The sequence below is a fragment of the Amblyraja radiata genome, chromosome 11, assembly GCF_010909765.2.
Source record: "Amblyraja radiata isolate CabotCenter1 chromosome 11, sAmbRad1.1.pri, whole genome shotgun sequence".
Classification (NCBI taxonomy): domain Eukaryota; kingdom Metazoa; phylum Chordata; class Chondrichthyes; order Rajiformes; family Rajidae; genus Amblyraja; species Amblyraja radiata.
Window position 1 is genome coordinate 56,417,356 of NC_045966.1, and position 72,089 is coordinate 56,489,444.

The window sequence follows — 72,089 nt, forward strand, 5'->3', positions numbered from 1 at the left end:
CCTGTCTGGCCAAATATTGAAGCTAATAAGGTTGGAATTGCCATTGGTATAGCATGTTGCTATATTTGTCACATGTACTGAGTGAGGAACAGTGAAATTCATTTTTGTATACAGTTCAGTAAAAGTATCACTATACATAAGCACTTAGATACATCTGAGATAAGCATCTCAGATACAGTACTAAGTGTATAGCAGTAGTACACTGAGCTTCTCCGTGGATTGTCACCTTGTCGTGGTGGAGAAACTTGTGTGGACCTGAGATACTGCGAGCACTGCCGTCTGGAGCTATGGTCCTGATAGGGCCACCCATGGCGGTAAGGTCGAGGGGGAGGTTTCTGACAAAGAGCAATGCAACCAAGACCTCAACGGTGGAACAGGCAGAGGACAATGATTGACCTTAGTGGAGCTTCACAACGCCTGGGAAGGCGGATGAAGGCTGCAGCAGAAAACGATCTCTGGTCGTCTTGGACTCCATGCCACCGGATCCTGACCCAGATCTGTCAAGGACCGTGTGGCTGACTGTGCACCAGTCTCCCCACGTTAAACAAAGTCACTCACAGGTGTCCTCCATATAGCACCCTGGAGGGGTGAAGGAAAACACCAAATGCAAACCTCCACTGCCTTGTGGTTATTACCTTATTCAGGAAAGGTGAAGACTGGATCCGGCAGAATACGTGGAGGAGACCATCATTTGGCGGACCAACGGGTAGGAAGGTGGACCAGGCAAAGTGTCGTGGTGCGCAATTAGGGCACAATGTTCACGTAGAACACTGGTGTCCATCCACTGAATCCTGACCTATCGCCAGCCGTCTTGACTATGTCTTGCCATCTGGATCCACATAGGCCGGGACGAGAGAGTGAGGCTGACGATTTGCACAACTCTCCCTCAGTTTAATCCAAGTCAAGCACAAGTCATGACTTCAGGACCCGTACCGCCCAACTGGGTGAAGCAAGATCACTACAGGAGCGCTTGCAGCTGAGAAGGAGCGCACCGCAGAAGCTAAGAGAAAACACGCCCTGCACAAGCCTCGAGCCACTTCAACTTCTACTGCAGCACCCAACTGTGTCCCATATGCGGGCGAGCCTTCCGGGCTCACATCGATCTCGCCAGTCACCTTCGTACCCACAAACAAAAACACTGAAGACATGGTGTTCTTCGACTACGAAGGACGAACATCAAAAACAAGTACACTGAGACAGTATACAGAGTCACTGGTTTGGCACCAATTTCAAGTCCCAGTTGTTGTAAGTCAGCCTTCTCTGTCTCTGTCTCTGTCTCTGTCTCTGTCTCTGTCTCTGTCTCTGTCTCTGTCTCTGTCTCTGTCTCTGTCTCTGTCTCTGTCTCTGTCTCCGTCTCTGTCTCTGTCTCTGTCTCTGTCTCTGTCTCTGTCTCTGCTCGTCTCCTGTTTCTGTCTCTGTCTCTGTTTTGTTCTCTCTTGTCTCTGGTCTCTGTCTCTCTTCCGTCTGTCTCCGTCTCTTTCTCTGTCTCCGTCTTCTCTCTGTCTCTTCTCTCGTCCTCCTCCTCTCTCTAAGAATCTCGTCCTCTCTCTTCTCTGAGAAGCTCTCCTCTCTCTCTCCTCGCCTCTCTCTCTCTCTATCTCTCTCGCTCTCTCTCTCTCTCTCTCTCTCTCTCTCTCTCTCTCTCTCTCTCTCTCTCTCTCTCTCTCTCTCTCTCTCTCTCTAACATTTTCATGAATCTATTAGCCATATGGATCTATAAATGTCACGGCCACCTCAGCAAACCAGGCTTCACAATTCCAAAGGTATATTTGACATTCAATTCACTTATCTAACTGAGAGCTAACTGAACACTTGCATATATATCAGTTTCCTCCATCATAGAGTCATAGAGTGACTCATAGAGTCATAGAGTGGCTCTATGATGGAGGAATCTGATATAAATGCAATTCATACAAATGCAAGTGTGTGAGCAAGCTGGCCCTTTGGCCCAGCTTGCCCACACCAGCCAACATGTCCCATCTACACTAGTCCCACCTGCCCACATTTGGTCCATATCCCTCCAAACCATGTACTTGTCTAACTGTTTCTTAAATGTTGGGATAGCCCCTGCCTCAACTACCTCCCTTGGCAGCTTGTTCCATACACCCACCACCATTTGTGTGAAAATATCACCTCTGTGATTCTTATTAAATCTTTTCCTCCTCACCGTAAAACTATGTCCTCTGGTCTTCGATTCACCTACTCTGGGCAAGAGACTCCGTGCATCACCTGCCATTAGAATACTTAGCTTGTCTAAAGTAAGACCATCTCCATTAAAACAACAGAAAGAGTAAACAGATGTGGGCACATGAATGAGTTGAGAGTGAAAGTGCGGACTGCTAAAAGTGAGAAGGTCAAAGTGCAGGTCATTATTGAGTACCAATGGGAGTTGATGGAAGAAGGAGGTTGATTAGTGGGAATGGAATTGGGAAAGAGACTGGGGGCTCATGTAAGAGAGAGTGAAAGAGGATTAGTGGTGGACAGGGTGGCTAAATAATAGGACGCAGAGAGGGATTGAAGGAATGTTTATCAGAAAAAAGTAACATGATGGACAAGAAGAGTGTATTAGGATCAGACAGGAAAGGGGGCTCAGATTGGAGGAAATAATGTCAGAGAGAAACCAGTAGAATAGAAATTAGGAGAAAGGACATTGAAGAGAAGGTACCCCAAATAGTTTTAACACATGGTCAATGAGAATATGCAGGTCAACTTCTAAGGAAATCAAAGTAATTCAAAGAAGTGGAGTTATTGTTGAAATCCGCCATTAATCATATTGTGAAGTGGAGCAAGTTTGTCTGGGCGGAAAGGGTTGTTCCTTGTATATTTCCAAGATTGGGCAAAAAGTTGTAAGATTTGGTAGTTACATTTCGAACCTTAACTCATCTTGGCCATGGTTGGAGATGTATTTGCATCTGTGCTCATGGTCCTTTGGTGTTGATTTCACCTCAAGTTCACATTGGTAGTCAAACGACCTAACATAAACATGTCTTATGAAATGACCTTACATGTCCTATCCTGAAACAATACTAGAACAAAGCACCATATATTATGTAAAGATTAAAATCTTCAGAAGGTTTTATTTCTTGGTGTGATGATGACCAAATGGGTGAAAGAATTATGGGCCTGTCCCACTTGGGTGACTTTTTAGGCGACTGCAGGAGACTGTGCAGTCGCCACATGGTCGCCACATGTTCGCGGGTGGTTGCCGGGGAGTCGCCTTTATAGTCGTGAGGAGTTCCCGCATTCTGGGAACTAATCGCGGCCTCATTATGGTCACCGTGAATTTTTCAACATGTTGAAAAATTAGCGGCGACTAGAATGAGGCCGCCATGGAGAGTAGTGAGAATTCTCGAGCCGTAGGTGGGTCGCCAGGAGGTCCTAATGGGTTGCCAGGAGGTTGAAGGTTCTCAGAGGTTGTCGGGGGTTGTAGCCGGTGCTGACTGGTGAATTTCATTGGCTCATTGGGAAATAAAAGGTAAGCAGTAGTTTTCAGAACCAAGGATAACCGACCGGTAATGTTAAATGTCCGCCGAGCTTCACAGCCGTGTATCTCTGGCTTCTTAAAAGTTGTCTCCACTCCTTCTCCCCCCTTCTCCTCCCTCTGCCCCCCTCTCCCCCCCCCCTCTCCCCACCCTTTTAAATGACTTACCGTACACTGTGCATTAGCCATCTTAATTACAGCCCCAACCTTTTTGTTCATCGCAGTGTGTGTGTTCCATATAACCATATAACCATATAACAATTACAGCACGGAAACAGGCCATCTCGGCCCTTCTAGTCCATGCCAAACACTTATTATCCCCTAGTCCCATCTACCTGCACTCACACCATAACCCTCCATTCCTTTCCCGTCCATATACCTATCCAATTTATTTTTAAATGATAAAATCGAACCTGCCTCCACCACTTCCACTGGAAGCTCATTCCACACAGCTACCACTCTCTGAGCAATGAAGTTCCCCCTCATGTTACCCCTAAACTTCTGTCCCTTAATTCTCAAATCATGTCCTCTTGTTTGAATCTTCCCTACTCTCAATGGGAAAAGCTTATCCACGTCAACTCTGTCTATCCCTCTGATCATTTTAAAGACCTCTATCAAGACCCCCTTTAACCTTCTGCGCTCCAAAGAATAAAGTCCTAATTTGTTCAACCTTGGCTTTGCACCGTGGGAATTTTTTAGACAGCGCTCCCCCCGCTTGCCCTGACCTCTGCCTACATAACGGGCTGGTGAAGGAAGCGATGTGTTTGTGTCGTGTGTGTGTGTTCCACTCTGACAGTCGCCGGCAGTCCGCTGAAAAATCGCCTAGTGGGACAGGCCCATTAGTGTCAATGGATACCTTGACACGCAGCTTATTGACAATCACTTTCACCAGAGATGTTCCCTCTGAGGCTAACACTTCCTTCCCCGTGGACCACCATTTCCTTCCCCAATTTCATCCTCAACAGCAGCTGTCTAGCTTCTGATAAACTGATTCTGAGCCATCATTCAGAAAATGAAGAGTCGTGTTCAACAAGAAAAAATACAATAAACTTTGAAAAAATAATTGTCATGAAACATCACTATTACATTAGGTCACTATGAGTTTGAAATACTTGCCTCTCACAACCTGCCCCAAAGAGTGTTACCACCAATTAAATAGGTGCAGACCATAGTTATTGTTTCAGTGTAAGGTATAGTGGCTGATTAGGAAACAGCAAGATCCCAAAGGCAACAGTGTGATTTTGACAAGATTTGCCGGAGTTTCTGTCTTCTGTATAGTTTGATGCATTCAAGAGAGATTTAGATTTAGCTCTTAGGGTTAATGGAATCACGGGATATGGGGAGAAAGCAGGAACGGGGTACTGATTTTGGATGATCAGTCATGATCATATTGAATGGCAGTGCTGGCCCAATGGGCCGAATGACCTACGCCTGCACCTATTTTCTATGTTTCTTTGTTTCTCTGTTTCTATGTTTCTCTGGGGTACATGATCTATACCAAGGGGACAAATGGTGAGGAACAGGAAGGCCTTGGACTGAGGAGAGTACTGCTGCACCATCCTCCAAAGAAACCCATGACATCTTCATTGAGGGGACAAACCTAAGAGTAGTACTATGCCCCAACCTCTTTCAAGCATTCCTGGCATCCCTCCAAGCAGCCACCAGTAAAATATAACAACGTCACTCTGTCTCTCTCACCTTAAAGCTATGCTCTCTAGTCTTTGACATTTCCACCCTGGGAAAAAAGTTCTGAGTGTCTACCCTTTCTATGCCTCTCATAATAATATATACTTCTATCAGGACTCTCCTCAACTTCTGGCCTTCCAGAGAAAACAATCCAAGTTTGTCCAACCTTTCCTTATGGTTATAGCCTCTAATCCATGCATCATTCTGGTAAACCTCAGCTGCACCCATTCAAAGCCTCCTCAGCCTTCCTGTGATGGGACGACTAGAACTACACGCAATGCTCTTAAGTGCGGTCTAACCAAAGCCTTATAGAGCTGCATCATATCTTCCTGACTCTTACGCTCAATTCTGCGACCAATGAAGGCAAGCAGACCACACACCTTCTCTATCACCCTATCTATTTGTCTTGCCTCTTTCAGTGAGCTGTGGACCTTTAACCTAAGATCAATGCTGTTAAGAGTCTTGCCAGCAAATGCATATTTTCCCCTTACATTTAAACTCCCAACGTGCAACACTTTGCAGTTGTTAAGATTAAATTCAAACTGGCATTTTCCCACCCATTTCTGTAGTTAATCTGTATCACGCTATATACTGTGACAGCTTTCCTCACTGTCCGCAACTTCAGCAATCTTGGTGGTGTCTGTATACTTACTCTGTTTATGTACAAGTCATTTATATATCTCACAAAGAACAGAGGGCCCAGCACAGATACTTGTGGAACTTCACCGGTCACAACTTCCAGTCAGAATAGCCCACTCCCACCACAACCGTCTGTTTCCCATGAGTAAGTCAGTGCGGAATCCATAGAATGGGGTGGCATAGTGGCGGAGCGGTAGAGTTGCTGCCTTACACCGCCAGAGACCCGAGTTTGTTCCTGACTATGGATGCTGTCTCTATGGAGTTCAAGTTCACATTTATTGTCACATGCACCAATTGGTGCAGTGAAATTTGAGTTACCATACAGCCATACGAATAAAAAGAACGCAATACACAATAGAATTTAACATAAACATCCACCACAGTGGAATCAACATTTCTCACTGTGAGGGAAGGCAATAAAGTTCAGTCATCTTCCTCTTTGTTCACCCGTGGTGGGGACCATTGAACCCTCTGCAGACGCCGCTACAGACGGCCAGAATTTCAGGACCTCTCACCGGGATGATCGGAACTCCGGCGTCAGAACGGATCGGAACACACTCTGCGGCTTGGAGTTTCCGAATCGACCGCTTCTTACCGGAGACCGCGGCTTCTGAGACCACAGGCCCCGCTGGACGGAGCTCCAACACTGGCGATCCTCGGCAAGGGATCGCCTCGCTCCGCAATGTTAAAGTCAGCGCCGTGCTCGTGACTAGAAACTCCGCAAACCACAGCTCCACGGTGTTAAAGTCAGCAGGCCCAACACTCCGGAGCTCCAACTGGCTGTGCCTGCTGCTGAAGCTCTGGGCCAGTCTCCGGTAGGAAATGTCACGCCAATCCAGTTGGTAGGCCACAAGGTGGGGGGGGCGATGATGCGACACGGAGATAAAACGCATCTCCGTCCAGGTAAGTGACTGCAAAACGGTTTCCACCTATTCCCCCCACCACCCCCCACATAAGACATACCAAGAAACATACATTTTTAAACACACTAAAAATAACAAAAAGGGCGAGAGGACTAACGAGCTGCTGGCGAGGCAGCCACCCGATGGAGTTAATACGTTCTCCGCATTTATACGTTGTCTCCGGTTCCACCAACACTCCAAAGACTTAAAGGTTTGTAGGTTAATTGGCCAGTAAAGATTATAACTAGTGTGTTGGATAGTGCTAGTCTACTGGGATCGCTGGTCAGCATGGACTCAGTGGACTCTGTTGATCATAACACAGCACACAAGATATGACACAGGGGAAATCCCTCTGGTGGAGACCTGTGGGAACCATGTCCAAAGGTACCTATTTCCTCCCAAGCGTGCTACATTTACCACAGTTCTCACCTCAAATTACTCATAGATCATGACACCAAAATGTAATTTTCTGACAGAAATTGATCTAATTTGCATTTGAATGTGTAAATGTACAGCTTCATCAATTTCCAAGGATACCTGTTCCATAAAATTTCTACGACTCATCGAAATGTTGGTTCTGCATGGAAGTTTGGAAATTGTTCTCACTTCAAATTAACCCTTGTTCTACCTTTCTGAACATGTTAAAATACCTTCCCTGACAACAATTCCCTGACAACAGCAAACAGTTATCTCCTCAACATTTGCTTTCAGACTTGGAACATTGAATTTTCACACGCACAAGATATTTGGTTTATTATTGTCATGTGTACCGAGATACAATGAGACAATCTGTTTGTGCCGGAATCAATCAAATCAAATCATACCTGAGTGCAATCAAATTATGCACAACTACAACGGTAATGCAAAGAGAAAACCACCAGAGTGCATTCATGACATTACACCATTATTCCGTTACTGATACAGAGAAAATGAAGAAAGCAAAAATGCAAGGACTGCAAATGAGATAGGTTGGCAGGTCAGGACTACACCTTTAGCTAATGAGAGGACCATTCAGTAGTCTGATAACAGCAGGGAAGAAGCTGCTCCTGAATCTAGTGCTGCGTTCTTTCAAGCTTTTTGTATCTTCTGCCCGATAGTAGAGGGGAGAAGAGGGAAAAACAAGGTATTTGATCATGTTGACTGCTTTCCTGAGACAGCACAAAGTGTAGATGGAGCCAATGGTGATGGAGGGGGGAAGCTGGTTTACAACTATCTGTGCGGTCTTCGGCAGAGCAGTTGCTAAATCAAGTTGCAATGCACCCAATAGGATGCTTTCTACAATGTACCTGCAGAAGTAGGTAAGAGTCATAGAAGATATGCCAAACTTCCTTAAGCCACTGTCCCACTTTCATGACCTAATTGGCGACCTGTGCCGAGTTTGCCCTTGACTCATACCCGCAGCATGGTTGCCATGAGGTCGTAGGAGGTCGTAGGAGGTCTTCGTAACTCTTCCTCATGCTCATGAGTGGTCTCCGCGTACTCGTGGCCTCAAATAGGTTGCGGCGTTTTTTCCAGCCTGATAAAAAATATCCACGAGTAAAATAAAAGTTGGCATGGAAAAAAATTGATACTTTTTACACGTAAGTAGGTCATAGTAGGTCGTGATGGTAGTCGTAGGTAGTCGTAGATAGTCGTAGGTAGTCGTAGGTTGTCGTAGGTCGGTAACTGGCCTGAGAAAAAAAATGCAAACATGACATCATTTTATGATGTGATCATTTCCCACTCGTAGCTAGTCGTAGTTGGTCTCAGGTGTGGAAGACTGAGGTCGAGGGGGTTCGTAGGAGGTCGTAGACATAGTCGTAGGAGGTCGTAGACATAGTCGTAGGTCGTAGACTTAGTCATCGGAGGTCGTAGACATAGTCGTACGAGGTCGTAGGAGGTCTTTTAAGGGCATGTCCCACTTTCACGACCTAATTCACGAACTTTTTTACTCATGGACATTTTTCATCATGTTAGAAAAACGTCCCAACCTACTTGATGCCACGAGTACCTACTACTAGCTTCACGACCTACCTGTGAACTCCTACAACCTCGTGACGACCATGCTGCGAGTATGAGTCGAGGGCAAACTCGGCCGAGCTCGTGAATTAGGTTGTGAAAGTGGGACAGGACTTTTACTTCAGCGAATCAACACGACATTTTTTTCAACTCGTCTAGGGTCTTCTAAACTCGTGGATTAGCTCGTCCAAGTGGGACAGGCCCTTTAGTCTTCTGAGTCAGTAATTAACTATGTTCATCTTTCCAACGGGGATCATGACAGAAGCCTCCTCGTGGCGATCCCAGGAAACGACGACACGATGCACTCTGTGACGTGTCGGGCGACCAATTCTGTCAACATGCTGGACGATGAAAGAAGCCAACAGCAAGCTATACGTCGTCTGACACACGAGCGAACGCGATCTTTCCAACATTGAGAGAGAGGCTGTTGGCTTGACACCAAGTTATTAAGCTTCCTATCTCCTTGCTGTACTATATCTTGTCATTGTTCGGGATCTGACCCACTACAGTGGTATCATCTACAAACTTGTAATTGAAGTTTGAGCAAAATTTGATTGCTCTGTCATGAGTGTACAGGAGTATGTTAACAGGCTGAGAACACTTCCTCGCAGGGCACTGGTGCTGAGAATTGCTGTGGAGGATACCATATCGTCTTTCCTTCGCTGATTATGGTCTGTGGATCAGGAAGGAGAAATGTCATGCCCATAACAAAGTTTCCTGGTCCAAAATAGCAAGGCATGTTTTTGGTCTTTTGCAGTCACATCTGTACTTCAGTGGAATTGCGTTTACCACCAGTTCCTGGCTTGATCCTGTGAGGAAAGAGTTAACAGACATGGTTGATTTAGACTAGGGATAGAAAAATAACAGAAAGAAATAAGGTGTCAGCAGAAGCCAGACTGCTAGTAAAATAGAAAGTAACGATATAAAGAACAGAGAGAAATTCTAGATAAAAAGTAGCAATAGAAATACTTCAGCAGGGGATAGCGGAGAAATTAGAACAAAGGGGAGAGGGACACGAAGTCAGGCTCAACTACGCATGCTTGATGAGATTCCATGAATATGTACACACACCCACTATGACAAGATGCCTAATTTAAATGCACATGCGATGCATGATAGGGGAGGTGTCTTTGACGTTGGGTGGGCGTTCCACGACGTTCTCGTGGGAATCTGGGCTTTATGTTATGATTGGAAGAAGCTCAATGGGGAGAGATGAGAATGTGATAATAATGAAAAGAAATGTATAAAGATAGAAGACATCCCGATCCTCGGTGTGCCTCTAGGGGACATCAGCAGAGAGGCACCTATTCTGCAGAATATGAAATTAATACAAACACTTCTTTGTCTGAATTTGTCTCAAGAGCATTTGTGATTTTTGAATCTCACAGTCCCAATGTAGCTTTTAATCTGATTGACAATATGCCAGATCTCCAGTTTAGGGTCAAATCTGACCAGCAAAGTTCCTCCAAGGTGGAAAAGGTAAGAAATAATCATTTAAATCATATAACCTGTTTCAGGTTAAAGGCTCGACATCAGTTCTGAAACACTCACTCTGCTTCTCTTTCCAAAGAAGCAGCTGAGTGCTGGCATCACTTTCTACTTGATGTCATATTTCCAATATCTGTTGATGTTTTGATTTTCAATGTATGCAAAACCATTGACCAGTCAAAACAAGAAACATTTTAAGATGCTCTATAAATACATTACATGGAAGGAAAGAAAATATAAATGAGTCAGTCATGTTACTTAGAAAAACAGCAGTCTGAGGTTGAAGCCAGCAGACATATCGTATTCATAATAAATACATTGTTTCCATTTTTTCGGAGACGATGGTGATATAGACATTGACGTTAATGAGGAAGAGCGAGGTAAATGTCAAATTCTCATAATCCAACTGATGGTTGTCCAGAACTCCTTACAGTGTGGCATCTGGCTCACTCATTCATCTGGATTGTGAGTGAGCAGGTGGTCCAGAGTGCGGCTGAAACATAAAAACATAGAAACATAAAAAATAGGTGCAGGAGGAGGCCATTCGGCCCTTCGAGCAAGCATCGCCATTTATTGTGAACATGGCTGATCGTCCCCAATCAATAACCCATGCCTGCCTTCTCCCCATATCCCTTGATTTCACTAGCCCCTAGAGCTCTATCTAACTCTCTCTTAAATCCATCCAGTGATTTGGCCTCCACTGCCCTCTGTGGCAGGGAATTCCACAAATTCACAACTCTCTGAGTGAAAAAGTTTTTTCTCACCAAAGTCTTAAATGGCCTCCCCTTTATTCTAAGACTGTGGCCCCTGGTTCTGGACTCGCCCAACATTGGGAACACTTTTCCTACATCTAGCTTGTCCAGTCCTTTTATAATTTTATATGTTTCTATAAGATGCCCCCTCATCCTTCTGAACTCCAGTGAATACAAGCCTAGTCTTTTCAATCTTTCCTCATATGACAGTCCCGCCATCCCAGGGATCAATCTTGTGAACCTACAGTGCACTGCCTCAATCACAAGGATGTCCTTCCTCAAATTAGGAGACCTAAACTGTACACAATACTCCAGATGTGGTCTTACCAGTGCCCTATACAACTGCAGAAGAACCTCTTTACTACTGCCAGGATCTGGACAAATGAATGGAGCCATTGCAACTAGACTTAGGGGTGAAGCCCGGAACACCAGAAGTCAGGAGCAATTTGCTGGAAAATTAATTATACTACTACATTGCATGCCACTAAATTAAAATAGCAATATATTTTGGTCTCAATAGAAGTAGAGTTATCGTCTTACCCTTAATATACAGAAATTGTTATAAAATCGTTCTGGATTCTCCTTAATCCTATCTCCCAATGCTATCTCATGCCCCAAATTTTGCCCTGCTGATTTTCTTTGTAAGTGTGCTCCTCAATCCCATCTTCTCCTCAAAGGATAGATATTCCCAGCTGCCCATCCCTGGCCAATGCCTCCTTCTTTATCCTAACCGAAGCCTCAATTTCTCTCGCCATCCATGCTTCTGTACTCCTATTTGCCTTGCCCTTCACTCTACCAACAACATGCATGCCTTATCCTCTCACTATCACACTTTTAAAAGCTTTACACTTTCTAGATGTCCCTTTGCCTGGAAACAGCCTACTCCAGTCAACTTTCATACGTACCTCTTGAAAACCATTAAAGTCGGCCTTGTCCCAATTGAGAACTGTGGTCAGGGTCTCAATCCGAAACGTCACCCATTCCTTCTATCCAATGATGCTGCCTGGCCCGCCGAGTTACTCCAGCATTTTGTGTCTATCTTTTATGGATTTTAGCAAGGTCGTTGATATGGTTCTACATGTTTGTCTAATTGGGAAGATTAGATATCATGGGATCCAGGGAGAGCTAAGAAACTGAGTACAGAATTAACTTCATGTTAGGAAACAATGGGTGTATAGTATGGATGTTTTTCGGACTGGAGTCCTGTGACTAGTGGTGTGCCTCTCAAATCAATGTTGCGCCCTTTGTTGTTTATGGTTTATATCAAAGATCTGGATAAGAATTTACAAGGCATGATTAATCAGTTTACAGATGACACAAAAATTGATGGTGATGATGGTTTTCAAGAATTACAATGTTATTTTGATCAGCTGGACAAATGGGACGAAGAATGGATTGTGGAGTTTAATACAATTTTTTTTAATATTTAATTCTGGTGTGAGGTGTTGGATGCATTTTGAGAAGTCAAATCTGAGCAAGATTTTCACAGTGAGTGACAGGACCCTGGGGAACGTTGGACAGATATATGGCTCCAGTTTCCGCCAACATCCCAAAGATGTGTGGATTGGTGGGTTAATTGGTATGTGTGGATTATAAATATGAGTGAGTAGCAGAATCTGGACAGAGTTGATGAGCAACTGCGTAAACGTGTTCTTGATAGTCAAAATGAACTTGGTGGCCTAAGGTCTTATTTTTGTTCTCTGTGTCAATATGACTCTACGAGAACAAAGCTGGGATGTGATACCCGGGTGGAAACTTATTTTAAAGAACTTCCACCTTGAGATTCCCTGGATTGCTATTAATTGAACTTTTGTTGTTTCTGTTTGTCATGCAATCAGTTCTCTGCAAGATTGGGGTGGAAGATTGCAACCTTCACGTGGTCCTCCCTGTTTCAACGAATACAATCAACCCGGCGGGCACAATCAAATAAGATCAAATAGAACAAGTTGTCCGACAACTTTAGGCTGTGCACGCCATACGCAAGAAGAAGAAGAAGAAGAAGACATTCTCTGCAGATGGTTACAAAATGCTAGAGTAACTCAGCGGGACAAACAGCTTCTCTGGAGAGAAGGAATGGGTGACATTTCTGGTCGAGACCGTCCGAAGAAGGGTCTAGACCCGAAACTTCACCCATTCCTTCTCTCCAGAGATGCTGCCTGTCCTGCTGAGTTAGTCCAGCATTTTATGTCTACCTTCGGTTTAAACCAGCATCTGCAGTTCCTTCCTAAACAATCAGTTCTCTGCAGTGGGATGTTTGTTTACATATTAATGTGAGTCGTTGGTGTCTGTGCCCATTCTAACAACCCCTCATTTTGACCCTTTTACTCCTCCAGACCAACAAAGTCAAATGGCACACAATGTCATAGAGATGTAATGCTGAGGCACTATAAGGTGCTGGTCAGGCCGCATTTGGAGTACCGTGAGCAAATTTGGGTCCCATATAGGTAGATAGATAGATATCATTTATTGCCACACAACCAGGGTCGGTGGAAATTTGGGTTGTCAGCAGCGATACAATAATAAAGAACACACAATAAAACTGTAACACAAACATCCACCACAGCATTCATCACTGTGGTGGGAGGCACAAACATTTGGCCAGTCCTCCTCCATTTCCCCCCCGTGTACAGGACCAGAGTCCAGAGTCAGTCCAGGATCGGCTCTTCCTCACCGGAGACCGCGGCTTTAAGTTGTTGTAGGCCGCAGGCCGGCGGTCGAGATTTAAAGTCCCCGCCGCAGCCAGAAGCACCGTAAACTGCAGGGCCGGCGGTCGAAGCTCCCCTCCCGGGGTGATGGTAAGTCCATGCCGGGCCCGCGGTAGAAGTTGGCCGAGGGCCAGCAGAGATGGCTTCTTCTTCCCCCGGGTCCCCCGCGAGGGATCCCGGGCTGTAGACACCGCACCAGCTGGAGCTCTGCAGACCGCGGCTTCAGGCTGCGACTTCAGGCTGCCGGCTGCCCCGGGCCAGTGAAACGGAGCGCTCCCCTCCAGCGAGCCCCAACGAGGGCTAACCCGCTCCACGACGAGAGTCTACGCTGCGCCCGCCGCTGAAGCCCCGGGCGCGTCTACGGGAAAGGCCGCGTCGATCCTTGATGTTAGGCCACGGGGGAGGCGACCTGGAAAAAGTCGCCTCTCATTGGAGGAGGCGACCGAAGCGGTTTCCCCCTTACCCCCCCACACCACCCCCCACACAAAACACACGAAGGAACATTAAATGCAGACTTTAAAACATACGAAAAAAATAAAAAAAAGTTGAAAAAACTGACGCGCTGCTGACATGGCTGCTGCACAGAGCAGCGCCCCCTACTATATCTGCGGAAGGATGTATTGGCTCGGGAAAGGGTCCAGAGGAGGTTAGCATATGATGAGCATTTGACAGCACTGGGCCTCTACTCGCTGGAGTTTAGAAAGTTGAGGGGGGGACCTCATTGAAACTTACAGAATAATGAAAAGCATAGAGTGGATGTGGAAAGGATGTTTCCACTGGTGGGTGAGTCTAGGACCAGTGATCATAGCCTCAGAATTAAAGGGCGCTCTTTTAGAAAGGAGGTGAGGAGGAACTTCATTAGTCGGAGGGTAGTTAAACTGTGGAACTCATTGCCACAAAGGGCTGTGGACACTGTCGGGATATTTTGAAAGCAGAGATAGACAAATTCTTGATTAGAACAGGTGTCAAGGATTATGGGCAGAAGGCAGGAAAATGGGATTAGGAGGCAGAGATCAATTATGATTGAATGGCGGAGTAGACTCGATGGGCCGAATGGTCTAATTCTACTCCAATTAACTTGTAAACTTATGGAGACAACTCTGGGATGAACCTCCGTGAGGCCAAAATTAAATTCCAATAGGAAGCTGCAATTTCCAGGCATTTATTTGTGTTTATGATGGTGGTTGAGCTATTGCAGGGCAGTTTAATGCAAATAAGATATGACTGTCCATATAGTCACAGGCAGTAGACAACACGGCAAATATTTCGACGCGGAACTAGACCAAGCATACAGCAGAGCTAGGGACGGGTTATTATAGGGGGTTGTCCCTCCACGTTACATCAACACATTGCCTCATGTTTACACACAGCGGGAAGAAACTGAAAGTAATGGACAGTCAGCGCCGAGAGGGTATGTGAATTTCCCCCAGTTTTAAGCAAGGTTATGGGAAACAAATCATGGAATAGTCCAGTGCGCGGTGACCAAGGAAGGAGCGATAGGTTTCTAACCTGGTTTAGAAAACTCCCAGAAACTAAAAGAAGAACCTGTACGGTTCTGACGCGTGTGTGAATACCTGACAGCCTCCTGACTCGTCTCCTGATTCTAGAATATCCTACAAACTAATACTTTAAAAAAATATGACATTCCCATTGTGTTATAACTAGTATCCTCGGTTACTATTGTTACTGTTTCCGTGTTCGTTTCAAAGTGAAATGTCTTAGTTTCACTTTGGGGCGTTGGGTTGTAGTTTGTCTCATTACCACATGTGATCATGGATGCATTTAAAGGGGAAACGTGATTGATATTAAGGCATTGCAAATTAAAATGTATCGATTTAATGGCAGAATAAATGTAAATGTGCCGGATGCATTATATCGTCTGTATATCATTTATGCATAATGTATATTTTTGAAAAATACAAATAAACGTCTCCTCACATTCCATTTCTAAAAGGTAATCGTGGTTTAACTGAAGATAAACACAAAATGCTGGAGTAATTCAGCGGGTCATGTTGCATCGCTGGAGAAAATGCATAGGTGACGTTTTGGACCGGGAAGTCTGAAGAACGGTCTCGACCCAAAACTTCACCTGTTGCTTCTCTCCAGAGATGCTGCCTGACCCACTGAGTTACTCCAGCATTGTGTGCCTATCTTCGGTGTAAACCAGCATCTGCATTTCCCCCTTAAGCAGTTCCCCCAATCCATCTCGGAGACAGTGTAGGAAAGATCTGCAGATGCTGATTTAAACCGAAAGTCGACACAACATGCTGGAGTAACTCAACGGGTCAGGCAGCATCTCTGGAGAGAAGGTGAGAAGGAATGGGTGACGTTTCGAGTCAAAACCCTTCTTCAGACAGATGGCAGCGGAGCGAGTGGGCAACCTGTTTCGTTTCTGGCCCTCTCTCGACCCATTACTTCATTAAAGAAAAGAAAAAGACTTCTGGAAAGTTAACTGGCAGCGCCAAAACCAGCATAGGTTGGAGGGGAAGAAGTGTGTCCTCAGAGACAGCGAATTCAGTGATAAAGGTGTGTATGTGTGCTGGATGGGCGTTGACAACGTTGAGCATTTAAAAACAAAAACGAGCGAAGGGGATCTCCCTGGGAAATATACAAAAAGGGGCTCATTAATGTGTGACATTGTTTTCAGCAACGTATTTTGCAGTGGCCGGGGTACTCCGTCACTTTCGATTTTCATGGCCTGTACCGCCACACCCCCGCTTCAGCTCTGTCTTTAAAACACTGGATTGTCCGGAATCAGGTGAGAAAGGACTAGCATCACTACAGCAAGGCACAAGGTAAAGGACTCGTCCGCGATGGAACTGAAATCATTACATTTAATGCAATTTACTGTAATCTTCTAAAGCTGTGCGTTTGATGAATGCGATCGCGTCTAAAAACGAAGTCAATATAACTAACATTTTACTATAACATTTTTTTCTAATTCAGAGGAGTTATTTGGAACTAATTTATTTGGAACTAATATTCGAAAATAATTTTAAAAACTCTTTGTGACAGCCGTCGAAATTTAAAAGTAAATAGATCCACAGAGAAGGGTATTGAATCATTATTATTCCATAAAAAGTTGAAACATTGCTAATTATAAACCTTTGATATGAACACGTATGTTTCAAGAGGGGTATGTTTTATGGTTTGTGCGTCGATTGGTTTAACAGTAGGTTTTCTCACGGATGAATATCCCATCAAATATTTAATTGTTTTACCTAGCCGTGGTAAGAGAATTATAGTCAGGAACAGTGCTGCTGTTTTTTTTCCTATGGGAAAATATGAGATAAAGATGATGGCTTAGGAAGTTATTTTCTAACATGTTGAATGGAAGTTAAATACAGTATCGGTTTAACCCCAATTAATTGCAGGGCAATAAAAACAAAATATCATTTAAAATATAAAAAAAGATCAGATTAAATTAGATGAAAGATCTTCGAACTGAAGTTCGCTCCCTCCGCAGGTTCACCCGTTGAAAAATTCCCAGCATATTTATATCTTTCAATTTAGTTCAAGTTTATATATATTTTTTAATCCATTTCGCTCATTTCGATCGAAGAATTTCGATGTCAATATTTTGCCCCTGTGTTTCAACCTGTTCGTGTTGCCGAGTTTGCAGAAGTTTAGTGTGTTGATTTTGTTGACGAACGAGGGATAAACTTACACCAAAAAAAAGCATCGTTCCTATGTGCGAGAGATAAAATAATATATAAAATTCCTGCCGACCACACTGTGCGGTAACCCCCTTGAGGAATCCCTTATGAATATGCAAAAAGTTCTGATGAGAAATGTATATAAGGGCAGCGGCGTGCAGTTCATATATTAACGTTGGAGATGACAAGCATTGGTCTTGTGTAAGGTAAGAGCGCGTTTTCATGTTTTTAGAGGCGGAGGGTGAATGGACTGGATATTTTAAAGTTACAATGAGTGTAAAAAGGAATCAAAGGAAAATGCTAGTCTAAAGTTGACTCTGAAGTCCCTTTGGGACACCATCATCCACGATCTCAGCCGAGTTGCGAGGTCTGGTCAGAGTGGATCCGTTTAACTTCCAAAGTTATGGGTGCTCTTTCTGAAACTGTCACAGCTAACCCCATGTTTAACTAAATGACTGTGAACTCATCACAAGCGATATCATAATATTTTTACTTTCCCCATAATTTCTGCCCGTTTTGTAAGAGGACAGATCTACTTTATTTAAGAATGGATGTAAAATAATATGAAGACAGAAACGGACACAAAGTGCTGGAGTTAACTCGTCTCAGGCAGCATCTCTGGAGAACATGGACAGATGACGTTTCGGGTCGGGACCATTCTTCAGGCTGCACAGCACTTTGTGTCCGTTGCTGTAAAAACACAGCATCTGCAATTCCTTGTTTCTACACGAACAGAGAAACTGTGGCGCTGAGAGTAATTTAACCTGGCCGAAATTCCTGCTCATAACTCGGGATTTTAAATACGAGCAAAGAAGCGATTGTTGACTGTAACAGACTTCACCACCAGTCTGTACAGAACATTCATAGCATAGGCATGGGAAAAATCATGTCTACTATTTGGATAATGTGGCGCTCGGTAAATGTTGCTCTATGGGGAATGTGCATGTATATAACATGTATATGTATAGAATGTGCATTTAGGTAGCATTTATATAGCATGTATATATATATATATATATAACGGTGTACAACTTTGAAGAGTGGTGGCCATTATATTGTAAGGATTTAGCAAGGTCCTACACACTACAGGACTATAATGATTGGTTTATACATTCTCATTGATATGATTGAGAGATAACAACAGACTAAAGCAAGGACTTCACTCCATCATGTTATCATTAATGTGGGTCAGACAGATCCCTTTCAGATAATGTCACCATCTCTGGCTGTTCAGCATTGCTCCTCTGGCACTGCAGGACCAACTTAGAGTGTGCAGGCATCCACACCATAGAGAGTGTGTCTACCCAATGCATCAGAGCTGAGAGTGGACCAGAGCTTCATGTAGACAGAAGAAACTGCAGGTGCTGGAATCTTGCGCAAAACACAAAGTGCTGGAGGAACTCAGTGGATCAGGCTGCATCTGCGGACGGAATGGACAGGCAACGTCTTGGGTCAGAACCCTTCACACTCTGAAGAGCCAGTTCGAAGATCCGGATTATCATCTGTGCATTCCCTCCACAGATGCTGCCTGACTCGCTGTGTTCCTCCAACACTAATTTCTCTGCCCTGGGTTTAAAGTAGCTGTTACACCGGGTGCAGGCTAACTAGGCGTAGGGCCATTTTGCATTTGAGTGGATGTAAAGTGCATGACCAAGTCAGAATGAAAGCTGACACAACAGAATATCGCATTTCTTGCTTATTAGCCATTACAGCAGCTTGGGAATATCGGGAAGCAAAATACAACACGGATGCTGGACATCTTATGTAAAAATAGACCATCCAGATTTCTTCTGTGTTAGTGGAGGCAGAAAGAGAGTGAATGCTTCCAGTCTGCGGACTTTATTCAAACTGTGAAATATTCAAGAAAAGCTTGTGGAGTCAAGTGGGGTTATGTTGCGATTAAAGAGGCGGATCCCAAAGAGGAAATATCCCAGTGGTCTGAATAATCCTAATTTCACTTTGTAACTATAGGAATATGCCATCTTCCACCTTAGAGTGACTTTATGTCAACGAGCAAAAGTCAATCATTTGCCAGGTCATAGTATGACCACAGTCTGCCTGTCACATGGACCATTAAGAGACTATTTAATGGCACAATACAACCCTCAGGACTTAATGTGTAGGAAGGAACTACAGATGTTGATTTAAACTGAAGATAGACACAAAAAGCTGGAGTAACTCTGCAGGTCGGACAGCATCACTGGAGAAAAGGAATAGGCGACGTTTTGGGTCGAGACCCTTCTTCAGACTGAGAGCCAGGGGAAAGGGAAACGAGAGATATAGACGGTGATACAGAGAGATATAGAGTGGGCAGTGGGCAGGTGCTACAGACTTGCACGGGAATGTAGACGCTCCCGCCCCCATGAGTCTCAGGCAGATCGGGCTCTTAAGCCTGGGAAGGCAGTCCATCTAGGAGAGAGAAAACTCTGATTTAAAACCTCCACTGCCTTGTGGCCATATCCAGCCATGGAAATGGCTCCAGGAGTAAACCTCAAGAAAATCCGGAGTCGGAGCCCCTGGCAGTTCATCGTTGTCTACAACCTCGCTCTGGCAGCTCCTGCGATGGCGCTGGTGCCAAACTGTAACGGCCCTGCTGTTCCTTTGGATCGATCAGCGACGTGGAGAGGGGGGACGTGCTGCATGGGCAACAGCCTGTCCTCTATATGATATCTCCCAGGCTTGCATCCGACCAGGATGCATCACCCATGGTCAGTCATGTCCGAGGAGGGCCTACTACTACTACTATAGAGAGATTTAGAACAAATGAATGAAAGATATGCAAAAAACTAACGATGATAAAGGAAACAGGCCATTGTTAGCTGTGGGCTAGGAGAAAACGAGTTGACAGACAATGACCCAACAAGATGACTTTGAAGGTAGTAGGACAACACTGAGTTCAATCATTTCAGTTAAGCAGCCACTCCAATGTACAATTCAGTTTTCTCCTGATGTTTCAGATTTCATTCATCTTCACCTATTTACACTTTCTTGAGATGTTCTTTCTGTTTGTATTTTTTAATAACCTTTACACCTTATTTCAGTCAACACTACCACCATTTGAATCGATCAATACCCCTGGGCACCACCACCACTTACTTTTTCTTTGTCTCCTCCTCTTGTTTTTTATGACTTAAAACTTCTTTCATTTCGAATATTTTACAGTTTGACCTCATTGAATTTGAAAGGGAATGTAAAACTTTAAGATGTAGTTTGAGCTGTGTGGGAACCACTGTCTCAATAACAATGAGTGAAGTAGAATTCATCACCGTAGGTGTTAAACAAATTGCTCTCAACATGGAGGATATTGAAGTTGATTGAAAATATGTATTGGAATGGTTTGAGGAATGAGGGGATTTTTGCTGAAGCGGTTGGGATTGCAGTCCTTGGAACAAAGGCATGTAAGTGGACTGAGCTAAAAGCAGAAAATATTTAGCATGAATGGTGAATGCATATTCAACAGCTCCATTTATTTTACATAGTGTGTGACATGGAAGGGGAACATTCGGACCATCTGCTCCATGATAGCACACAAAGCAATCCACTGTCCTACTCATTTTCCCTAGAGCTTATTCTTCTTACTGACCATATTGGGCAATTTATGGTGGGCAAGTAGCCTATCAGCCCGCGCACCTATGAGATGTGGGAGGAAAGCAGAGCATGTGGAATAACCCAACGCGATCGCAGATAGACACAGAATGCTGGAGTAACTCAGCGGGACAGGCAGCATCTCTGGAGAGAAGGAATAGGTGACGTTTTGGGTCGAGACCCTTCTTCCAAATTTAAATCTTCAGTTTTAACCTGCAGTTCCTTCCCACATGATCACAGACAGCACACGTTAGGACTGTGTGGATAATCTAGTGGCAAGGCAGCAGTTCAACTTGTTCCACCGCTGCACCACAGCCAGATTCCCTCTCATAGCATCTCTCCCAACGTCAGGATCCTACCATTGATATTGCACAAAGTCCTCTGTTAATTGGGTTAATCAGAGGAAGCCCAACCTAGTGAGACCCTTGTGTAGGAAGGAACTGTAGATGCTGGTTTAAGTCGAAGATGGACACAAAATCTGGAGTAATTCAGCAGGTCAGACAGCATCTCTGGAGAAAAGGAATAGGTGATGTTTCAGGTCTAAAGAAGGGTCTCGACCTGAAACGTCACCTATTCCTTTTCTCCAGAGATGCTGTCTGACGCGCTGAGTTACTCCAGCTTTTGTGTCTATCTTGTGAGACACTTCCTGTGAATGATAATGGCCAACATCCTGGAAACAGTGTACCCTTGCAACATCATCATGAATTTTGTCCAGTTATAAACCTTACATTGTAATAATACATTCTCAAATACTTGTGCATGTCACACTATATAGGAAAAACAATTGACTATTTAAACATAAATGACTGGCCTGTATGAAATTCTACTCGGTTGGTCACTATTAATGAGTAAAAGCATTCAGCATTTGGATTGTTGAAGTGAGATTCTCATTTCACCCACATGGTGGGATAAGTGCTATACTGGTCCTCTGATTCCAGCTCACCAGTTCAGAGAAGATAGACACAAATGCTGGAGTAACTCAGCGGGACAAGCAACGTCTCTGGAGAGAAGGAATGGGTGACATTTCGGGTCAAGACCCTTCTTCAGAGCTTGGCATGACAGGCTACATCATGCTTTGCAAAGGGAACTTACATTACAATAATGAAAGAGATGTAGGAATTTTGTAAGTTTCTATAAGATCCCCTCTCAATCTCCTAAATTCTAGAGAGTATAAACCAAGTCTATCCAGTCTTTCTTCATAAGACAGTCCTGACATCCCAGGAATCAGTCTGGTGAACCTTCTCTGCACTCCCTCTATGGCAATAATGTCCTTCCTCAGATTAGGAGACCAGGACTGTGCGCAATACTCCAGGTGTGGTCTCGCCGGGACCCTGTACAACTGCAGTGGAACCTCCCTGCTCCTATACTCAAATCCATGATGATACTAAGATAGGTGGGGTTGTGGATAATGAAGTAGATTTTCAAAGTCTACAGAGAGATTTATGCCAGTTGAAGAGTGGGCTGAAAGATGGCAGATGGAGTTCAATGCTGATAAGTGTGAGGTGCTACATCTTGGCAGGACAAATCAAAATAGGACGTACATGGTAAATGGTAGGGAATTGAAGAATGCAGGTGAAAAGAGGGATCTGGGAATAACTGCACAGTTCCCTGAAAGTGGAATCTCATGTAGATAGGGTGGTAAAGAAAGCTTTTGGTGTGCTGGCCTTTATAAATCAGAGCATTGAGTATAGAAGTTGGGATGTAATGTTAAAATTGTACAGGGCATTGGTGAGGCCAATTCTGGAGTATGGTGTACAGTTTTGGTCGCCTAATTATAGGAAGGATGTCAACAAAATAGAGAGAGTACAGAGGAGATTTAGTAGAATGTTGCCTGGGTTTCAACAACTAAGTTACAGAGAAAGGTTGAATAAGTTAGGTCTATATTCTCTGGAGCGCAGAAGATTAAGGAGTGGTGGCTGTGTGGAATGAGCTTCCAGTGAAGGTGGTGGAGGCGTTCTTTTTTATCATTTAAAAATAAATTGGATAATTATATGGATGGGAAATGAATGGAGGGTTATGGTCTGAGCGCAGGTGTATGGGACTAGGGGAGAATACGTGTTTGGCACGGACTAGAAGGGTCGAGATGGCCTGTTTCCGTGCTGTAATTGTTATATGGTTATATGGTTATATGTATTGCACCTTTTGCCTAATGAAACAAATTACTTCAAACAGAATGACGGAAGCCCATTTCTGCACTGTGAAATATATATTGATTTTATTTGAGATATTGAAATAAAAAGAATGTTACTCATAATTTCTCATAATTATCATAATCTGGATGAAATTTTAACTTTACTGACTTGTTTAAATGCTAAGAATGAATAGGAAAGTGCAAAATTTGAAATAGAAACATAGAAACATAGAAAATAGGTGTAGGAGTAGACCATTCGGCCTTTCGACCCATTCAATATGATCATGGCTGATCGTCCAACTCAGTATCCTATACCTGCCTACTCTCCACACCCCCTGATCCCTTTAGCCACAAGGGCCACATCTGACTCCCTCTTAAATATAGCCAATGAACAGGCCTCAACTACTTCCTGTGACAGTGAATTCCACAGATACACCACTCTCTGTGTGAAAAATGTTTTTCTCATCTCGGTCCTAAAAGACTTCCCCCTTATCCTTAAACTGTGACCCCTTCTTCTGGACTTCCCCAACATCGGGAACAATCTTCCTGCATCTAGCCTGTCCAACCCCTTAAGAATTTTGTAAGATTCTATAAGATCCCCCCTCAATCTTCTAAACTCTAGCGAGTACAAGCCAAGTCTATCCAGTCTTTCTTCATATGAAAGTCCTGCCATCCCAGGAATCAGTGAACCAGGTGAACCTTCTCTGTACGCCCTCTATGGCAAGAATGTCTTTCCTCAGATTAGGAGACCAAAACTGTACACAATACTCCAGGTGTAGTCTCACCAAGGCCCTGTACAACTGCAGCAGAACCTCCCTGCTCCTATACTCAAATCCTTTTGCTATGAATGCTAACATACCATTTGCTTTCTTCACTGCCTGCTGCACCTGCATGCCTACTTTCAATGACTGCTGTACCATGACACCCAGGTCCCGTTGCATCTCCCCTTTTCCTAATCGGCCACCATTCAGATAATAGTCTACTTTCCTGTTCTTGCCACCAAAGTGGATAACCTCACATTTATCCACATTATACTGCATCTGCCATGCATTTGCCCACTCACCCAACCTATCCAAGTCATCTTGCAGCATCCTAGCATCCTCCTCACAGCTAACACTGCCCCCCAGCTTCGTGTCATCCGCAAACTTGGAGATGTTGCATTCAATTCCCTCGTCCAAATCATTAATATATATTGTAAATAGCTGGGGTCCTAGCGCTGAGGCCTTGCGGTACCCCACTAGTCACTGCCTGCCATTGTGAAAAGGACCTGTTTACTCCTACTCTTTGCTTCCTGTCTGCTAGCCAGTTCTCTATCCACATCAATACTGAACCCCCAATACCGTGTGCTTTAAGTTTGCATACTAATCTCTTATGTGGGACCTTGTCGAAAGCCTTCTGAAAGTCCAGATATAACACATCCACTGGTTCTCCCTTATCCACTCTACTAGTTACATCCTCCAAAAATTTTATAAGATTCGTGAGACATGATTTACCTTTCATAAATCCATGCTGACTTTGTCCAATGATTTCACCACTTTCCAAATGTGCTGCTATCCCATCTTTAATAACTGACTAGCATTTTCCCCACTACCGATGTTAGGCTAACTGGTCTGTAATTCCCCGTTTTCTCTCTCCCTCCCTTTTTAAAAAGTGGGGTTACATTAGCTACCCTCCAATCCTCAGGAACTTCTCTGGGGCTACTTCCTTAAGCACTCCGGGATGCAGCCTATCTGGCCCTGGGGATTTATCGGCCTTTAATCCATTCAATTTACCTAACACCACTTCCCGGCTAACCTGGATTTTACTCAGTTTCTCCATCTCATTTGACCCGGTCCCCTGCTATTTCCGGCAGATTATTTATGTCTTCCTTAGTGAAGACAGAACCAAAGTAGTTATTCAATTGGTCTGCCATGTCCTTGTTCCCCATGATCAATTCACCTGTTTCTGACTGCAAGGGACCTACATTTGTTTTAACTAATCTTTTTCTCTTCACATATCCATAAAAACTTTTGCAGTCAGTTTTTATGTTCCCTGCCAGTTTTCTTTCATAATCTATTTTCCCAAATGAATGCCTTTCACAGTCCATATATAAGGGAAATGGAAAGATGAGGAAAATTTCTTACATAACAAGTGACTCAATTTCCAAGATCCTCCTTCTGCAGTGAAGTGCTTTTGGGCATCTTGTGATTGTGAAAGTGTAACAAGAAACCAGGATCGTTCTTCCTCTTTTCTTTTCAGCATGGGATGTATGAATCGAATCAGAATGAAACAATCTAGAATTTTGCAACTTCCAAGGAGGATTATCAATCAATGCGCATTGGCTGCTTCCCTGCAGCTTCATTGTTTTCTGAAGGCATATTTTTCTATGTCAGTCTTCTGACTTCTGTCTTGTTCCTTCTCTGATAGATGGTTGGCCGTTTACTGCTCTGTTTGTGGTTCTCGTCACTGATTGCAACAGTGAGAATGGCCTTTGAAGGGAAGTGTAAGTACCATCTCTTTACATTGTTGCCATCATTGCTTTCAATAGATTGAAGTAAAGGAGGGTAGACACAAAGAGCTGGAGTAACTGAGCCTGGAGAAAAGGAATAGGTGATGTTTTGGGTCGAGACCCTTCTTCAGACCTATCTATTGAAGTAAAGGAGGGTTTGCTTGCATCAGTCCTGGACCAAAGGGGGCTCTGTCAGATCTATAAAGTAACAGCATGCATGTTGCCTGCAACTCTCCACTGCATGCCCAGAAGATCTGTCGTATAGCTTTCTTGCAGATTTCATATTCTTCTCAATATACAAGGCGACCGTTTGTTCTGACCAGTCTATGCCAGCTCTCAGCAGAAATCCACCAGTCTCATTCCCTCTTATATTTTTGTAACCTATTCTCCCTCCCACGCCCATCAACTCCCCGCTCCCCACCCACTCCCCATCCTGAACAGCTACATAAGAAGCAAGTTGCTGTAATCAATTAAACTACCTGCATGCCTTTGGATGCAGGAGGAAACCCGAGCACCTGAAGAAAACCAATGAGGTCTTGTGCAAACTCCACGCAGATAGCACCAAATGTCTGGATCAAAAACAAACCCATGGAACTTTGAAACGGCAGCACTGCCCGCTGCACAACTGGGTCTGGGTACACTCTCAGAATGCGCAAATGGTCTCCCAAATGTTGTCACTGTGAAAAATACCCTTGCATGGACTGGGAGTCATATTTGGAGCCCCTGGGTTCTCAGCTGCCTGTGAGGGTCTTGGTTGGGGACCACAGAAGGCTTTTTCATAACTCTAGAGAAGGCGAGGGAGTAACTAGGCAGGGAGAGAGATACGTGAACAGAGAAGAAGAGAGAAAAACTGGGAAGTGAAGGATAGAGTGAAAGGGGAAAAAAGAGAGGACAGGTGACAGACAAAACTACAAATGGAGAGCAGGATGTTAAGTGAAGAGTCAGAGAAATTATTTCACATAGTATTGGTATCGGTTTATTATTGCACCGTCAAATTATACTATACATGAGTACAATCAAGCCTTACACAAGTACAACAGGTAGTGCAAAGAGAAAAATACTAATGGCAGAATGTAGCAAGGTAGCAGTACAGTTACAGAAAAAGCCTGGGATGTATGGGACACCTTAAGCAACATTCACTGATCAATCACCTGAAGTTGGCTTCAAGTGTTAAAAAAGACTTTCATATAACATATCTAACTTTGATGGCCATTGTTTTATATTTAAAAAACACAATAACCAATTAGCACCTAGTGAACGAATCACCATTATTAATGATAAGGTGTATTACATTTATTCTGTGGATTTATTTTGGCACAACACCTGGCATTGCACTTCTGCAATGTCTGATGCCCACTTGCTTCATAGTGCAGATTTATCGTTTATAATTAACAGGCAAGAGAGAGCACGATATTAGCATTTCATCAGGATAACAGCATTTCCAACCATGGAATGTGGTGTCAGCATTGTTGTACAGTACTGTTCTCGTGTGTTGAGAGCTAGGGCTGTACATATAACTTTCTGACAAAGGAGGAGAGTAAATTGAACCACCACTCAATATAGAGTAAGGCAAAATACCCCTTTCCTCTCTACATGACTTTATATGGAAAATCTCCTTCCAGCATCATGTTGAGTTATACGTTGATCACGCCAAAGGACTTCCTGAGGTCACAAAAGACCCAATTTAAATACAAATGTGTTCTTTCTCTCAAAAGTCCCATTTGTCTGTGCTGGGAAACTTCTGACCATCCTCAATATTAACAATAGATGAGCTGAGGGATTGATGTGAATTCTGCCAACATTCGACATAACGTGCAAACCGCTGCGGGATTTTTAAAATATTATTTTAAAATGTTGCCTATACTTTCACAGATACTATTGTAAATAAAGCCAATCAGTTGGTGCACCTGAGCTGCAACGCAACCTCTGATCAGCTTCGGAACGGCATCCACTGGCGTCTTGATGGAGTACCACTCACCAGGAATGCCCACAAGGACATCATTGATGTAGAAGTGACTGACCGGCCAGATGCGGGCAACTATAGCTGTCACCTGAACAACACTGCTGAGTTACTAAAACACTACTACTTACTGATAGACGTGGGAAGACAGCCAGATAAAATACTGAAAGGTGAGAGAATTACAACAGCAGGTGGCACCTATTCACACTGCAGTTTGTGTGGCATAGTCTGTGACATTCATTAATTTACAGCAGATATGAGTTCCAAGGATTGGTGAACCCAAATGGTCCTTTCTATTTAGCAAAGACCTGATAGGACACACATCCTTGAGCAGGGAGCTGAGAGGAATTCTCTTTTGTTGAAACCTCTTAGACCGTAAGATATGTGAAGCAGGATGCTGACTTCTGCTAATACTGCACAGGTACACAAATGTACATAAAATATACCCTCAGGTAGAGTGTAACCACCGAAGGTTAAGAGCTAACAGGACAGCACAGTGGCCTAGTGGTAGAGTTGCTGCATTTTCAGCGGCAGAGACCGGGTTCAATCCTGACTACAGGTGCTGTCTGTCTGGAGTTTGTACGTTCTCCCTGGGAGCACATGGGCTTTCTCCAAGTGCTTCCCACACTTCAAAGATGTACAGGTATGTAGGCTAATTGGCTTTGGTAACAAAAATTGTGCATTGTCCCTAGTGTGTAGAATCGTTTTAGTGTATGGGGTGATCACTGGTCGTCGCGAACTCGATGAGTCGAACGGCCTGTTTCCACGCTGTATCTTTAAAGTTTAATGTCTAAGGGATATCTATTTTGCCTTCCACATCATTACAGTCGCACAATAAAATGTTACTGCAGTTGTCAATTCAACTTGGCAATGAATCCTATCAATATCGTATTTTGTTGTATCCATTCATGTAGAGGAAAATGGAAACTACATCACATGCTATGCAGAGAAATTCGGCAAGAACTTTACCTGTCTCTGGAGGAAAAAAGAAAAGGCCATCTTCTCAGCAAGATTTCACAGAGAGTAAGGAATGCTTCGATAATGTTATTTGCTTCATGAATATTGCAGAATGTTTCATATGAAGGAAACCCTGTTCCTTTATTGTAGGGATATTGCTGCAGAGGGAGCAAACAGATCCACGTTTTGTTCAATAGGTTTCTCAGCAGGATGATGCTGCTAGTTGAGTAATGGTTATTGATTAGGGGCCAGTCCAGGTGTGGGGAGAAACAGTGGACAACTTAGTAATCATTGGGTATATTAAGGTGCTTAGATGTTTGGGAAATCAGGACAATGACGATAGTGCTGGAAAATTGGGCTTAGGTTGAGGATCAGCCATAGTCTTACTGAATACAGAGCAGTCTCAAAGGGCCAGAAATCCAGCTCCTGCTCCTATTTCTTAAGTTATGTTCTATTACAGTGCCCCTTCAAATTCCTCCACCTTGTGTTAGTGCAATGAAAGTGAATTCCTGGGCCATCTAATGTGCCTTATCCCAGTCATTAGAACATGAAAATCAGAAACGTGGTCCAAGACTACTTTGAGCAAACAAACTTGCACTTGAGTGGTGGAAGGTTAAGGCCAGTTTTGTTAGGGGTGAGATGTTCAATCAATGGTTGTGAAAGTTGCTGTGAGTCACAGTTAAACATCTATTTTACCTATGATGTAGAAACATGATAACTTGTCACCATAACGATCACGAGCAGAATGCAAAACATATCAGCTAAATCTTTTCTCTTTGGCTTTGGCCTTGATCTTTGTCAATTTTCGGTTTTGGTACAAAGATGGTTGATGTTACATTTCAGACACCTACTATTATGCACACTCGAAGAATTTCACAAATATCTTTCAAGGAATGTCTCCTGGTCCTGCCTGGCCCACATTGACGTGGTATCTCTAAACTGTCACGCCAAAGTGTTCCAACAAATGTATCAGAACTGCAGCTGAGTGGTTCAGGATGAATGTGCTCATGGCAACTAAGCTGGATCTTAATTGCTGGCTTTACCAGAGATGTCCACATTCCGAGAATGAATTACAAAAATAGCTCACAGTCTCAATCTATGGAAAAGCCATTCCTATTTCTGACTCTGTGTCAGTCTTATAAAAATCTCGTTTACTACACTGGAGTGACTTTTTCTATTTGCCATCCTTGGGGTGAGATAGGTATCATATGCTTTTCCCTGGAGTGTGTGTGATGGCTGCATGGATTTATATAGTCAGGAGGACATTTTCCTCTTTGGGATCCTTTATGTATTTACTTTTCCTTTTGTATTACAGAGGTGGAAATGGGGTCTCCAAGGACTGTGTCTTGACACCGTGTAATAATGCAAAGTGTACCGTACAAGCAACTTGCACAGACAATACTTTTTCTCCATATGCTGAAGAGTTAAGACAAATTGTACTCACTGTGGAGGCAGCCACAAACAAACGATATGAAAAGCACATAAGACATTTCTACATAAGAGATATTTGTAAGTATATAGCTGTAAAATGTGTCACTTGTTTATTTCTTGTCCAAATTGGTTCCTTCAATGTCTTGCATAAGAATATTGAACTATCACAATGATTTAATGAAAGATGCCTGATATTTGTTGATGCCTATGCATTTTAATGCTGGTCCAAAACAGACCATGATATCCTGGACTCAAATAATCAGTTGTAGATATGAAATATCCTCCCTAAACCTTGGTGAGTCCAACATTCTCTCCCCCTTTAAAATTTTGCTGAAGAACCTTTCGTTTGTTCCACTTCCAGTTACCAGAACTAATATCCGTAGATATGAGTTGCTGTCAAGTTTTAAATGGCAACATTTCTGTGACAGCCTTGAATATCTTAGTATGTTAAAGGTGCGATATGTGTGCAAGCTGTGCTGAATCTGGGCCATGACAGGCAAACTCAATCATTGCATGCTCTCTCATGGACTGGAGAAGATTGGTGTTTGTAGGATTAGTGGTGGGGCTATGATGGCAATTGATGTCCATGCATAAAGTGGAGGCAAACACGGGCAGGGTTTCAATGTCTATACCGTCCAACTCCTTTTGGAAGTTATATATCAGCAGTGAAGACATTTGGTTCAATGGCACTGCTCTGCTTCATTAGAGGCCCAGATGATTTGAGTTTGATCCTGACCTCTGGTGCTGCTTGTAACCTTAAAGGGTTCTCCCAGATGCTCAGTTTTCCTCCTATATCCCAAGGACATGCTGGTTGATAGGTTAAAAGGCCACTAGTGTGTCGATGATTTGTAGAAAAAAATGGGATTGGTTAGATGGGCATGAGAGAGAATGAAAGGTTACAATAGATAAGTGGGGAATGGACCTGACGGAAATTCTCTGAGACTTGCTGAGCTGAATAGATTGTTTCTCTTCCTAAGAAAATATGTGCAATATCCAAAAAGCCTCATCTGATTAATAAAAATATAAAATTGATAATGAACCAAGAACTGTGCTCTAATGAGAGTCAACAATTGGACAGGGTGTATGGGGAGATGACAACTAAGTAACAGTAGTTTAATATTTGCAAAGGAATGAGATGAACCCCTTATTAAAGGTTAATTGTGTTTCTTGTGTAGGTCAACAATAACATTATTGATGAGTGTCTTGTGTCTAAGGAGAGGAGGCACAATTCTCATGGCATGTCTTACTTCCTTTTTAGTGAAACCTGCTGCTCCGAAGGAACTAAAGATCCATCATGTTCAGAAGCAAGACAACGTCATTGTCAGCTGGCAATATCCAGATTCCTGGAACAACCCCCATTCCTACTTCCCACTGCTGTTCAAGGTTGATGTTGAACTGAACTCCAGAAGGTTAAAACGTCGACAGATCTCGACACAGGTGCAGTAACGACAAATGCTACCGCTTCAATGAAATCTCAGAAGCATACAGCACAGAAAGGGGCTTATTCTGCCCAACATGTCCATGCCGATTGAATGCCCATCCACACAAATTCCATGTTCCTGCATTCCAGTTACCTGCCCAAATGCCTTTTAAGCATTGCAATTGTACCTGCCTCTACCACCTCCTCTGGCAACTTGTTCCAGATATTCACTACTCTTTGAGTGAAAGACTTACCCCACAGATCTCCATACTTGCTGCTCAGACCTTCATCAATAAGCAAAGAGAAATGTGTACAAGGTACTGCAAATGCTGGTTTGCAAAAAAATACACAAAATACCGGAATAACTCAGAAGGTCAGGCTGTCTCTTTGGAGGACAACGATAGGTGACCCTTCTTGAGAAAAGTTATATTATTGCGGCCTTGGGCTCCTCCACAACTAATTAACTCCAAACAATTTCTAACATAATATAATATGGAATTACAGCTAATTTCCCTCCAACTGCAAAGTGATTATGACCAATTAGCCCACTTTAGAGATTTTGCCCAAGGAAATATTATTGGCCAGGATTCCTCTGCTCTTGCTTGCAAAATTAGTAAAGGAATATTTACCACCACCTGAGTAAGTACAAGCCTCTCAATTGTAACATTTGATTCAATAGACTGCAGCTTGGGACTACATGGGTGTGAGGCCAAAATAACCTTGTCTGCTCTCCAGAGTGGAGCTATCAGAAGGAGACAGCTTGCAACGTTCCTCATTTCATTCACGTACAAGCTCAAGTTGCAGCCCAACACACTAGCTCCTGTGCATCTGCACAGCACTATATGTTGGTTGCTGTAATAAAAGGGGAAATTAAACGCACAAACCAATATGTAGTTGGAAAGTTAGCCAATTGGATACAACTTTGGTTGAAGGTAAGAAACAGAAGGTGGCGGAAGAGGCAGCATCTCCGGAGAGAAGGAATGGACAGCACCCATCCTTTCTCCCCAGACATGCTCCCTGTCCCACTGAGTTACTCCAGCATTTTGTGTCTACCTTCGGTGCAAACCAGCGTCTGAAGTTCAGTACCTACATGTGGTGGTAGAGGGTTGCTTTCCATACTGGAGGTCTATCACAACTGGTACGCTGCAGGGGTTGATTCTGGATCCATTGTTATTTGATATTTACATCAACCATTTGGGTGTAAATGGGTTAGTACGTTTGTGGATGACGCTAAAATTGGTGATACTTTGGGCAGTGAAGAAGGTTATCTACGATTACAATGGGATTTTCATCAACTGGGCCGATGGGTCAAGGAATAGCAGATGGAGTTTAATTCAGATAAATACGAAGCACTGCATTTAGGTAGGACAAACCGGGGCAAAACTTACACAGTAAATGGTTGGGCTGTGGGGAGTGTTTTGACACAGAGATTAAAAGATGCAGGTACACAGTTCCCTGAAGATAGCGACCCAGGTAGACAAGTTGGTGTATAAAGCATTTATTGATCAGGGTATTGAATGCATGAGTTTGGATGTTATGTTATAGCTGTACAAGATATTGACTAGACCACATTTGGAGCACAGTGTACAGTTCTGGTTGCCCTGCCATGGGAAGGCTGTCATTAAATTGTAAATGTTACAAAAAAGATTTACTAGAATCTCACCGGGTCTGGAAGGTTTGATTTATAAGGAGAGGCTGAAAGGCTGGCCTTTTTCCCTGTAACATAGTAGTCTGCGAGCTTGACCTTATAGAAGTATATACTGTAAAATCATGAGGGGCGTGGATAATGTGAATAGCAGCAATCTGTTCACCAGGGAAGGGAACTCTAAAACTAGAGGGCATTTGTATAACTTGAGATGGGGAAGATTTTATAGAATCTAAGGGGCAACTTCTTTACATAGAGTGTGATGGGTCATGGATTGTGAAGAGAAAAGCACAGCAAATAAGAAAGATCAACATGGTGAAATGTGGATCTTTCTCAAGTTGATTCTTCAAGTAGAGCATTTAAAAGATACTTTGGCAGCTACATATGAATAGGAAAGGTTTGGAGGTATATAGCGAAACAAGGAATTGCACATACTGGAATCTTGAGCAAAAAGCAGTTCTGGAGTAATTCAGCCAGCATTTCTGAAGAACATGGATAGATGTCCAGAGGTATATGGGCCAGGGGCAAGCATTTTGGTTGGCATGGGTGAGTTGGGCCGAAGGACATGTTTCCACGCTGTATAGTTTTATGACTCTATGTAAAGGAACAGTTGTGCTATTTGTTCAATGAGCCGAGCCCTTATTATTGCTGAATCATCATTTAAACAGTGAAAATTTGTGGAGCAGTAATTGGCAGTTGCGTTTCTGGTATTAAGGAACTACATGTGGAAAAAAACGTCACTGGGTGGGAAGCCCTTTTGGGTGTCCTGGGTTTATGAACATAAGTGAAATTCGTCTTGTTCTGCTTTCTATGAAAACAGCAGTGGCTTCTATGCAATGGGGTGATACCTCTTAAGGTCACCAGATGGCAATAGACATATGCACTGTGACATCATCAAAACACCAGAGGGGAAATGACTGAAGGTTTTGTTCTCGTGGATACATGACATTTATTTGATTGTCTACCAGAAACCTATCTGGCATCCAATTCATGAGAAGGACAACCCTGAGGGACAAATCATAGCTTTCATTTATACATATTTATAGATACAGTGTGGAAACAGGCCCTTCGGCCCAACTTGCCCACACTGGCAAACATGTCCCAGCTACACTAGTCCCACCTACTCGGGTTTGTTCCACACCCCTCCAAACCTGTTCTATCCATGTATCTGTCTAACTGTTTCTTAAATGTTGAGATAGTTCCAGCCTCAATTACCTCCTCTGGCAGCTTGTTCCATACACCCACCACCCTCTGTCTGAAAAAGTTACCCCTCAGATTCTTATGAAATCTTTTCCCTTCATCTTAAACCTATGTCCTCTGGTCCTCAATTCACCCACTCTGGGCAAGAGACTCTGTGCATCGACCTGATCTATTCCTCTTATGATTTTGTATACCTCTATTAGATCTCCTCTCATCCTCCTACACTCCAAGGAATAAAGTTCCAGCCTACTCAACCTCTCCCTATAGCTCAGACCCTCTAGTCCTGGCAACATCCTCGTAAATCATCTCTGTAACCTTTCCAGCTTGTCTCCACTAAGAAGCTTAATCCTGGTGTTTTCCGGCAAAATATTCTCATAAAGTGAGAATATTGAAAATATTAAAATAATCTGCTCAAGCAGGAGCTGAGACTCAGTAGCTGCTACATCTCATCTCCAGTTATCCTGGTTCAATCCTGATGTGGGCTGCTGTCTGTGTGGAGTTTGTATGTTCTCCTAGTGACTGTGTTGGTTTTCTCCAGGTGCTTCAGTTTACTTCCACACCCCAAAGATTGGACTTTGCAAATTGAGCCAATTTGACTCAAGTCTGTTGAGCTTCCTTGATAGAAATCCAGGGAGAATAAACAAACAAGATTAATACAAATGAGCACTTGATGGCTGGCATGGACTTGATGGGATGAAGGGCCTGTATCTGTGTTGTGTAACTAATAAATCTGAAATCCTCCAGAGGAGCAAAATCTAAATTTAAAAAAAAGATCTAGGTCTTAAATTTAGAGGAAGGTGCATATAAATAAGAACAGAAGGTACTCAAAATTGCTGGGGAAACTCAGCGGGTGCAGCAGCATCTATGGAGCGAAGGAAATAGGCGACGTTTCGGGCCGAAACCCTTCTTCAGACTGCTTCAGAACAGAAGCCATTTCTTTATGTAACGATCCTACCTAAATGATGGCCGAGCTTGCGGTAGTGTTATTAAAATCTGGTTATTCCAGGACAGATAGCAGTAACTCATTGGAACAACATGCATTGATTTCTCAGGCAACCCAGAACATGATCCCAATTTTAGCATGGCCAATAGAACAATTTATACCAGGGTAACTTATGCCCCTGTCCCACTTAGGAAACCTGAACGGAAACCTCTGGAGACTTTGCGCCCCGCCCAAGGTTTCCGTGCGGTTCCCGGAGGTTGCAGGTGGTTGCCGGAGGTTGCATGTAGTGGAAGCAGGTAGAGAGACTGACAAAAACCTCCGGGAACCTCCGGGAACCGCACGGAAACCTTGGTTGGGGCGCAAAGTCTCCAGAGGTTTCCGTTCAGGTTTCCTAAGTGGGACAGGGGCATTACAACGCAAAGTGCACATTTGAACTTCCAGAGTGGCATCGTTTGCTAGACACAGCTGCATTTAATTTTTTTCTGTAAATAGACTCTTAGCACAGAAGGACTCTTTGGCCCAACCTTTTTGCCCACCAATAAGCCCCATAAATGTGCTGCTGCTCAGTGACCTGCTGATTTTTTAAGTCATAATGGGATAACCTGAAGAAATAATTTAAGCAGAAATGTTTTGCACCTTAGCTAAGGAACTACTAACCAGAGAGCACTGATATCAAACAAGTGTCAAGTGTATTCAAGAAGAGGTGAAAATAATAATACAGATACTTGTTCTGGTTTTGAATGAATTGCCAATAAGGCCAGAAGAACCAAAGTCCTAAGTAACTCTTGAACGGTAATTGGATAGTTCCTTCAAAAGGTAAAGTTGATAAAGTTGATAAAGGCAATAAGGGAAGAAAAGGTTAATTGAGGTTGATTGTGCAGTAGTGGCAATGAATTGGCCAACTTATTTTAGTTCATGTGTGTCCTTCCCTGGTGTCCAGTTCCTAAGAGAGGACATCTTAGTTTGTGAAGGACCAACATATTTTCATCAGCTCAAAATATAATTACCAAAGAATATTAAACAGCAAAAGCTGCTATTTTTTCTCAACAATAAGAAGTGAGGCTAAAATAAAACCTGATTTAAATGAATAATGTTGTCAGATTAGGGTGCGGGCTCCACTTAAATCATTCTCTCTTCTCCCCTTTCCTGTCAGGCAGAAAATACAAAAGCTTGAAAACATGTAAACCATATTCACAGACAGATTCTTTCCCTCCTTTATCAGACGCTTGAACAGATAGATCCCTTATATGCTAACCATGTATTTCCAATCTTCCAATCTACCTTGTGCAGCCCCTGCACTTTTCTTTTATTATCTGCACTTCCTCTGTGGTTGCGACACTATATTCTGCACATGTTTTTTTTTCTCTTTCGCGCCATCCGTTGTACTCATGTATGGTATGATTTGCCTGGAGAGTAGGCAAAACATTTTTTTTTCAATGTACACTCGGTACACGTGGCAATAATGAACCCACACCATGATACCTTCATTAGTTCGCTCGTGATTTGATGCCATGTAAAGCTGTGTGATTCTACTATGCTGTATAATGAACGTTAACTCATGGTGCTTTTCTTTCTGTTGCAGACACTCGGTCCATGCAGCGTTGTCAAATCATTGAAACACCATGGGCTTAGCTGCTCTACCGAGAAGTCCAGCGTGACCTTTCCAGTCCCTCACAAGCACCGTAAAAAAATGGTCATCTGTGTCCGAGTGAAGGAGCTGTTCTTCAACTCCACCTGGAGTGAACCCAGCTGCAAACAAGTGCACAAAAGGTAAGTGAGTGAAACAGGAATATCTTCAAAGTTCACCTTTAAAATTGCTGTCCACTCTCAGGTAGTGCAGTGGCATGGTTCGTAGGCCTGCTGTCTCGTAGCTCCAGTTACCTGGGTTCAACCTGAATTCCAGTGCTGTTTGTTTGGAGTTTGTGTATTCTTCCTGTAACTGCTTGTGTTCCCCCTGGCTCCTCCGGTTTACTCCCATCTCCCCAAGCAAGCTAGGTTGGTAGGAGAATAGCCACTGTAAATTGTCCCTAGTTGCTGGAAGGTGGTAAATCTTGGGAGAGTTGATGAGTAAATGGAGAAAATGAAATGGGATTGGTGTGGGAGGGGGGTTGTAGGATTCTGACTTTCCTGCTAGATTAGGTAATCACACAGCACCTAAACATGCAAGGGCCATGACTGGAACCATGTCATTCAAAGACGCTGTCCAGCACTTTGTGTAATCCTTTGGTAGATTTTACATTAGACAGGGTTATTAAAGTGTAGCAGAGATTAGTTGATGGTGTTAATATGCAGATCATCCTTGATCTCATTAAATGGCTGAGCATGCGTTAGGGGGCGGATATCTATTCCCACGGCAACATACCTAATGTTGAGCAAAATCTACAGTTCAATGGAATGCTCCAATAATTAAGTTCAATCACTTTATATATATTTTTTCCGAAATATAAAGCAAAGCATAGGATGCTAAACTGTGCTCTCTAGACCCACTCTGTAGTGCTCCATGGTGCCAAAATAAAAGAGCGAGTGAAAGAAAAAGATTTTGATCATCAAGTTAACACCCTTGATGAGATCAAATATCTCAGTGTAGAAAGGAACTGCAGATGCTGGTTAAAACTGAAGATAGATACAAAATGCTGGAGTAACTCAGCGGGACAGGCAGCATCTCTGGAGAGAAGGAATGGGTGACATTTCGGGTCGAGACCCTTCTTCAGTCTTTATTTTTCTCTCCCTCTCTCTCACTCTTTCTCCATATCTCTCTATCCCTCTCTTTTGCCCTCTCTCTCTCTCTCTCTCCTACCCTGTCTCCCACACTCACTTTCGCACATGCCACACACAAAGACACATATACTCGCTAATATTTCATACCGTTCTTTTCACAGAAAAGAAAAACAAAGTGGAAGAAACTAAGAGCACGGAAGTCTGAATGTGTTCCTGTCTAAATTCCGCAGCGAGACTGAACACTACCATCGACCAAACTCTTCAAATAAGCTAGGCATCTGCCAGGAAGTGCCTTGTTGGAATGAATTGCAACAAAAATAGATAGTTTTTATTTAATTATTAATTTATTCAGAGATCATTTGTTTTGTAATTGTATTTAATAATTTAATGTCTTTCAATCTTAAATGGGTGAAGTAGATTTGCAAAAATGACTATCATGTGAGTCTGGGTTGGGAGGAGGGAGAGAGGGGACAAAGAGCAGTGGGAAGGAACATACTAACACTGGGAGTGAAGGAATGCAGCCAAGGGCCTAGTCACTCTTTGCATGAGGAAAGGCAAAATTAAACTCAAATCTGAAGGCAGCTATTCTAGCTAGAATGGTAACCATTGACAAAACTGCAACCCTCTTCACCAAACCAGCAGGAGGCAGCAGAATCAGATTTTAAATTTACATCCTCAATTTGGATTAATCACTGTTATACTGATAGTTGAAAACAAGTATTTTAACAGATGTGCCAAACATACCACAGTTGAGATGCAATTAGAAAGGTCAATAGCAATTAACTCAACTCAACGCAATTTAACTCAAGCATTGAAACCTCTGTTTCTTCACTTCAAAACTTCAAATTGAAGAGATCTCCTGGTCTCTCAAGAGGACTGGGTAATTGGCTTGTTATATATTTATTAAGAACTTTCTTCAGTGCTGATTTGACCTTTGAACAGTCCATGTGGATAGGAAGTCCCATGAAGAGTATAAATATGGCAGTGGTGTCGACCGACTGATCCAAAAGAGTGTCCTAATAATTCAGCGGGCTGTGGCTTCAAACTCCAATATTACACAATCTGTGCATGTGATCTTTGCAAAAGAAATCTCTGGTTTATGACAAAGTAATTTTTTCATCCGAAAGCTAAAGTAACATCCCTTCAGGGATACCCCTATTCATTACTTTGTTTGGTTTATACCCAATCCCAGTTCCACACAGTGTGGCTGATGTCCAATGATCCCTGAATACAACCTGGTAACCTGCTCTGTTATATCCACATGCTCAAAGCCTAGCCGAAGAGATATTTATTTAAAAAATGAATTTACAAAATATCCAATATCCTCATCTGGTTAGTAAATATTAGATTCAACACAAACAGCCAACTTGATATGTATTACATGCAATGGAATCAACCAATGTAAAATATACATACATCTTCCATAATTGGTTTACTGGTTAGAGAGAGAAATATTTAGCCTCACTTGATCATGTATGGTAATTAGTCATAACTCATATCCCTTTCATCAACTTCAGTTGTCATTGTTCCTTGATAAATGACCCGGGGTTACACGCCTTGTACGATCTTGACTTGCAGGGAAATGTATGATATTGCGTTATGTCAGAACCTTTATTGTTACAACTTTTATTGTGTACAAAGGATTGAATCACGCAGCAGTTTGGCAATGCTTCTGCAGGATGGATAATGGTCTCTTGCTCATCCCATGTAAAGCTTCTTGCAGGTGGCAGAACTACCCTACACTCAGTCATTATATCAGCTTGACCTCTTGTCTAACACAGGCAAGCTAACGGAAACAGTGCTGCCTCAAAAAAAATGTTACATGTGTGTAATTCCAAAATATGTTCTGTCATTTAGGATTTATCACATGTTTTTATGGTAATAACTCATGCTTTCATAATGAAGGCGTTAAAAAGAGTACATGTGTTTTAAGTGATCAAGAAGGGTGTGTTACAAATGCCCCAATTTCTATGATATTTATTTATTTCTGAAATCTATTAGACTGTGTCAGTTTTTGGAATATGTTAAATGGTTATACTTTTAAACAAAGATGTGAAATATTTAGTTATAATTTATTTTATTTAACTTAATGTATTGTATTACTTAACAATAAAATCTTTACAAAAGTATCATTGTGGCCCAAGGTGTATCTTCCTCTACTGTATGTTTCTATGAAGTGTGGTGTGAACTGGGGCATGGCTGGTAGGATTAGGGAAATCAGGTCAAGTCAAGAAAGGTGATATGTATCAAGTGTAGGCAGCTGTGATCAAGTATAGGAGCACAGGGGGAGAGGGGTACACTTAAAGGAAACTCAGGGAGGCAAAAAGGGGCATGAAATAGCTTTGGCAGATAGGATAAAGGAGAATCCAAAGATATTCCAGAAGTATATTAAGGGCAAAAGAGTAAGAAGGGAGAAAATAGAGTTAAAGTTTAATCAAGAAGTGGACTCTTATACAACGGCGAGACCAAACTTAGACTGGGTGATCATTTCACTGAACACCTTCACTCAGTCTGCCTGGACCTACCTGATCTCCTGGTTGCCAAACACTTTAATTCCCCTTCCCATTCCCACACTGACATTTCTGTCCTGGGCCTCCTCCATTCTCAGAGTGAGGCTATTCCCCCTCTCTCCATCCCTTCCTCACCCAAGTCGCACCAGCATCTCGTTCTCACCTAACAAACAGTTAACAGTGGCCTGTTTCCTTTATCAGCATTATTTTCCTGCATATCTTTTGTTCATTTGTTCTATATCCCTCTTCACCACCGTCTATATCTCTCATTTCCCTTTCCTCTGACTCTCAGTCTGAAGAAGGGTCTTGACCCGAAACGTCACCCATTCCTTCTCTCAAGAGATGCTGCCTCTCCCTCTGAGTTACTCCAGCACTTTGTTCAATTAAGTTGTCTATATGTGGAGGCACAGGAGTGATCAATGAATATGTCTTGTCTGTATTTAGCGTGAATGCTAGGGAACTTAGGGAAGGTTTTAGTAACACCTTGAAGCAAGTCCATATTACAGAAGAGGAGGTGCTGGAGGTCGTACGGTAGATACATTCCCAGGACCTGATCAAGAGTATCCTTGGACATTGTGGGACAATAGGGATGAAATTATGGAGTCACTGGCTGTGATATCTGTATCATTGACAGCCATGGGTGAGATGCCAAAGACTGAAGGGTGGCTAAAGTTGTGCTTCTATTTAAGAAAGGCAGCAAGAAAAGCCTGTGAAATGCAGACCAGTGAGCCTTACATCAGCGGTGGGTAATTTATTGGAGGCTATTCTGAGGGACAGGAATGACATGCATTGAAAAAAGCAAGGATTGAGTAGGATGTAAAAACAAGGAACTGCAGAGGCTGGTTTACAAAAAAAGATGCAAAGTGCTGGAGTAACTCAATGGGCTAGGCAGCTTCTCTGGAGATCATAGGTAGGTGACGTTTCGGGTCAGAACCCTTCCTCAGACTGATTGTGGTTTGTTGAAAAATAGCTGGAAAAACAGGAAAGTGATTGGTGTGACAAGTGGGGGAGCTTTTGAAAGGCAGATGGTTGGACAAAGGCCGGAGATGAAATGACAAAAGGTATGAGATAAGGGTGGAAGAGTTGGGAATTGTGAACCAAAATGAAGGAATGTAGGTGGAGGGGGAGAAAAGTGGAGAAATGAGTGTGAATCCAGGTCGGGCACAGAGAAGGGGCAGGAAGAATATCATTGGGCTGCAAGCCACCTAAGCAGAATCTGAAGATGCTCTTCCTCCAGTTTGCATGTGACCTTGCTCTGGCATTGGAGAGGCCCAGGACAGAAAAGTCAGTGTGGGAATGGGAAGAGAGGTTATTATAGTAAACCGGGAGATCCAGCAGGCCTTGGTGGACAGAGCACAAGTGCTCAGCAAAACAGTCGGTGAATGTGCACGTGGTCACACCGATGTAAAGGAGGCCACATGGTGAACAGTGGATGCAGTTGATGACATTAGAGGAGATGCACGCAAACCTCTGTTTCAACTGGAAGGACTGCTGGGTCCCTGGATGGAGGTGAGGGAGGAGATACAGGGACACGTGTGGCTGCAGGACAAAATACCTGGGGAGGGGATGGATTGGGTGAGAAGGGATGAGTAAGCCAAGGAATTGCGGAGGTAGTGCTCTCTACAGAATGCGGAAATGGACGGGGATCGAATGGTGCGACTAGTAGTAGGATCGCATTGGAGGTGGGGGAGATGTCAGAGAATAGTGTATTGGATATGGAGGCTGGTGGGGTGAATAGTGAGGACCAGGAGAACACTATCCTTGTTATGTCTTGGTGGAAGGGGAGCGAGAGCAGAACAACGGAACACAGATGAGAAGTGGGTGAGGGATCCATCTATGACAGCAGGGGGGACTCACCCTTTACTAAAGAAAGAGGACCTCGGATATCCTGTTGAATCAAAAGTTGGCAGCTGATGCGACAATGACAAAGAAATTGAGAGCAGGAGATAGCTTCTTTGTAAGAGGCAGGTGGGAGGAGGTGTAGTCCAGATAACTGTGGGAGTTGGTGGGTTTATAATAGATATCAGTCGATAGTCTGTCCCTTGTAATGGAGACAGACAGATCAAGACAGGGGAGAAAGATGTCAGAGATAGCCCATGTGAATTTGAGGGCAGGGTAGATGTTAGTGGTAAAGTTAATGAAATCAACGTGTTTCCACGGGTGCAAGTGGCAGGTCCGATGCAGTTATTCATGAGGCTGGGAAAGGATTGGGGGGTGGTGTCAGTGTTCATTTGGAACAAGGACTGTTCAACTGTTACCAACAGGACAGAGTAGGAATAGTCAGTATATCGTGTGTCACCAATCTGATTGAGTATTTTGAAAAGGTGACCAAGAAGGGAGTGGCAGTGTGGCGCAGAGGTAGAGTTGCTGCCTTACAGTGCCAGAGTCCTGGGTTCAATTCTGACTACGGGTGCTGTCTGTATGGAGTTTGTACATTCGTGATCGTTGGCCAGTGTGGACGAAGCACCTGTCTCACGCTGTATCTCTAAACTAAACTGAATAAAATTAAACCAAGATTGATGTGGGCAATGCGGTAGTTGTCGACATGAACTTCAGCAAGGTCATTGTTAAAGTATCGCATTTTAGCTGGTCTGAAAGAATAGATCACATGGAATCCAGTGCCATCTAGCCATACAAAATTGGCTTGCAATTAGGAAACGGAGGAAAGTCTTTTTCAAATTGAACACTGCTGCAAATGGTGTCTGCAAGGATCGGTGTTACCCTGGATATTGGTGTTGTTTGTTATTTATCTTCACAATTTGGATGTGACTATAGGTGGCATGGTTAGTAAGTTTACAGATGACATGAAAATTGCTGATGCAGTAGGTAGTGAAGAAGGTTAACTATGATTGGAATGAGATTGGAATGAGATCTTGATCAAGTAGGCCAATGAGCCGAGGAATTGCAAATGGAGATAACTGAATTGAGATAAATGTGAGGTGTTGCACTTTAGTAGGTCAAATCAGGGCAATATTTATACTGTAAATTGTAGGGCTCTGGTGCATATTGTAGAACAGAAAGACCTAAGGTTGTAGATATATAATTCCATGAAAGGTTCAACAGGTGATAAAAATGGTGTTTGGCACACCTGCTTTCATCAGTCAGGGTATTGACTACATGAGTTGGAACATCATGTTATGGTTCTACAAGACATCGGTAATGTCACATTTGTAGTTCAGTGTGGAGTTTTGCTCACTCGCTATGGCAAGGATGCTGGTAAACTTGAAATGGTGCAAAAGAGATTTACAAGGTTGTTAGTGAGTTTTGAGGGTTTGGTCTTTAAGGAGAAGCTGGGTAGATTGGGCCTATTTCCCTGGAATGTCAGAAGCTGAAAGGTAACCTTATAGACCTTATAAATCATGAGGGGCATACATAAAGCGAACAGCCATAGTCTTTTATCCAGGGTAATAGAGTAAAAAGAAGGAGAGCGTAGATTTAAGGTGAGAGAGAAAGTATTTAAAAGGGATCTGAGGGGCACATTTTTCACATGGTGAGTGGTGCATCCATGAACCAAGCTGCCACAGAAATCGGTAGAAGCGGGTATAATTATGTTATTGAAATGATACTTAGCAGATATATGGATGGAAAAGATGTGGAGCAATATTGCCCAGCATTAGTTTGGCCAAGCAACTTGGTCGGCGTGGTCATGTTGTATCAAAGGGCCTGTTTTTGTGCTGTATAACTCCTCTATGGCCCTATGTACTTCAATTCAAAAGGAAACTAGGTCCCCAGAAAAGAAGTCTACTTAAAGTAGTACCATTCACATTTTGGTGCATTGTTTAATAAAGGATATATTAGGAATGAATTCTGAAGAAGGGTCTCGACCCAAATCGTCACCCTTTCCTTCTCTCCAGAGATGCTGCCTGTCCCGCTGAGTTACTCAGCATTTTGTGTCTATCTTAGGAATTAATTCACTGGGTTATCTCCGGGAATAAGTAGATCTGTCCAATATTCTGCTTACTGTGTTGTGACCAGCCCATCTTAGTCACACCAACAGTGTTGTGTCACCTGGATTGTCTTGAATTCCATCCTACTGGCATTCACTTTCTTCACCCCAACTCTCATGCACTATGCAAATAAACATGCTTGTTTTACCAGTTCTGACAAAAGGTTATCAGCCTGAAACATAAACCCTGTTTCTCTCTTAACTAACTTCCCTTGACCTGCGAAGTAACCAGCATTTTATTTCGGATTTCCTGAATCTGTAGTGTCTATATGGAATTTTGCTCCTGCAGTGGAATAGTGTTAAGTGTTCACGCGCAGATGTTGCTCATGGTAACCTCATGTCCTTGTAAAACTGTAATTCTCCCCCAACACCCCACTCCCCCGCTGCAAGCTTACTATAATTGCAAATTTCGCTATTTTGATCAGCAGAACACAGGTCAACATATGAAGCCAGAGGTTAAAGGGCCTGTCCCACTGTACAAGGTAATTCAAGAGTTCTCCCAAGTTCTCCCCTGATTCAAGCTCGTGTAATGTACGTAGCGGGTATGGAGGAGCTCGTGGATGTCATGTAGCGGCTCGTACGAGTAACGGTAGGTACTCGGGAAATCCGGTAAACTCGTGACGTTTTTTCAACACTGTGAAAAATGTCCACGATTAAAAAAATACTTGTGATTAAAAAATTTTTTACTTTTTACTCGTACGAGCCCCTACGTACCCGCTACGTACATTACACAAGCTCGAATCAGGGGAGAACTCGGGAGAACTCTTGAATTACCTCATACAGTGGGACAGGCCCTTAATGAAGACATCATTGAATAAAGCTTACCTGGGCAAAATGGCAATGTTATGAGATGAAAGCACCTTAAAACTCATAGGATTCTCATTTTCCATTCTGCATCTCCCATTATGCTTCCCTGTCCTGAGGTGAAGAAAGAACAAACTAGCCATGGTTGGCCCAACCTGATGTCTATCTTATCCAAGACACTTAGGGATGAGGGTTGAAAAATGCAGAGATCCTCCTCTATGTTCTGTGGTCACATAGTTCACTAATAATTTCATGGAAGAGACAAAGATGGTCTCGAGTATGGGATAGAGTAGTTATGAGACAGCTCCATGTGGAAAGATTTCAGCAAGAACCATTTGTGTTTTTGATCTATTTATAACATTTTAGTTATTTAATCAACAGCCCATCTTACTAATCATGGGGTAGTTGCAAATGTGCACAAAAATATAATTTCTATATTTTACTTCGGAGTCACGTGACTGACTACGTGAAGAACCCCGCCAGGACGCATGCGTGTCATATCGCTACACGCATTGCGAAACAGTCATGCAGGTGGAACGACGTTCCCCCTCAGCGGCAGAATTTAAAAGCCGGGAACTGCAGGTAAGAAATACTCTGCGTTCTTTTTTGTTCCACTTACTGTGTTACAGGTGGAGCCAATGGACAGGACAAAGAAAAATAAGAAGGCTGCGACAAAGCTGGCGGGGGAGGACCGCGGAGTTGCGGGCAGCCAGCAGCGGCCAACGGCACACGAATCGCCCGTAATGGGAACAGCTGTGCCCGACTTCGCCCCAGATCTACACCGCGGCCGGGCGTTAAGGTAAAGCAAAAATCTGATAGAGTCTTTGACTCCGATGAGTCCGACTTTCAGCAGCCGCGAGCGGCCAGTGACCTAGAGCATTGGAGCCGGTTGGAGCTGCTTAGGGAGCAGCCGCGAGCGGCCAGTGACCAAGAGCATTGGAGCCGGTTGGAGCGGCTGATGGAGCAAATGCTCCAACGTGACAGGCTCCGGGAGATGGAGGCTAGCCACTGTGGGCAATTTGTAAGTCCTACAGCAGTACCTCTTGTAGGGCTGCACAGTGCTTCTCCCTCGTCAGAGGGGAGTACTGGGGGTCAATTCTGGGCTGACCCTGAAGAGGGGTTTGCAGAACAAACACCAAGTGTGCGAGGGGTGCAAGAAAATGAAAAGTTACTAGACATGGTGTCCCAATTCATACAACCAGACTTAACTGGCCAAAACCTGGAACCAAAACTAGCTGCCAGTATTGACTATATGTCATTTAAGCAGCTACAAGGACAGGCATTAATGGACACCACGGCAAGACACTTACCACCAGGGAACTGTACATCACTGAATGTTCCCATTGTAAACCAGTGCATATGGAAACACGTTGGAGTAGCAATTAGAACCAGGGACTTGAAACTCCAAAAAGTACTGAAGGTCCTAACAGCGGGAATTACAGCTTTCGCCCGCACAATAGATGAAAAAGACATGTCACAGGATCAACAGGATGCACTTGCTTTATACTGTAACACCCAATACGAAATAAACAGTATTAGGAAGAGTGCCATCCAACCCGCTTTAGACCCTAAATTTGCAGGTCTGTGCAAACCTGGAACCCCTAAACCACCAATTCTACTATTTGGAGGTAATCTATCCAAACAAGTGAAAGAACTCGATGAGGAGGCAAAAACCCTGGGGCTCATCAAAGCAACATCAGCTAAAACCTACTTCGGCCACAAACAGCACCCTTACGCACCCACCAGTCGAACAAGACAAACTGGTGAAAGCTCGAAGGCCAGGCATACCGAACGTCGGTCTTTTTTAGGCCATGGCCCAGACCGGCCTTCGTGGAAGATGCACAAACCCCAAACACCAACCCAACCACAGATCCAGACTCCGGCGCCTCAACGTCCACGAAGGATACCGAGAAAGAAGTAAACCTACCACTGGTAACCATGGAGGTAGGTGGGTCTGGTTCCTTACGAATTAAAGGGAGCATGGAGGTTGGTGGGAGATTACACTTCTATCTGGATGCATGGAATTAGTTAACTACCGACACTTATATTTTAAGCAGTATCCAGGGATATACCATAGAATCTATACATAAACATAACCCTCCAGTTCAGCATGTACCGAACAGTATGTTCGTGCTTTCAGGCAAAGAAAAATCAAAAGCACACGCTGAACTGGAGCGGCTTTATGAAAAAGGGGTAATTGAAAAAACCCAACACGAATCAATGGAATTCGTGTCCAATATCTTTATCAAAAACAAAAAAGATGGTGGTTGTCGCATCATCATAGATTTGACTAAATTGAATACTTTCGTACAATATATTCATTTCAAGATAGAAACCTTTGTTACTGCTAAGCAATTGATTTCCAAAGGCTACTACATGGCAAGCATCGATTTAAAAGATGCTTACTATTCAGTACCTATACGAGGTGACCACAGATGTTATTTAAAATTCAACTGGATGGGTCAGCGTTGGCAGTACAGAGCACTACCTCATGATCTAACATCAGCCCCCAGGCTGTTCACAAAAAATTTTGAGACCAGCCCTAGCGTTTCTGCGGAAACAAAAAAACATGGTGATGGCATATCTAGACGGCATACTTATTGTGGGCAAAACTTTGGAATTGGCTAAACAAACGGTAACAGCCACAAAACAATTATTTGAAAAACTGGGTTTTATCATCCATCCAGTTAAATCTAAATTAACGCCTTCTACCACAATGGATTATCTGGGGTTCACCATTAACTCAGTTCACATGTCAGTGACGTTGCCTAAGGAAAAGGTTACAGCCTTAACAGTGGCTTGCAGTAACCTCATTGACATCAGTAAACCATCCATCAGATTGGTAGCAAGAATAATTGGCAAAATAGTGGCTGCCTTTCCAGCCACACAATTCGGACCTTTACATTATCAAAATTTACAGAGGGCAAAAATACGAGCACTCAAAATTAATGGTGGTCATTTTGACAGACCAATGAAGCTACCAATCGAGGCCATAATGGAACTAAAATGGTGGAAAGATAACATTCGGCATTGTTCCAACCCAATCATTATCAGCAACCCGTCTATGGTTCTACAAACTGATGCCAGTGCACTTGGTTGGGGTGCTACCAATTCCATCTCCAGCTGTGGAGGCATCATTTTTACAAACACTGGGCATAAACTACCTGGAAATGTTGGGTGCATTCCATGGCCTTAAGTCATATTGTTCTGGGTTATATCACCAGCATGTTAGACCACAAATTGACAATACCACCGTGGTAGCATATATCAACCACATGGGTGGAAACAAATCGACATCATGTGACAATCTGGCCAACACAATTTTGCAATGGTGTATCCGGAGAGATATTTGGATATCAGCTACCTACCTACCAGGTAAACTAAATTTAGTGGCAGACACCAGGTCACGCAAATTAAATGAAAACACCGAATGGATGTTGGATTAAAAAGTATTTGCTGATATTGCAGCACGGTATGGAACACCAGATATCGATCTATTTGCATCCAGGCTTAATCACCAATTATCAAACTATGTTTCATGGGAACCAGACCCTGGGGCAGCGGCAACAGATGCATTTTCGCTGCATTGGGGGAGATTGTTTATTTATGCATTCCCTCCTTTCTGCCTCATCAGTCGGGTATTAAGGAAAATGCAGCAAGTCTCTGCGTCTGGTATTTTGGTAGTACCCGATTGGCCAACTCAACCATGGTTTCCTGAGATACTCGACATGGTATTAGAACCATGCATCACCATCCGGAATAGACCAAATTTACTGGTTCATCCCGTAACAAGGGAAAGCCACCCATGTCATAACCATATGAACTTATTAATTTGTAGAGTTTAAAAGCACCTCTGCATCTGGGACTGACGGACCGAACAGTGGACATTATTTCAGCGGCCCACAGACAGTCCACCAAAAAACAGTACCTGGTGTACATCAGGAAATGGGAAATGTACTGTCACAACAACAACATCAACCACAGATCAATGAACATCCTGTCTGTTCTGGAATTCCTGGCAGGCCTCCATTACGATGAGGGGCTCAGTTGTAGTGCCATCAACTGCGCCAGAAGTGCTCTGTCAACATACCTATGGCAAGGAACAGAGTGGCATTCTGTTGGGACACACCCCCTGGTAACTAAACTTATGAGGGGAATTTTTAATGTCAATCCCCCAAGAACCAGGTACTCCCAAATATGGGATGTGCGCATTGTACTGACCATGCTAAGGAACTGGTCTCCAGCTACAACTCTGTCCCTACAGAAACTGACACTGAAAATAGTCATGCTGATGGCCTTGGTCACGGCACAAAGGGTACAGTCGCTACATAAATTAAGACTGGACAACATGACTTCTTCATCTGGAAACTTAACTTTTCACATCAATGAATTAGTCAAGCAGAACAGACAGGGGTCAGCAGGCCTAAAAATAGAATTTAGGGCCTACCCGACAGATGATCGTCTCTGTATAGCAAGACACTTACTATTATATATGGAGTATACAAAAATCATCAGATGCAAAGAAATGGCACTTTTAATCAGCCACAAACAACCACACAAAAAAGTGACAGTTCAGACCATCTCGAGATGGCTGAAACAGGTCCTAATAAAGGCTGGAGTGGATACTAACATTTTTAAATCTCACTCCACCAGGGCTGCAGCTACATCGGCAGCTATGCAGTTGGATGTTCCGATGGATCAAATCCTCAAGACAACAGGATGGTCAACGGAGAAAACTTTCCAACGATTTTATCACAAACCAGTAATTAAACCTGGAACGTTTGCAGAAACAATTTTAAGTTCTGTAATATAATTTTACCCCATAAATAGGGGCTATAATTTGGTGTTAATAAATTTATCGTTGATTTCAACGTCGAATTCATGTCTAATAATGTTAACACTATTCTTCCCATAATCATCAAGGCAGATGTGATGCATGGACTCATTTCCACAGCATGAAATCACAGAGCTTTAAAATCTTCACGTAGTCACTCACGTGACTCCGAAGTAAAATAGTAAGATTAAACGAGAACTTACCAGTTCGAAGTTTGATCGTTATTTTATGAGGAGTACGTTGAGGGAATACGTGCCCTCCGCTCCCACCCTTGATCATATACTCAACTGGTATCTTCTTCTCTAATCTTACTATGTTTAGTCATTACAGTTATCTGTGATTTCACACCGCTGCTTTGAAGAATGACACGCATGCGTCCTGGCAGGGTTCTTCACGTATTCCCTTAACGTACTACTCATAAAATAACGATCAAACTTCGAACTGGTAAGTACTCGTTTAATCTTACTATTAAAGCAGTGTAATCTACTACAATTAAAATGATAAAGGCCAAGTTATCAGGTTCAGTGATATTATTTTAGGGATAAATATATGCAGGATAATAGGGGGAACATACCTGGCAGTTATCAAAATGTTTTTTTTGTCAATTTCAAAAGGTAGAGGTTGAATTAGGAATCTTCTGAAATTATAATAAAATTGGGAATATTTGTCATAAGGTTAAACCACCAGTCAGTCTTATGTACTAAAAAAAGGAACGTTTGACCAATATAATAAAAGTAACATAAAGATCATGTACAAAGAGGCAGTAATTAGGTTAGGGTATTGTGTAGATTGCAAGGCATGGCTATTTAGAGCAAAGACAAGGTTATAAGGCAGCGTCACAGCAGAAAGGCAGAGTGATAAATTGTAGCACCAATTTACAGAGGGAATGAAGGGAAATATTAGATAAAGGTCGGCAAGTCCCAACTGTCAGACAGGTACAGAGTACAAAAAGGTTACAGATAAATTTTGCATAAAAATGTAAGATCCATATATGTAAGCATTGTAACGCTGCACTTTAAACTGCTGGAGTCAGTGGAGTATCTTCGAGGCCTCACACAAAGCGCTCCCACACATTTTGTGACAGGGCCTGAATAAACCAAGTGTGAAAGGCAGATTGAGGGTTCAAATTAAACACAGGAATCTGTGGGACCTCAGAGTGTGCTCCATTCTGACAGCAATGTTCTCTTCTTGTGCCCCACTGGAGTATCAGCCTTAAGATGTTGAACCCACAAACAATTGATTGAGAGGAGAGTGTATTATCACTGAGTCACATCCAATATATTTACATTGGTTTGAGGGGAATAGTAAAGCAACACTTTAAGAATGGGAATGAGATATAGGAGAGACAGGGGGAGTAAAACCACAAAACACAAAGAGAAGTCCTTAGTTTAAGCAATAGAAGAACCACTATTGCCCAACTCTATATATAGGCACTGGAATAAACACTAAATGAAGTCTGGCAGCCCAATAGAAGAGTAAAAAGCTGAATCATACCAAATTAGTGGTGTGTCTGGGGACCAACACTAATAATAAGGATTTAGTTCCCCGAGCCTCTATGAATTCCAGCTCATAGTTGTTTCCTTTGTGGTTGGGTTCTCAGTCATTCTCAGCCTACTCTACCAGACTGTAGCATGCTGACCTTTTTAGAGTCAGCTCCACTCTCCTGCTTCCCTTTAACATCACCAGTAAAAGTGAGGGGCCAAAGACTACTCCGTGACTGCAAAGAGAATACTGTGACTCACAATACTCTCATAAGATGTGATAACCAGTAACTGTACTGAAAGTTCCATGGCATGCAGATGTATGCCTCAAACATGATAAATTGAGTATCCAATATTTCTTCATTTTGAAAATAACCCATGCCATCTAGTCCCTGAGCTTCTTTCACTATTCATGTGTTTCATGGGCATTTCTCTAAGTAAATTCCCATTGGAAAATTAGAGTGATGCTTCCTCCCTTTTCTGTAACAATGATGAATTCATATGTCACATTTATGTTAACAAACCACCCATAGGTAGTGCAAGCCAACAGTCAGGAATTTGATTTTCAGACACCGTTAAAGTCACAAGTTTAACAATTGATATTGTCAGCATTCCTGAGTGCATATATATATTGTGTATTATGTAGGGAGGAGCTGCAGATGCTGGTTTAAAATGAAGATAGACACAAAAAGCTGGAGTAACTCAGCAGGACATGCAGCATCTCTAGAGAAAAGGAATGGGTGACGTTTCGGATCCAGTGTGAAGAAGGGTCGCGATGATCATTCCTGATCATTCACTAAATTGGAGATGGTTAATCTCAGAGAAATGACTGCCTCCTGAAATCCCTTGTCCAGGTGATTCTTCCCCTCCCTGACATGCCACAGTGCATGGGGCTCAGACTCCATCTTATTGACCCAGAGCTTGAGTTCTTTGAGCTGCCAACACTGATATGGTCATTTTCTTTGCCACAATGAGGTTCACCAGTTCATATGCAGCACAATGCCGGCCCACCTATTTGAATTCATAACTTATATTTATTAGTTTAATTGTTTTAGAGGGGTATGGGCCAAACTCAGGAAGGTGGGACCAATGTAGATGGAGCATCTTGGTTGGAATGGGCTCATAGAGCCGAATGGCCTATTTCAATGCATTATGACTCTATGACTCCATGACTAATTGGTTTTGTATTAGATTTTCCCACTCTCAAATGGGCAAATCTTCCCGACACTAATGTGCCCTGATTTAAATGTCTTGCCTCCCTGTGCCATCTTCTGACCTCACACTCTGGCATTCCCAGTCAGAAAGAGACCGTGTTTTGTTTCACTTACGTTGAACTCTGAGCAATGAGGGAGTCTTATTTTTAAAACTTCTTTTCTGCCTCTAAGAACCATGCCACATGCTCCTCCTTACCTGGCCAGAATAGTAACATAGCCCATGGATGTACTGAATGAATGAATGAATGAATGAATGAATGAATGAATGAATGAATGAATGAATGAATGAATGAATGAATGAGTGAGTGAGTGAATGAATGAATACTGTATTGTCACATGTGACAAGTAACAGTGACATTCTTTGCTTCCATACCCAACGCATGCAAAAGATGTCACATAAGGCGCTGACAAAGTTACAAAGTATCCTGTGCCAGGTCCATTGTCCTTCCCCGTCCCTCACGGCGGTCCAGCCATGCCGGCTTCTCCTTTGATCCTTCCTTCGGCAGTGGCATCCTCACTCCATGTGGTCCATCCTTGTGTGCCAGCCCCATCGACCGCTGCACCGACCTCTCCACTATTGCCACCGGTCGCCTCCGTGGTGCCGACCCAGGCCCCAGCCACGGGTTCCAACCTCGCCGGCCGTGGGCTCTGACCCATGGGGGCTCTGGCCTCGGCTACTCCACGGCCATGACTCTGGATGCATTGGTGATAATTTTCCAATGCTCTATAGACTCAGGATCAGTTCCTGTGGATTGGAGGGTAGCTAATGTTATTCCACTCTTTAAGAAAGGCGGGAGAGAGCAAACAGGGAATTATAGACCAGTTAGCCTGACATCGGTGGTGGGGAAGATGCTGGAGTCAATTATAAAAGATGAAATAGCAGAACATTTGGATAGCAGTAACAGGATCGGTCTGAGTCAGCATTGATTTACGAAGGTGAAATCATGCTCGACTAATCTTCTGGAATTTTTTGAAGATGTAACTAGGAAAATGGACAAGGGAGAGCCAGTGGATGTAGCGTACCTGGACTTTCAGAAAGCATTTGATAAGGTTAGTGGGCAAAATTAGGGCACATGGTATTGGGGGTAGAGGACTGACATGGATAGAGAAGTGGTTGGCAGACAGGAAACAGAGAGTAAGGTATAATGGGTCTCTTTCAGAATGGCAGGCAGTGACTAATGGGGTACCGCAAGGCTCGGTGCTGGGACCGCAGCTATTTACAATATACATCAATGATTTGGATGAAGGGATTCAAAGTAACATTAGCAAATTTGCAGATGACACAAAGCTGGGTGTCAGTGTGAACTGTGAGGAGGATGCTATGAGAATGCAGGGTGACTTGGACAGGTTGGGGGAGAGGGCAGATGCATGGCAGATTAAGTTTAATGCGGATAAATGTGAGGTTATCCACTTTGGTAGCAAAAACAGGAAGGCAGATTACTATCTAAATGGCGTCAAGTTGGGAGAAGGGGAAGTACAATGGGATCTGGCGGTCCTTGTTCATCATTCTATGAAAGTAAGCATGCAGGTACAGCAGGAAGTGAATGGCATGTTGGCCTTTATAACAAGAGGAATCGAATATAAGAGCAAAGAGGTCCTTCTGCAGTTGTACAGAGCCCTAGTGAGACCACACCTGAAGTATTGTGTGCAGTTTAGGTCCCCTAATTTGGGGAAGGACATTCTTGCTATTGAGGGAGTGCAGCGTAGGTTTATTCCCGGGATGGCAGGACTGTCATATGCTGAGAGAATGGAGCAGCTGGGCTTGTACACTCTGGAGTTTAGAAGGATGAGAGGATATCTCATTGAAACATATAAGATTGTTAAGGGTTTGGACACGCTAGAGGCAGGAAACATGTTCCCGATGTTGGGGGAGTCCAGAACCAGGGGCCACAGTTTAAGTATAAGGAGTAAGCCATTTAGAACGGAGACGAGGAAATACTTTTTCTCACAGAGAGTGGTGAGTCTGTGGAATTCTCTGCCTCAGAGGGCGGTGGAGGCAGGTTCTCTGGAAGCTTTCAAGAGAGAGCTAGATAGGGCTCTTAAAAATAGCGGAGTCAGGGGATATGGGGAGAAGGCAGGAACGGGGTACTGATTGGGGATGATCAGCCATGATCACATTGAAATTACATGGTGTTTCTCTCATACTCGTTATGTTACATAACATGGAAACAGGCCCTGAGTCATTCATCATCATTAGATACGCAGTGGTGCTGGTTTCTGACTGGAACGGTGACGGACGCTCCACACATCTCTGTCCTCCAGTACCCGCGGACTTCCGCCGCTGGAAGTATAGTATTTTGGTGTGTGTGCTTTATCATCATTCCTTACAATGCTATTTACGACAGTGATCGCAACTTCTACTGAAGTGTGGATGGCCATTGGCTCGCTAGAAACTCATCCACCCTTTGACAGGTCTTGTTTTTAGTCCTGATGGGGGTCCACAGTCCCCTCCTCACCCGGCAAACCAGGTGGGGGAGACAGTTTAGTCACCAACTATCCGACCATGGAGCAGGTAGCACGGGATTACATGGTACCCGTGGTGGGGGGGCTCCTGACCTTAAAGGGTGGTGAATCTGTGGAATCTGTGGAATTCTATGCCACACCAGGCTGTGGAGGCCAAGTCTATGGATATTTTTAAGGTAGTGTTTTTTGTTTCTACAACTATACAATCTCCTTTGGTTGAGTATTTCACGCAGGAAGTTTCCGCTGTATTTTTTTCTTTCTTGGCTCTACCTTTCTCTTTTGTTTTTTGTGCCTATCAGGAAATTCTGTGCTAACATAGCTCTTGGGAATGGATAGGAGGATGGATGGTCTCCCGTAAGGAATTAGTTGACTGTGGTGTCAATACGAATGAGCATCTCTGGGCTCTCTAATCAGGGTTGCATTGGCTTCATTCTCACATTCTTGAGGCACTTTGCCTTCACCCAGAGAACAGTTTATTTTGACTCAATCGATGTAAAGTACTCAGCTGTCTGAATGACAGGCCAAGCTATTCCAAGAACAACTTTGACAGAAAAAATTGAAATGCTTATGTGTAATATCTGGACTCTCTGTTTCAAATGGGACAGATCTTTCACTTCAAATTTTAGTTGGACAAAGAATTGGGTCTGTTAAATATAGTGATTATGAAAAGAAAAATAGAAAGGACTACGAAATGGCTTATCTGTCGCAGATGCTAAAATGTCCAGTCGTAACTGTGCGTTCGTAGCTTGGTCGTTTCAAGCAAATATCTTAACTAAAACCATAGCTAATAGTTGCCAATGATAGATAGCATAAATTGCAAAGAGTAAATCTGCAAAAATGAAAAAAATTGTCAACGATTATGGGTGGTGGTAGGTGTGGGGTGTGGGACTGTGGCCTTGTTTGGCCTACCGACTACACTAGTAAAGGGAGCTGTCTCCAATGTAAGTAAAGGGGATACAATGACGGTGTCTATGGCAGTGCTGAACTATTATCTACCTCTTTGATGACCCTTGGACTATCCCTGATTGGACTTTGCTGGCTTCACCTTGCACTAAACGTTATTCCTTTAACATGTATCTGTACACTGTGAATGGCTCGATTGTAATCATGTATTTGTGCTGGCTGGAGCGTAGGCAACAAAAGCTTTTCACTGTACCGCAGTACATGTGACAATCAATTAAACTGAACTGTCTTGGAAGCCATTGGATATCACCCTGAAGTTCCGTGATCAGATTGGGAAGCCGGGCATGGCAGCTCGATGCATAGATGTGACGGTGCGGTCAGGGCCGAATTTAGATGAAGAGAGGCCCTAAGCTATTTCACTTGTGAGGCCCCAATCCCCCAATCCCCCACCCCCACGACTAGAGAACCTTGACTACCCGACATTGACAGTGTGACACTTTTAGATCCTACTGTATGTTGTCATTAAACAGTTGGTTTAAAAATACATATTGGATTCACCGCGGAGCGGGCGATGCCTTACCTGGCTTGCCGTTTGAAGCTCTGGAGTGTTGGGCCTGCTGCTTCAACATCATGGAGCTGTGGTTTGCGGAGCTCCCAGCCTCGGGCCGCACTGTTTTCAACATCGTGGAGCCCTGGGAACCCTCTGCCGAGGGCCGCCAGCGTGAATCTCGGCCCAGCTCAGCATGTGGACTTCGGGAGCTGCGGTCTCCGGTAGGAAGTGGCCGATTCGGAAGTCCAAGCCACTGAGAATGTTCTTGGATGTTCTCGAATGTTCTCCGACGTCGGATGGTGACCCCAAATTTCATTGGACCAATTGGTGCATGTGACAATAAGTGTCTCTTGAATTGAATGTGGAATATTAGGAAATAAAGAAACTATAAATATACTAAGAGCAAAAATGTTTTTTTCTCACCTTCTTCATAGCAAAATCATCCAGAAGTTCACCAAGATCTGTTTGTCTAAGTTTGTCACTCTCAATGCACAGAATGCTCAGTGCAGACAACCTCTCTTGAGACATTGTGGACCTTAATTCATTTTTAATTCTTTTGAGTCTTGAAAAAGCCCTCTCTCCCGAGCAGTTGGTGACCATTAAGCTCAGAAACAACTGCAAGATTGCTTCCACATTAGGGAAGGCCATCTGAATTGTTTCCTTGTATATTATTTGATAAAGGTCTGTATGAGACAGAGAGTGCTCTTCTGTATGCCTATGGCTTTGTCTCACATACGAGTGAAAGTGCAAAAGTTCATCTGTAAGTTCCAGGTCAACATCTTCTGGGTATGCTTCCATCAACAGTTCAACACCTTGCTGAATTTCTTGCTTAGATGCGGTCAGATTAGCAAGAAAGGAAAACTGTTGTGCAACTTCACTGTACACAGTACCTCTTCTTTTTAAATTGGTTTCAAGTGCATCTAGTATAGGAATAAAGGATTTTATCTTAAACTTATCTATTGAAGAGAGGTTATCTCAGGACCAGGTGCACTTCCATCATGTCCTTGCCATTTCCTTACTCTTTGTCTCCTTGTGACAGTTCTGCAGTTAACATCTGGCAAGGTGGCCTTAGCTTGCTGCTCAAGCTCATCAAAATCTTCTCTAATTTTGCATACAAAATCTTGAAGTGAACTGTACAAACTTGCACAAGTATTCAATAACAGTTTGGATTTCTGAATGGCTTTGTTGACCTTGTGGTAATGACCTAGCAGACGGGTCCAAAAATGCAGCATAAACACAAATTCCAGTTCTTCCATTTTCTGCAAAAGATTGTTAGCTTGAAGCCTGGAATCACCCTTCACATTAACATCAGAGTACAAATGTCTGTGGGCATCAGTGATAGCGCTGTAACTTTCCAAAATAGCTTCTGTGGCTTTTGCATGTGCCTCCCACCTAGTGTCTGACAAATATTTAGGCACTTTTGACTGAGGTTGCAGAAATGATTTTAGAACTGCCCATCTCTTTGTGGAGGATGAAAAGAAGGTATAAATTTCATTGATAATTCCAAAACAGTTCACTGCATCAAGGCAGCAATCAACAGCCGAACGGCCCACCAAATTTAATGAGTGAGCAGCGCATGGAATAAATCTTGCAGATTTTTTGCTGCATACCCTTGTACCTACCAGCCATGTTGGCAGCATTGTCATAAGACTGCCCTCGGCATTTTCTAAAGTCAATTTCAAGCTCAGTGGTGAGATAGTTAAACCCAAAATCAGCCATGCTTTCTCCTGAGTGGTACTTTAGTTCAAGGAAAGTTAAAAATCTCTCACTTGGGAAACCGTCTTCAGGTGATACATATCTGATAATTAAAGTCAACTGATCAGTATGTGAAATGTCAGGGGTGGAATCCAATGACAAGCTGAAATATCCAGCCTTTCTCAAGTCAGCCAGAATTGCATCCTTAACTTTTTTTGCCACGAGTTGAATTATTTCCTCACATACAGTTTTTGACAAATAAGAGGGATTTCCTGATCCGGAGTTTCCATACCGATTGATATGAGCCAGTAAAAATGGATCAAATTTTGCAACTAGCTCCAAAACACCAAGATAATTGCTGTTATTTGGAGATTCAAATTGTTCAGTGTCTCCCCTGAATGGTAAGCCTCGTTTGGCAAGAGTGCATATTACGGCAACAATTCTCTCCATGACATGCTGCCAGTACTGCTGCTCTGCTTTTATTTGTTCCTGTAGCGTTGACATTAACGTTTGCCCTCGCTTTCTTGTTAAGTAGGTCAACATGGCATTCCTGTGTTTCTCTGAGTTTTCATGAGTTTGGATAAGATAGGGGTTTCGCCAATTATCAAACCCTTCAGAAGCTAAAGATGTAGCAGAAGAATAAGACGCAATGTTTGGAAAGAGTTTACAAACAAAGCAATATATCCGGCCTTTTGAGGGAGAATACACAAGCCACTCTCGGCTATATGTTTCTCCATTGACTTTTGTTGAATAAAAAAGAGCCTTGGTGCAAGACCTAGACTGATTTTTATACACTCGCTTGGAATTTGAAAACGGTCCACAACGATGCTGAACTTGAGAGGGGCTGCTTTCTACCCAATACGATACGTCCTCATGCGATAATTCTGTCCACAAACCAACGTCTGTTGCAGTACATCTATATTCGGCATCATCAATCAGTTCTATATTTTCATTTTGAGCCGGCATCATGGCTGCTTCCTCATATTCAGCTTGCTGTTTCACGTCCTGCTTCGCTGTTTCTGTTTCAGGGAGGTCTTCTTCTGGTTGAATGCTAGTAGATGGATAGCTCCACCAGACTGATTTCCTTGTGTTAGTAGCATTGTATCTGCTTCACCGCTGGCACTTGTTGCCTCTGTCTGTGGCTGACCCAAGAAAGCAGTGATTGGTCTTAACTTCTTCACCGTATCATTTTCAAGTCTCTTTCTCTTGCGCTTGCTAGCACCACTTTCAAATTTTTTACTCATGCTCAGATTGGAATCTGAAAAGAAAAAGAAAAATTAATATTCAACAGTTATTAGAAAGGAAACATGAAGGGGCATTCTCACAAAATGCAGTGCACTTGAGTGAAGAAAGAAACATCTGTATAATAGTTGGGAAATATTTCTTAAAGAATTGTTCCTTATTGACAATTATATTGCAAAACCTGAATCAGATCTGAATCAAATCTGCTTGAAAAAGGTTAACTTATAGCTAAACAAACAGGTTCACTTTTTAATAAGAGCTGGGGGGGGGGGTCACATGGTTTGAGGGGAATGGGGAAGACCCAGTGGAACAGACTAGCATTAGGACCCCACGTAGTCAAACCCAGGGTAGTGGGAATCTGCAGCGTAGAAACCATGGATACTAGAGGAGCTCCTCTAGTATCTTTGGTGGAAAATTCAGGCCCGGTGATTAATCCAGGCTGCAGGTAAGGCGACGGCTGCGGGTTGCTGGAGGGCGGTGGAGTGGCGAGCAAAGCGTGGGAGGTCCCGGGTGGGGCGGCGAGGTTCGACGGGCCCGGTGGGGCGGCGAGGTGTCCGCTCCAGGTGCGGCGTGGAGGTGTGTAGGCCCCCTGTGCAGCGTGATGTGTAGGCCCCCTGTCCGGCGACGAGGGAAAAGGGTTAAATAAACTACATACCTTTTCCGTTGTCCTGCACTTCCAAGGATCTGTGGAGCAAATTCCTCTCCACAACGAATATATAAATCACCTGCATTTTAACCCCCTCCCCCCCACACCACCAACGCCTCCGGAATCACAAGCACAGCGCCACCACTGGTAGGTTTTGTAACAACGCCACTATCACACAGCGCCACTGATGCCACAACGCCACTATCTCAACATTTTAACACACCTTGGTGCAGCGAGCATAGGCCCCCCCTAGATCTCGAGGCCCTAAACTTAAGCTTGTCTAGCTCATACGCAAATCTGGCCCTGGGTGCGGTTGCTGGAAGTGATGGACTGGCACCGCGTGGTGGTTGCGGGCGGTGGTATTGGCAGAGGTGGCAGTGCGATGCCCTACAGCAACTAGGTGAGCAAATAAATTGAGCGCAGGCTACAGCAGCTGCACAGAACAGTGGAAGGAGTCAATTACCTTGCGCTGGGCAGGGTAACCCTTACATGTTCACTTTAGTGTCATCAGGACACCAGGCGTTAAAGTGAAAAAATAATAAACTGCATTTCTGCTTGGCCAATATCAGAGGCTTAGACGTTAGCAAGATAGCACCGGAACATGGTAATTCTCTGCTTGCCGTTCCTGCATTGAATGTTTTAATTTATTTTTTTAATATTTATCTATGTAATGTGTTTACAGGCCTGTTATGCTGCTCCAAGTAAGAATTTCATTGTTGCATTGTTGACACATTGAACAATGAAACACTCTTAAACTCTTAAAACTCTTAAGAGTATCCAATGTACTCATGTACAGCATTATTTAACTGGAGAGCACACAGAACAAGCATTTCAATGTATCTTGGTACACATGGCAATAAATAAACTAAACTAAAATAAACTCAACTCAACGCAACTAAACTAAACCAGCCACAGTTAAACCATCAGCTTAGAACTGCATTCACATAACATCGCCCCAATGCACACACCACGTTTAATTGGCATGAGCCATGAAGGTTATTCTAAAACCCTTGGCCAGCAGATGGGGCTAGTTTGCTGTGGTGTTCACGTTGACAACGTTGACAACAGCCTAGTATATCAATGACCAACTAGACACAGAATTGGGCCCACTAACTCTCAAAAGTTGAGTTTAGTTTAGTTTAGTTCATTATCACGTGTACCAAGGCACAATGAAAAGCTTTTGTTGCATGCAACCAGTCAAGAGTCAAGAGGGTTTAATTATCATAAGTTCCGACAATGGAAACAATGAAGTTCTTACTTGCTGCAGCTCACCAGGTCTTTAAATGCAATAACACACAAGATAATATATAATAATCAAAAATACAATAAATGAATATTATGGTAACTATAATAGTGCAAAATTAATTGTCCGTAGAGCAACCAAATACACAGTCTGCAAAAGATCATAGTCACTGCAGTTTGCGTTGTGCAGTTTTCAAGTCCTGATGGTTGCTCAGAAGAAATTGTTTTTGCACCTTCCAGGCTGTTGTTCCTTCTTTCCAATGGTAATAGTGAAATGAGAGCGTGGGCAAGGTGCTGTGGATCGTTTATGATATCACTTATCGATCCCCTCAATGGTGGGGAGGTCAGTACGTAGTGATGGACTTGGATGTAGTGTCCACCATTCTCTGCCGTTTCCTTTGTTCCTGGGCATACGAGTTGCCGAACCCAGCCATCATGCAATTAGTCAGTATGCTCTCTACGATATATTATATAGAGGTTTGATAGATTATTTGTCAACATTTAGGTTTGGGTTTATTGTAGTCATGAACCAATGTTGAGTGATAGGCTTTGTTTCGCATTCTATTCAAACAGATCCTTCTCCGTGGATTGTCACCTTGTCGTGGTGGAGAAGCTTGTGTAGACCTGAGATCCTGAGAGCGATGCCGTCTGGAGCTATGCTCCTGGTAGGGTCACCCATAGCGGTCAGGTCAAGGTCTGACAAAGAGCAATCCAACCAAGACCTCAACGGTGGAACAGGCTGAGGACGATGGCTGACCTTAGTGGTGCGTCACAACAGCTGGGAAGGCGGATGAAGGCTGCAGCAGAAAAAGATCTCCGGTCGTCTTGGAATCCATGCCACAGGATCCTGACCCAAACCTGTCAAGGACCGTGGGGTGGAGGTCTGTGCACTAATCTCCCCACATTAAACACAGTCACGCACAGGTGTCCTCCATATAGCACCCTGCAGGGGTGAAGGAAAACACCTAATGCAAACCTCCACTGCCTTGTGGCTATTACCTTGTTCAGGAAAGGTGAAGACTGGATCCAGCAGAATACGTGGAGGAGACCACCATTTGGCGGTCCAACGGGTAGGAAGATGGACCCAGCAAAGCGTTGTGGAGCGCAATTAGGGCACAATGTTCACTGAGAACACTGGTGGCCATCCACTGCATCCTGACCTATCGCCAGCTGGCTTTTCTATGTCTTGCCATCTGGATCCAGATAGGCCGGGACGAGAGAGTGAGGCTGACGATTTGCACAACTCTCCCTCACTTGAATCCAAGTCAAGCGCAAGTCATGACTTCAGGACCCGTACCGCCCAACTGGGTGAACAAGATCACCACAGGAGCGCTTGCAGCTGAGAAGGAGCGCACCGCAGAAGCTCAGAGGAAACGCGCCATGCGCAAGGCTCGAGCCACTTCAACTTCTACTGCAGCAACCCACCCAACTGTGTCCCATATGCGGGCGAGCCTTCCGGACCCGGATCGGTCTCGCCAATCACCTCCGGACCCACAAACAAAAACACTGAAGACATGGTCTTCTTCGACTACGAAGGACAAACGTCAACAACAACAACAACAACATCCAAACAATGCAACTCAAGTCAAACTCAAGTACAATATGTAGGGGAAAGGGGACGGTACAGAGTGCGGCACAAAGTGCTGGAGGAACTCAACAGATCAGACAGCATCTACAGAGAAAAGAGATAGGTGATGTTTCGGGTCAGGGCCATTCTTCAAGACCAATTGTAGTAAAGGGGAATAAAAGCTAGAAAGTTACAGGTGGGGCGGGATAGAGCCTCTGCAAGTGATAGGTGGATACAGGTCAGAGGAGTACTTGATTAGCAGATAGGAAAATGTGACAAAGGCAAGAGGTGAAATGGAGACAAAGGGGTGTCAGAGGAGTGAAATGTAAAACAGAGGAATATGGGTGGAAAGGGACAGGGAAGTGGGGAAATAGGGCAGGGGGATAAAAGGGAAATGGGGGGCCGGAAGAGGCTGGGATAGGTACAGGGTGACTAGGGGATGGAAGATATTGGGAGAAATAGGTGAACGCCAGCGCAGAGGGGCACAGGAAAAACAGAGGGGAAGGGGAGTATTATTTGAAATTGGACAATCCAATACACATATCATTGGGTTGTAAGCTGCCTAAGCAGAATATGTGGTGCTCCAACCCTGGCATTAATGAGAGGGAGGAAGGACTCATTGCTAATGGTTTATTATTGTCATGTGCACCACGATACAGTGAAAAACTATCATGCCATCGAGGAAAATCATACCATACGTCATGGTTTTGGGCGGCATGGTGGCGCAGTGGTACAGTGCTTGTAGCACCAGAGATTCAGGTTCGATCCCGGGTGCTGTCTGTACGGTTTGTACATTCTCCCCATGACTGTGTGGGTTTCCTCTGAGATCTTCAGTTTCCTCCCACATTCCAAAGACGTACAGGTTTGTAGGTTAATTGGCTTGGTATAAGTGCAAATTGTTCCTAGTGTGTGTTGGATAGTGTTAGTGTGCGGGGATCGCTGGTCGGCGGGTATTCAGTGGGCCGAAGGGCCTATTTCTGCACTGTATCTCTAAAACTAAAACTACTGTAAAACATCAGCTGGAGTAAAAGTGACGATCTTAGAAATGAGATTTGAAAGAGTAGAACGAATGTAAATTGTTCCCGAATGTAATAGATGGGAGTAGATCCATTCTGGCCATCATGCAAAGAGTTGCCTTGCTCCAGTGTCATCACGAGTGAGTGATTTTACTTCGGAGTCACGTGAGTGACTACGTGAGAAGAACCCGCTCAGTGCGCAGGCGCGGCATTACGCCAGCAGTGCAACAGCGGCCTGCAACGGGAGTTAGGCTCTCCCGCTACAGAATGAACCGGACCGTCAGGTGAGTATCCTGAGGTCGCGTTTTCTTTTACAGGTGAGCCTTTTTCTGCTTGTGTTTTTTACAGGCAGAGAAAAAGGCTCTGGAACAAAACTGTCCCCCGTTCAAGGAGGAACGTATTCCCGTCGGGGAGGGGGGCAGCAACAGGCGGTAGGAGCGACCCGGTGTTCCGTAATTCCCCGACACCGTGCCGAGGCCAGCACGCTAGTACCTGAGCAGCGGGCTGGATGCATAGCCACTCGAAAGAGGCATCCGGCAGGTGTTCCCGATGTCGGACGGGACGTCTCTCCACCCGCACGGGGGGAGAGAGAGCCGCTGGAGCGGCTCACGGAGCAGGTGCCCGCGAGACGCGCTGCTTGAGGGGCGCTCTCGCTACTACAAGGCACAAAAGCTCCAGAAGAAGGCGGTAGGAACAATTACCGGGCGCTCCGCTATCCCCATCACCGCGCCGAGCCCAGTCCCGCTAGTGCCTGAACTGCGGGCTGGATGTCTAGCCATCCGAACAGGCATCCGGCCGGTGGCGTCCGATTCGTCGGACGGGGACATGTCTCCACCTAAATGGAGGAGAGACAGCCGCCTGAGCTGCATCCAACAGCAATTGGAGCAGCTCCAGCGGGATGCGCAGAAAAAAGCGCTCTCGCGGAGGGAGGTCAGGCAACGCCTCCACAGTGTTTCATGCACTGCCCTCTGCTCCCTCATTACTGGAGGCTAGCATTGGTGACCAGGGCTGGGCTGGTCTGGAACAGGGGCAGGCGGACGAATTCGGGAGTATGCCAGGGGTGCAGGAACATGAAGAGCTGTTGGGTGTGATGGACCGCTTGTAGCAACCCCACGGGCTGGAGCACCGCTGGAACCAAGAATGGCGGCCAGCATCAACCATTACTGGAAAAGGTGCTCGCTGAGGTGCTGAAACAACACACAGCACCAGAAAACTGTGAGGCCCTCAAAGTAAAAAGTGTCAACAGCCAAATCTGGGGGCATGTGGGTCACACATCCGGACCCAAGAACTCAAGCTACAGCGGATCCTAAGGCTCCTGACGTCGGCCATCACAGCCTTTGCTCGTTCCGTGGAGACCACGGAGATGGATACCTGCCAGCAGGATGTGCTGGCATTAATGTGTACCACACAATTTGAGATCAACAATCTCCGGAGGGAAACATAAGACCTGCCCTCAATCCCAAATTTGCTGGCTTGTGAAAAGCCCCAGCTGCGGAGACGGACGCGCTGCTATTTGGGAAAGATTTCAATAAAAAACTGAAGGAGATGCAGGAAGCATCAAAAACCTTCGGCCTAATGAGGGCAGGCCCCGGGACGAGCAAACCAAGACCTCCGATACCCAAGCGGCAGCACCCCACGGCATCCACCAGTCGACGTCCGCAATATGGGACTGGTGAACGCTTGGGGTCCGCACATTATCCCCAAAGATCTTTTTCAGATCAGGGCCCGCAGCGGACCCTCTGGAAAATGCGCCTCCCCCCAACATCGCCAGCACGTCAGAACAAAATCTTCAGGAAAATGAAGAAACAGAATCGCCAATAACCATGGAGGTAGGTGGGTCTGGTCCCTACCAGCATATAGAGAATAAGGGTGCTTTATTAACAGGGGGGAGATTACACTTGTTTAAAGAAGCATGGGGTATGGTCACGAGTGACAAGTATATACTCAACAGCATTAGTGGATATAAAATACAATTCATGTCAGAAAAAACGCCGCCAGTTCAACAATGGCCCCAAAGGGTATTTCTCCCTCCGTCAAAGAGAAACGTGAGGGACAAGCTGAACTGGTGAGACTTAACCAAAGGGGGTCATCGAAAAGACCAAACATGAACCTTTGGAATTTGTATCGAATATATTCACTAAAACCAAAAAAGATGGTGGCTGTCGCATCATCATTGACTTAACATCACTAAACAAATTTGTTAAGTATATACATTTCAAAATGGAGACATATGTTACTGCCAAACAACTGAATTCCAAAGGACACTTCATGGCAAGCATTTATCTTAAAGATGCTTACTATCTAGTACCCATATACAAGGATCATCGCAGATACCTAAAATTTATCTGGATGGTACAAAGCATTGCCCTATGGGCTAACTTCAGCCCAAGATTATTCACCAAAATATTGAACCCAGCCATGGCAATACTAAGAAAACAAAAACATATTGTCATGGCATATCTGGAGGATATTCTGATAGTAGGGAAAACGATGGAATTGGCTGTGGCAGCAGTATCGGCTACAAAACAGCTCCTCGAAACTCTGGGGTTCGTCCTACATCCAGATAAATCTAAGTTGAAGCCATCCACTATCATGGACTACCTGGGCTTCACAATTAACTCAGTCCATATCACTGTTACCTTGCCAAAGGCAAAAATGGTTGAATTAGCACAATCATGCAACAAATTAATGGTCAACGAGCGACCAACTATTCGACAAGTAGCAAGAGTAATTGGGGAAATGGTAGCAGCATTTCCGGCTACACAATTCGGACCTTTGCACTATCAAAAAATTTACAGAGAGCAAAGGTACGGGCAATAAAACGACATACAGGTCACTATGATCGTGTCATGAACTTACCCACTGAAGCAATATCAGAGCTACAGTGGTGGGCAGAAAACGTTTGGCATAGTTTCAGCCCTATCTTTATCACTAACCCTACTTTAGTTATTCAAACAGATGCCAGTGCTCAAGGCTGGGGAGCGACTAACTCCATATCCAGCACAAGTGGTAGATGGACTAACCTAGAGTCAGCATTACTACTTACACTGGGCATTAACTATCTAGAGATGTTGGGCGCCTTTTATGGTTTAAAAGCATATGTATCTAATATGCAGCACTTGCATGTTCGGTTACAAATTGATAAATACTACGGTGATGGCTTATATTAACCATATGGGTGGCATAAAATCATTATCATGCGACAAATTGGTCAACATGATTTGGCAATGGTGTGTCGAAAGACATATTTGGCTATCAGCTACTTACCTACCAGGTAAGCTAAACACCCATGCCATGAGAAAATTAAACGCCTGGGTTGCAAGTTTGAACAGACCTTACCTGGAACTGGGATTGTCCAAACAAACCATCACCACCATGTCGGCATCCCTTCGAACATCCACCAAGAGGCAGTACTTAACCAGCATCAAAAAAGGGAGAAGTACTGCCATGAAACAGGGACAACATACGCAACAGCTACAGCCACCAACATACTGGAGTTCTTGGCCTATCTACACCACGATGTAGGGATCAGCTACAGTGCCATCAACACAGCGCAGAGTGCTCTTTCTGCTTATCTCAAACCAGCGCCAGGACAACAGGCGATGGGATCCCATCCACTGGTGGTAAAACTGATGAAGGGCATTTACAATATCAAGCCCTAAGCCCAGGTATACCCATATTTGGGATATCAGTGTGGTCCTGACATATCTCAGGGAATGGCCACCAGCCAGATCCCCCGGCCTCGAGCAAGCTACACTAAAGACACTCATGTTGATGGCACTTGTATCCGCTCAGAGGGTCCAGTCACTACACCTATTGCGACTGGACAACATGATCACAGCTCCAGACCAGATCTGTCGTTATCCAGCGACTGGTCAAACAGAGCAGACCAGGAACACCTAATCCAGTCGTGGCTTACCCACCAGAACCACGGTTATGTGCCATGACCCACCTACTATCCTACATAGACACAACCAGAATATTCGAGGGAGATGAAAAGCCTTGTGGGTCAGTCACAAAAACCTTATGGTGGGGTACGAGCCAAACCATTGCGAGATGGCTCAAGCAGGTGCTAGAAACTGCTGGGATAAACACTAACATGTACAAATTTTATTCCACCAGGGCAGCATCCATGTCGACGGCTAAAGAATGGACATGCCTATAGACCACATCCTGGCTACAGCAGGATGGTGGGAAGGGAAAAGACCGTTCAGAAATTTTATAATAAGCCGTTGGCAAAACCTGGTTTATTTGCAGTAAAGATTTACGAACTGCAAATATTTAATTTAAGCCCAGGGGAGCAACTTAATTCTTTGTTGTTATTGTTTAAAAAAAACCATTGTGTTTTTCTACAAATAGACTCATTGGTTCATTACGATAACACTTCCTCCCTCAAGAACTTCGGCAGTGAGTGAAATGAAACTGTTACACGGTTTGAAATCACAGAGCTTTGAAATCTTCACGTAGTTACTCACGTGACTCCGAAGTAAAATAGTAAGATTAAACGAGAACTTACCAGTTTGAAGTTTGATCTGTATTTTATGAGGAGTTACGATGAGGGTAGTACGTGCCCTCCGCTCCCACCCTCATTATATGGATCAAACTAATAAATTGATGTCTCCTTATCTTTACTATGTTTACTTCAAAATAACTGTGTCTATCTGTGATTCCACACCGCTGCTTGGAAGTATGCCGCGCCTGCGCACTGAGCGGGTTCTTCTCACGTAATACCCTCATCGTAACTCCTCATAAAATACAGATCAAACTTCAAACTGGTAAGTTCTCGTTTAATCTTACTATTATTCAGTACAAAGGTAGAAACTACAGCAGCCATTTCCTCAGCATTATAAATGATTATAACAGACTGGCGTCGAGGCACAAAGGAAATTTAATGGAAGTGCGGGACAGTGCTAATTGTAGTCATAAACACAGCATCCGGAATGAAATGTTAAAACTAGAAGAAATGTTAAAATACATTCTCTAATAATAAAAACATTCATTCTTTTGATAACTTTCCACAAGCAAACCATCTGGAAATAGAATTGGATTTATCCAGTGACATTCATTGCTTCAGAACCTGAGAAAGCTTTAAGGCTAATAGTAACAAGTGGCAGGTAATTACTCTTTGATGTGAAGACAATTTTATTTTATAGTTACAGTATATGATCAGGAACTTTTCCAACATTCCGTGGTTTGCCAGAAGCTCCTGCAACGTTGCACCATTGTAAATCAGTTGCCATTTATATATTTGAACAAGGACTTTTACGGCATGTGATATATTGTTCTGCTGATAATGTAGAAATGTCTGCTAGTTGAAATGCATCCTTTTACTATCATAGCATGCAATTGCTGTGTCTTGCTTGTGCCTGTCAGATGACAAGGTTGTAAATCAATGAAAGTTGATAAGAGAGGATTTCACTGTGTACAAAACAATGTTTGATAAATGGATGCAGTTTGAACATTGAACAAGATCTGGAGCAAATAACCTACCTCAAGGGCCTGTCCCACTATGGCGACCTTGGTGGCGAGTTTAGGCGACTGTCATGGTATTTTTGAATCGCCGAAACGTTTGCATCCTTTGACTATGTAGAAGACCTCCTACGAACTCCTTCGATTATGTGGAAGACCTCCTTCGACCTCCTTCGACTATATAGAAGACCTCCTATGACTATGTAGAATACTTACCTTCAGCGGCGCTGCAATTCTGCCACTGGTCGTGTGCGCGATTTTGGCGCGTTTGAGGGGGGGGGGGCGGGGTTAAAACGCGGTTTTTTTCCGACCTGGTCCTAGATTATATTTTGTTGGAGTGCAAGATTTTGCTAAAGAATCGTTCCGACGGCCTTTCTGTGTGTTTTTTAAAAAGAATTTGACCGACAAGTTAATCACTGGAGTAATTTTAAAATCAGCTTCTGAAGCCGTCAACGCCAACAACGCGGCCGGATTTTATGTAGGGGACAGGTAAAAGAAAGTAGTTTATTTTTATGTATAAAAGTGTTTCTTAAGATGCATTTAGTTCACATTTTAAGTTGCATTTAATTCACATTTTATTTGCTGCCGATATTGGGGACTAAAATCACCGCAACCGCAACGTTCCAAATGGTCACGTTCCAGAAAATCCCACTCGCAAGCTGATTTAAATGGCCATTAATTCACAGGTATTAAACATTAAATTCCTTCCATTTGGCCTATGAACCCATGACAATGAGATTTTAAAATTATGTTATATTGTGAATTCGTGTGTGAATGTTATTTGGACACTTAGGCTATTTAAAAATGTTAATCTATTCTTAAGAAATTGATAGATGTTTAGATCTAGTAATTGAATTTTGTAATTAGCTACAATTAGGTAACTAACTACTTACATGCTTTAATTTCAAGTCATCTAAGTAAGATTGTTTCATATTTGTTTCAGAATGCTTCAATCTATAATAACTGAAAATTTCTTTCAGTTCTCTTAATTTTTAAGCAAGTTATGGGCTTTTGACTGTTCTCGATCACAGCTTTTGTGTTAAGTCAATGAAAAAGCAAGATGCTAATTTCCGAGTATGAAAATGGCCATAACCTTTTTAATACTGAAGATATGAAAGTGAATTAGGTGTCAAATTAAACTTCTTTTTATGCTTTATCTGATGGGACTTGATTATTAAAATCTCAAAATTTTGTATAATTGCTAGAAGACCTCCTACGACCTCCTTTGACTATGTAGAAGGTCGCAGAAATTTTTTCACATGTTGAGAAGATTTCCGTGACCACTATACGGGAACTACTTTCGACCATGAAGGAGACTGACCAGAGACCACCTACGACCATGTGTCAACCAGGTTGCGAGCTTGTGGCGAACGCAGTCTCCTAAACTCGCCAATAAGGTTGCCATGGTGGGACAGGCCCTTTAAACTTACAGATATCCCTAATCCCTACTTCTCAACCTAGCCGAACCCTTGTCCTATTCTTTACCCTGACCATACTTTTTCCCCACACTCTGCTACAAACTGTTTGAATTAGCAGATTTACAATGTGCCGTTATTTATTGCTTCAGTTTAGTAAAGGAATGGAAACATTCTGTGAAGTGACGGCCTGATCAAGATAACCGTTGTGTCTCTCACCCTTTCTCTGCAATAGTTTGATCTTTTATGCTTATGTGCAGAAATGTTGATTAGAACGGCATGTATTTGATCTGGTAATAATGTATGTGTTATCCGGACCCGAAACATCACCCATTCCTTCTATCCAGAGATGCTGCCTGTCCCGCTGAGTTACTCCAGCATTTTGTGTCTATCTTCAGACAAAAAAGGTTTGTTACAGTTACTACTCTTTGATTTACAACTCATGGATGAAGAATTTCAGGCAATCCTAATTGCCTGAACGTTATTCTTTTATTATTTGATTATTATTGGTCCAACTGATACATTCTTACCTCCTTCTGAGGAAGATCAGGAACATGACCACCTTCAGTACAGAAAGAATGCATGTTGGAGAAACCATCCGTCAAATGACAACTAAAGGTGGTTCTTCTGCCATTGATGAGGCCATGTTGCTTTCCACAGAATATTTCCTTCGCTCCGTAGATGTTGCCTCACCCGCTGAGTTTCTCCAGCACTTTTATCTACCTTCGATTTTCCAGCATCTGCAGTTCCTTCTTAAACAAAACAATAAAATGGATTATCTCCTAAAACAGCTTTAAAGGAAGGTGTTTGGAGAAAATTTAAATTCAGAGATAATATTTGATAAAATAGAGAGGGTAACAGTGCAGATTTGTTATTCAAAAATATGAGAATCTGTTCCCATGGAAAGGTGAGTTAATAGCCACAGGATATCTATTTAAGACAATAAACAAGGGAGCTGAGATGAGAATATCTTTTCTATTGTTCTGTGGGTATAATCTGAAATGCTCCATCTGAAAGTGGTGGAAGCATGCTTCATTGTAACTTTGAATGGCTATTAGATATATTCTTGGAAAGTAAAATCAATTACGAAGCACTGATGAAAGAGGTGTGGTACTAATTGCACAGAAACGATGAAACTCGTGAATCTTTCAGTGCTGTTATGTCCTATCGCATTGTTTTGTTCTGTTGTAACTGGCAGTATTTTATTTAGTCCGGGTGTCAAACGTTGAGTGGATAAGGCTGGAGAATGGGCTTAGGGTAGAGAGATAGATCAGCCATGATTGAATGGCAGACTAGACTTGATGGGC

At 43.5% G+C, this 72,089-nt stretch overlaps 1 protein-coding gene across 1 annotated transcript; it reads left to right on the forward strand.

Annotated features, from left to right (window-relative positions):
- Positions 1-25,439: 25,439 nt before the first annotated feature.
- il12b (interleukin 12B) lies at positions 25,440-56,350 on the forward strand. The gene is made up of 8 exons (XM_033029539.1): positions 25,440-25,505; positions 27,384-27,641; positions 28,386-28,494; positions 29,744-29,937; positions 31,118-31,296; positions 36,650-36,837; positions 53,120-53,279; positions 56,237-56,350. Exons 1-8 carry the CDS (start codon positions 25,487-25,489, stop codon positions 56,348-56,350), a joined length of 1,221 nt encoding a protein of 406 aa, XP_032885430.1. The 5' UTR covers positions 25,440-25,486.
- The last annotated feature ends 15,739 nt before the right edge of the window (positions 56,351-72,089 follow it).

Coding starts and splice junctions, on each gene's coding strand:
- il12b (XM_033029539.1), top strand. Junction 27,642..28,385: donor GCCAGATAAAATACTGAAAG/GTGAGAGAATTA, acceptor CCATTCATGTAG/AGGAAAATGGAAACTACATC. Junction 28,495..29,743: donor TCAGCAAGATTTCACAGAGA/GTAAGGAATGCT, acceptor TTTGTATTACAG/AGGTGGAAATGGGGTCTCCA.